Genomic DNA, 61,833 nt, shown 5'->3' with positions numbered 1-61,833 from the left:
CTCCGTATTTTCTCTCGGGGGGGGGGGCGGAGATCCAGCTTAAATGAACGCTGTTGATTTTGTCTAGATGGATATTGTCAGCTTAGGCTTGTTGTAGAACATGGTGAAAGTAAACAGTGTTCACACTGATAGCCTGCGCATTGTACTGTACTTGAAAGCTTGTTATTGCAGTGCTTTATTGATTGATTCAGGGTTTGTTCTAAATCTCTAACCCTGTAAATATAAATCCTCTGCCATTAATATAGCCAGAACTGCTTGACATATACTCCATTACAGTGTCATCGTGGCTGAGAAGGTAAGAAATCAGCATTCACCTAAGCAGCATGCAGTTTTCTTGAAGGGAATTACTGCTGAAGTCTAGATCCTGCTGCATCCTTCATAAGCTCCATCATTTCAGACATCACACTGGGACGTAAAAGGTGGGGGCCATCCTTTACCTCATGCTTCCAATCAGTTCTAATGGAAGAACCTGTGAGTTAAAGCATGCTCTGAGAATTGAACAGAGATGTTGCCTCCCAGCAGACTTGAGCCTTCAGTGAAGTGAAGACTTTCTTCAACAACAAGAAAAGTACATTTGAACTTCTGTTAAGCAAAGGCCCAACATCGCACTAAAGGAATTGTCAGTGTGTTTTCGTGCTAAATTAAAAGTGAAAAAAGAAAAAGAACATGGATTTTTAGAATTGTTCAGCTTGGTAAGGGTTCAAGTATGATTCTTATGGAAATATTACAAGAATAGTTCACCCAAAAATGAAAAATCGCTGAAAATTTACTCACCTTTAGTAATCCACGTGACTCCAGTCCATCAATTAAAGGTGCTGTATGTAGGATTGACACCGAGTGGTTGAACTAGGTATTGCAGTCCAAATTCAAAATATTGGAGAGGGTTTTTTTCACCCGGCCCCTCCTCCTCAGACTTGACGCACACGCAGGTTGCCAGATTGACGACACCAACAGGAACGAGCGCACTTGACGATGAATGAAATGAAATGCGTTGTGTTTTCCGCCAACTGGCAACCTGGGGTCCCGAAATACAATTGGGTAAACTGGCAGTGGGCGGGTTTCACAAACCAAAACAGAGACCGACATTCCGGCCCGGAACGCACATTTTCAAAGGAGAATAACTGACTGTAGCATTGTTTTTCAGATAAACAAGTATGCTAACTTAGCATGTTTCTTAAATATCTGCAAACATATTATGGTATTTGTATGCTTTAGTAGAGTCAAAAACTTACATACAGCACCTTTAATGTCTAGTGAAGTGAAAAGCTGTGTGTTTGTTGCATTCAGCGTAAATATGAATCCTCTCTATCCATAATATTGCTTCCAGTGAAAAAGTCTTCTTTTCTGAATCGGGAGAGAAATATGCACAAATCAAGCACCGTTTACAAGTGAAAACCATTTTGGCCAAATATATCAAACATTTCTAAACAATTAGACGATTTTGATTTGAGAGGACAACAGGGGATGTACATTATTATGAATTATGGAGTCATATTTTGGCCAGAAGTGACAGTTTAAACTTAAAATGCCTTAATGGATTTGTTTTCTTACAAACATGCATCTTTTGACTTTACAAGACATTTATTGATGGGAGTCATGTGGATTACTTGAATTACGGTGATGTTTTTATCAGCTGTTTGTACTCTCATTCTGACGGCACCCATTCACTGCAGAGGATCCATTGGTGAGCAAGTGATGTAATTCTAAATCTGTTTTGATGATAAAACAAACTCATCCACATCGTGGATGGCCTGAGGGGGAATACATTTTCAGCAAATTTTCATTTTCAGGTAATCTGTTCCTTTAACTCAGATTCACAGATTGACAAAATCTGAATATTTAAAATATAATCAGTGGCGTGCACCAGCTGTATCAGCAACATACAGTTATCACCAAGGTAACTAGACATAAGCTTTAAACTTATTGAGTAAATGGTAATTCTGAATTGAAATGGTAATTCAAAAAGCACTTATCACAACCAGTGGCTACTATGGGCTGATGAATTTTAATTCCCTCATGCTGTGAATCAATAAGAAATGCAGTCTTCTGTAGATGTGCTGTGTCTATACATACACTGATTCACAATGACGCCACCATTTTAATGAAAGCTCTAAACAAAACAGAACACTTCAACATTCAATTCATCTCTGCACTGTTGTCTCCTTCAACATCTGAGGAAAACTGACTATTATATATATATATATATATATATGTATAATGCCATAGTGTTAGAGGGCCAGTTTCCTGCAGGCATACATAAATAATGGTAAATTTGTGAACAGAATGTTTTATTGTGCATCATTTCCAAATAATAATTAGAAAATAATATGGACAGTGGAGCTTGCCATTTCATTTATTTATTCAAGTCTAAAATGTAACATTTCTGAACTCCATAGGCTACTTAATAAGACGTGATGGAAACGTGTTGAAAAAAATTATCTATAGCCTACACTAGTGGATATTATTAGACAAGTAAAAAAAAAAGAAAGAAAAAATGCTTTATTATATATTACAGTACGCTATATTGTGGTTTAGTTGTTATTTCTTTATTTGTATATTTTTATTATTATATATATATATTTTTTTATTCTTCCACAGTTTGAATAATGTTTTGAAGCCTTCTGGGAGCGACTATAGCCTACAGTATCTGTCGAGTTGATTTATTCAATTAATAGAGAGGGCGCTACCATCATCTTCATCACCTTCATCTTCATCACCATCATATCATATGGGTTCACAAAGGGGCGGTAGAGACTGACTAATGTACATTTATGACAGGTGTCACCACTGAATGTGCTTCACATTTCACTCATGAACCAACCTTGAGAAAACAAACCTTTGATGACAGGTTATTAGTAGCCTATTTGCTTTCAGTGAAACTGGATGGATGTCGCGGAATATGTGCGTTCACAATAATGCCTGCAAAAGACCCGCTTATCGAACCACTTAAAGGTACGGTTCACATCCAATATGCTATCATACACTTCAGGTTGTACCTGACCTTCGATGTGCTGTTTTACTGATCAGTTGTTGTTCTGGTCACGCAGCTGAAGATGACAGGCTTCTGCTTGCTGCTCGGTTAGCAGTGCGTGCTGGTAGATATAGATAGCTAGCATACTTGTTTTGCGCACTCAGACAAGCCGTTTTGATGATTGGAAGCGATTTTTAAATTGCTGCTCTATGTAGAAGAGACAGGGTCATTTGCAATATTTGCAACATTTTTTGTTTGTGTGTAAATCACGGGAACCAAATATGCTAAACTAACATTATATTTAATAAAAACAGCATTTGTGTATTGAGTATCAGTATGCATACTTTTGCCATGGTAATAAATGAGGATTTTAAGCAGTAGGCTATATCAGCAAGAGGCCACAGCAGGTTAAAATTTCAGTAGAACTGTCGCTATACTCGCTATGTAATACCTTTTATACAACAGTCCTATAAACAAATAATAATAATAATTAACATTCCTCCAAACCGATTAACACAACAAACCAACAAACTGGTCTGGAACAAAAACGTTCTATAATCACTCCACTCCAGCAACATTTCAGGTTTTCTATTTCCACTTGAAGGAAACCATGCGAGAAAAAATACAAAAAACAATGACCTTAGGTCAGTGGTTCTCAAAGTGTGGTAGAAGTACCACTAGTGGTACGCAGAGGAATCACTAAATTAATTATAAATTAATGTTAAAGCACAATACATTTTAACTTATTCGTTATTTGAGTAAAGTTTTTTTTTGCATTAAATACATTTTAACTTATTCGTTATTTGAGTAAAGTTTTTTTTTTTTTTTTGCATTAAGTACAATACAGTTTTTTTTTTTACTTTTAGGTACAACACATTTTAATTTAATCATTATTTAAGTTTTTTTATTTACTTGTTTGTAAGCACAGTGCAGTGTTAATGTTCAAACTGTGTATTTACAATGTTAAAGTGGCTGACAACAATAAATATTCTTATTAGGAATAAAACTGCCTCCTTTTTTAACTATGCAGAGCTGTAGTTGAATAGTTAGGCCTACTACGCTACTGTATTTTAATGCTGGTCATTATGGTGGTACTTGGAGAGTCAAATATTTTCTGAGGTGGTACTTGGTATAAAAAGTTTAAGAACCACTGCCTTAGGTCATCCAGGTACTTTTCACCTACTGTTTTTCAAATGAATTCTGACATACACTTATTTTGGCGTACTGTTTTTCGCACAATATTGTAGAGAAGTATTCGATTTCAGATACAGCTATCCCTCACAGATTCTGTGCCTAGGGTGCGTTTCCCAAAAACAAGTATAGTCGCAAGTTCCGTCATTACCAATAGAGTTCGATGGAACTAACAACCATAGTTAGCTAACGATGCTTTTGGGAAATGCACCCCTGACTAGTACTCTCCATCTAGCTGTTTTTATACACCTTTTAAGGTTGGGTCACATTTACCATTGCTCTGTGAAATTTCATGTGCTAAATTTTGATAGAAATCCAAGCGATCTAGAGTTTTCAATGAGAGCAAAAAATCCCCATGCAGATTTTGCTTGTTGTTCAAGCAAATTTGTGCATGCACCAATAGAAAGCTGCTTGGTTTGAAAGTGACTTCTCTCCATGCATCAATACACAGTTGATAATAGACCTTTTTTGCTAATGTGACCACACCTTTATATGTGTAAATGTGATGCTCATGGTGTTGGATGCTAAAGAACAAGTGAGACATGATGCAACAGCAAAATACATCTGCTTGATACATGTGCACATTTACTGACAATTAAAAAGCAGCTCAGAAGGAATGGCCCGCTATATTCCTGGGGTAAACAAAAGACACACAGAGCCTTGGTGAGCTCCAGGGCAACCAAGTATGCCAGTGTGTGCTGTTGTGTGTGCTGTTTTGGTGTGGGTTAATGAAGCAAGTTCTATTCCACCTACATTACATAATATCTTGTGATTAAAAACAGAAAACTAACCATTAACCATCGTCCTCCCTGTTTATTCCCAGTGTGCATTCTGAATTTGAAATCGGAAGGCACTGTGACTGACTCCAACCCACACCTGGCATCCTGCTGTGAGCTCCTGGAACTTATACTGCGAAAGGGACTACAGCGTGAGCTCCACACACCAACACGCACTTTCCTGTACACCTGCACATCATCATCTGTCAGCAGCAAACACAGTACAAACACTCAAATAAGAGCCGTCATTACACCTGGCACACACTGTGGGAATATCCATACACATTACAGTTTACAGATAATAAGGATGTCTATATTGACAATATACAATAGATGTTTGGATGCACTTAACTTAGTTTATGTTTCTCATGATTTTATGCATGCAATGATTCAGTGCTTCAAATTAGTTTGGTACACAAACATAAACTATCAACGTAAGCATTTCTTTACAAACCTAAAGTGTTAGTTGGACAAGATAGTAAAGGAGAAGCACCAAGTCTGTTATTTTAGTATCACTGAGATTGTTTTTATGAATATTTTGAAACGGTACAGTTTTTTTTTTCATTTTAATATTAGTTAAAATTTTAGTATGCAAGCAAATTAAAGTGTATGCATGTGACACTATGCTTATTACATAATGAACATTAATCATTCATGTTTTAGAGCCTGTTCTCAGTTTGGCACATAGAGATTACTGGCATTGTTTTGAACAGCTTCTACACCACGACACATGTGGCAGGTGAGTCATTATGCACTTATTGCTTCTCATTTTTAGCGTAACATAACATAGGTTTAAAAGTCTTAAACTTAAACTACGACAAAGAGTGAAAAAGAACGATACATTATTGAGTAATATAAATAAAAAAAATAGTTAATCTCTGAAATTGTTGTTTTTGGCATTCCCTAATTGTTATACTGGTAATTACAATAAAACTATATATTAAATTGCCAAATGCATTTTCACTCTCATACTTTTGGACCCTAATGTATGTCTCCTTGTTTTTATATTTTAAAAATAACATATTTTGATTAATCACAACCACAGATTTGCTGAAAATGGAACAGAAAATGCATCTAAATGTGGTCTGTCTGATCAGAATGTTCTGTGTGCTCCTGAAGGCTGAGTTCAGTTTCTTTGGCTGTGCAGCAGACCACAGCCTGCAGCAAACTCATCACCTCTCAAGGCCGAGGACGCTTCTTCATACGGCTCATGCTGATGAGGAGAACTCTGGGAAATGTCGTAAAACACCTGCTGCACACAAACAGAGTCATCGAGGTTAGTAGACACTCAAGTGATGATTGAAAATTGTTTTTACAGACAATTAACATAATTTCCTTTCTTCACAGTGGTATTGCCCTAATGTTGCTATTCTGAGAAATGAGGAGATTGTTGGTGAGTTTTTTATTTGGCCAAGATACTTTAGCAGTTATATACTGGTTGTTTTGCTGTAATTACTGTCTCAAATGTCTCCAACCAGAACCGTTTCTATCGCTGTCTATGGTGCTGTCAGAAATGAACTTTAAGATCAGTATTGAGGTATGAACTGCTTGTCCCCTGCATTTGCTATGTGCTTCATTGTGCTGAGTTTGAGATCTTCATTTCTTACTAGAAACTTTCTATTTGTGACTTTAATCTCAGAACTGCAGCTTCTTAGATGAAAGCTGGCTGCTTCCGGTACGATCTTAATGTTCTTATGTATTTGATTTACCTGTATGTGCATGAAGAGGTCATGCTGAATTGCATGTTGCAAACCTTGCTTGTGTTTTAGGTGTGTCAAATCTATGAAGCTGTTCCCTGTCGAGAGCTGGGGATGGTGCTCAGGTTAGCATGTTGGCATGTCTTTTCAATTCTGAATGCTGCATTTGTTCATGTCATTTTGGCCAGTTTTTCTACAAAATTATTTGTGCACACATTCTGATCACCTTTTTGCTCTCTGTGTTGAAAAAATCATGCTCAACTACACATTGCAAGTTTTAGATTTTCTAGAATTAATAGCAAAGATTCCAAATCAGTATTTCTATTCATATCGCATATTTTAATAACCTTTCTTTTTAAAGGTACCTAGATGGACGCGTCTTTGTACTGGACCTGCTTCAGGGTAGTCAAGCTCAGGTGGATATGTTTGCCGAGCCTGGTGACATCATTGATGAAATTAATGGGATATCACTGAGGAATGCTAGCAATGGGCAGGTCAGAAGTAATCTTTCCCATAAAATGTGTTGTCCTGCATAACCCAACATACCATCATAAATTAATCCTAGAGACAGCTTTATATTTGTGTACTCTGTTATCTGCTTTGCCTGAACTGATTATATAATTGTGATAAGCTTCATTGTGTTTGCTTATTCTAAGACTTATTCATCACAAGATATGGCTCCTGACAGGAATAGTTCCCAACTTCACACAGAAATTACAGTTTTGTCATCATTTTGTTTTCTTTCCTCTGGGAAACATAAAAAGGATGTTAGGTACAATGTCCGAGCTGCTGTTTTCCACAAAGTGGATGATCAAATAAACTGCACAGCTCCTGAAATGACAAAAAAAAAGCATTATTAAAGTACCATTAAAAATAGTCATGCAATTTGTGCGCTATATTCTGAAGACATACAATAGCTTATGTGACAAACAGACCAAAATTTAAGTTGTAGCGCTCAAATCTCATTTGCAGCAGCTTTTTTAAAGTTTTAAAGGGGTCATCGGATGCCCATTTTCCACAAGTTTATATGATTCTTTAGGGTCCTAATGAAAAGTCTGCAACATAGTTTGGTTAAAATTTCTCAATGGTAGTGTAAAAAACAACTTTTTTACCCTGTCAAAAACAGCTCTTTTCAGAGCAAGCAGTTTTGTAGCATTTTCCTTATTTTTTCTTAGTGTGAAGATTTTAATACTCATTCTACTATAAAGAACCTTTTGTGCAATAGATAGATTCCATAGATGAACCATCAATGCCAATAAAGAACCTTTATTTTTTAATTTAATTGAGTATTTAAATTTGAATCTTTTCTGGTGCTTGTGTGTTAAAATCTCACTGCCAGTATTGGAGTTTGGAGTTTTTTTTATTTCGGCCGCAAAATATGTATGGGGAGTCTTTTTAAAGGGGTCATAGGATGCCCATTTTCCACAAGTTTATATGACACTTTAGGGTCTTAATGAAAAGTCTGTAACATAGTTTGGTTAAAATTTCTCAATGGTAGTGTAAAAAACACCTTTTTTTACCCTGTCAAATACAGCTCTTTTCAGAGTAAGCTGTTTTGTAGCATTTTCCTTTAAATGTTAATGAGCTCTGCTGACCCCGCCCCTCTCTTCCGAGCTGCTCTCAGAGAGACTGTAAACTTTAGCCGCATTCATCGTGAAAGTTGCTAATTAGCACGTTATTAGGAAAGGCGATTTGCAAAGATTCATTACAAAACATTATACTCACTTCTTCTGTAGATGAGGCTGGATCATGAATGATTCGCGCGAACATAGACGCGTTTATGTAGATCGGGGCGCATTCCCTTCAGAAACAAAGTAATCCTCTGCGAGTTCAGCGGCTCAGATGTCGGGAGTAAATGACGACTGCTATGTTCATTATTACATCCAACAACAGAACACCTCAATCGCTTAGGAGTCATTCTTGTCTACATCTGCTCCGGCGGTGAAACAATGGAGGACTGATGACAGCTCACTCAGGGTGGGTCTAAGACACCAGTCCAGTCTGTGCTGAAACACTACTGTCAATTTTAACCAGATTAAAAAAAAAAACACTGGGTGGATTTTTATCATTATAGGGTGGTTGTGCACACACACTGCCAACACACATTTCCGTTCAAACAACTTGTTAAAGTGCATGTAGCATCCTATGACCCCTTTAAAGAAATGGAAATTCACCAGATCTATTGTGAATGATTCATCCATGCTTATGTTTCATTTCCTGTCCACTTAAACCACAGCCTTTTCTATAAGTGCGCTCACATTTAACATTGTTTGGCGAAATTTTACAGGTGAAATGCAGTCATTTCAGTAGGAATCCACACAATTGGGAATTTCGCGTGAGGGCAGAATGTGTCAAAATTCAGGTTTCAAAACAAGTTGAAGTTTGTCACACAGATTCACAGCATTGACCAACAGAAAACTACTTAGTTTGAAAGTGACTTCTATGTGAGCTGTGCTTCATACATCGCCACACAATCGACCATAGACAATGGGCCTAATTTGTCTCAAAATTTCACTGAAATTTTGAAACAACAAAATTACAGTCAACTGCAAGCTCACATTCAGATCTGCCTACATCCAATCAACAACTGTTGTATAGAACCAAGTCTCCACCCTACATTTTTTCTTTTTGATAAGCTGTTTTACTTAAATTTACATCAACAATAAAGAAGAAGAGATCTGTGAAAAATGTGGGGAAAAAACTAACTATAGAGCTCAATATCTGACTAACACTTTTCCCATCCAAAGGCAGGTGTGGTTCTGTCTAAGCTGAAGAGTCAGCCCCTTTCCATTCACTTGATACGTTGGAGAGGAGAAGATGGGTCTATCTATCAGCCACTGGTCAAACACTTACGGCAGCTCAAACAGGAAAAACCCTCACTTCGGTTTGGCCCAAAACCAGCCTCTCAGCAAGACAGAACTGCGGGTCAGAAGAGAGGGCAGACGCAGTGTGTGAAAGACGGCAGGTACTCTCAATAAAGATTTCATGTATGTTTGCAATTGTATTAGTCACAAATACCATATACAGCCCCAGCCTGTAACTGTTTGATCGTGTTTCATTAACAGGATCCTGTACGGTGTGCACCTCTTAGGAAAAGCAAACATAGGAATGGTACAGTAGTTGTGTAAACATCTCTCTTTATGGTGCTCGTTTCACTTTAATCCATGCATGTGTATTTTTGAGTCAATATGCGATCCTAAAGCATGTGATTATTGAATATGAATGCTATTTTTGTTTAAGCATGGAGGTAAGGAGGTGCTGCAGCATGTCATTCCTGTGGTTCTGGAGAGCAGTCAGGCAAGAAAGGTATATCTACAATTGAGCAAGTGAGTTTTAGGTAGAAAGATATGTAAGCTAATTTTAAGACCTAATTAATATATCATGCATGCTTTTTGATTTTGTCATATAGGAAGTACTGCTGGATATAAAGGAGACTCATCTTACCTGCATAGATAAGTCCAATAAGCAGGTTTGTGTTTTTCAATATAAAAACAAATAACTTAGGTTAAAGGTGAGTAATTTTAAGCCAAAGTTTCTCTTTTTGATCAGGAGCTGTTTCAACACCATTTCCCTGAGATATCATGTGTTGGGAGGTTTGGAAGCCAACCTGATTTAACCATTTTTGCTTTTTGTGTACTGTAAGTATTTTGAGAAAATGTTGTAGATAGATGTTGATTCAAGTCATTAAAATTAAATGCATGGCATGCCGTTTTATGCTAAGCTTTCTTTCTTGAAATGTTCAATTTTTCTCTCAGATATGAAACCATCTTTCAGTTAAAACTCTAGTTTTCAGTACTAGCTTTCAGAATTTGACATGGTGTTGGAGTTTGAATAAATGGCAGATGGGTTATGAGACTGGTTTATCTGCATTCCATTTGCTAATAAGTGACATTTCTTCCAGGCTTTGTGTTTTCAGTACTAACCATGTAATTGGTTTCAGAGATTCACCGCAAGCAGGCAAACAGTCAGGCTTCTGTTGTGTGGTCCTACAGGCTGCCACAAGTAGTGAGTGTGAAGAGATTGTTAACCGTATAGGTGAGTGTGAAACCACTTTCATTCACAGTATTGATGTAATGAAAGAATTATGTCAAGTCCTAATAATTTTGGAAGTAATTAATATCATTTGTACCGTTTTTACATACAGCCGCTGGGTTCAAACATACAGAATGGTTTGTATGAAAATTCAGAACTTGAGTGGACTGGACATCTTCTGAAGTGTGCATCAGGTGTTTTTGAGCACAATACATATATTGCATTGTTATATATTCTATATTATAACAATATAGTTTATCGTTTGTATTAATAGTATACTGTATATGATCGATAAAACCTTATTGTAATATCCTGTATTTGTGCAGTGTTGTTTTGATAGAAATACATGAAATACTGAGTCTCTTTTTGTTACAAGATTTTATGCTTTTATAATTTTTTTTCCCCCACACAATACACAAATATTATGAATCACTTAAAACAAACAAGGAATTCAAATCACCGTTAAATTATATGGACACATTGGAGTTCAAACATGTTGTAATTTAGACTGATGTATTTTTGCATTTAAACTTGTAAATATACAAGGTTTTAAACATTTTTATAAGCACAATAAAGAAAAATGTTATAGAATGAATACAATAAATTTACCATTCTCCACTACCATTAAAAAAAAAAACTCCACTACCATTAGTCTCTAATCAGCCAAATATTGTACTATCCTAACAAACCATACATCAGTGGAAAGCTTATTTATTATATGATGTATACATCTCAATTTCAAAAACTGACCCTTATGACTGGTTTTGTTGTCCAGTCCAGGGTCAAATATGAAAAGCAGGTAAACTCAAATATACAAAAGGACAGATGTTCTTGCTTTCATTTAGCACAAAATGCTCTTAAGAATATTCTCAACTCATCAAGTGTAAAAATAAAAAGCAGGGCACGGACAAACATCCTTAAGTGTTATGTTTTTATCATTAAGTAATCACTATCACAGGGGTGCCCAAACTCGCAGGACACCGGCCCTCCAGGACCGAGTTTGGGCACCCCTGCACTATCACGTTTGGAGACCTTTATCTGCGAGTCGCGACTTTTAATTTGAAGCACATCTCGCTCTTAAATTGGGGATTTACCTCTGTTCGTTATCTCTAACTTCACTCTCGTATGACGTAGCAAGGTTCGTTTAGTGAACGAGTCTTTATTTTAACTTGACTCTTTTTAATGAATCAGTTGAATCAGTTCACGCAACAAGTCGTGCACGCATTGAACTGAATTGGTCCGAGCGGCGTTCGAATCGAACTGTTCAAAAGAACCGATTCTTTCCCTACTACGACGTCATCACAATGGCCCGGAATTTCCTCCTCGCCAGATCTGGCGCATGCGCACATCGAAAAAGAATGCGGACTTCGCAGCTCTCCCAATATTAAATTGTTTGATGGCCATAATTTGATAAATCATGTCGAAAGCACCATCTCAGGCCGGTTCTTCGGGTGCCGCGGCCAACCTGGGACCTTCATCGTCCTCCTCCTGCTCCTCACCCTCGGCAGGTGGTACGACGTCCCCCGCTAACGTGCAGCACGCACAGCCCGAGAAACCCCAGCACTACACGTACGTAGCGAAACACCTTTACACCCACCTGATCACTCATGCAAATCACATATATTTCATGCATCAGCGATTTTACACGCCTCTGATGCGTTTTTGTGGCTATGATGAGCTGGATCAAGAGCTGTGTTTTATAGAGGCCTAGTAACAGTTAGTGCGATTGTTTGCATGCATTGCATTGATATGATGTTTTGAAAGATGCACTTGAGCATCCTGGCAAGAGCTCTGTTGATTTGTAAACACAATAAAGAATGCAAATTACACAGTGCTACATTAGTCTAAAATGCCATCGTGAAATCATTTTTAAAGTTACATCTATCGAGATCTCTCATGGAGCACCACGGAACTGGGTGCCCACACTTTTTGATCAATGAATTTGCCTTTGTCCGGTCGTTCGTTGCTGTATAAGGATCGGAGACAAATATTTTAGTGATTTTTCTAAAAAAAAAAATGTCACTATAGACCAGAGGCACCCAAAGTTTTACTACCAAGGGCCAAAAATCAAACTTGACTGAGGGCCATGAAAAGTAAATGTTGCATTACTGTACATCTACCTATATTGTATTACAAATAACATTTGTAAATCCCTTTATGTTCTCTACATTCCAATGCACAAACAAATGCAAATATGCTTCACCAGGATGTTTTTATTTCTTCCCCCCCCTCTCATGATATGATATGAGAGGGCAAATCAAAGGGCATCTCTGACATTTTTTAAATATTTGATATTTCCATTATGGCTATAACCACCATTGACATGTTTTGAAAAAATATTTTGATTTGAGATTGATCATATGTGTTTGTGAATGTCTGGTTTTGTTTTTCACTCAATCTTGAATTTTGTTCGCCTACATCTATGATTTCTGTGACTTTTCCATTGCTTGTAACGAGTTTTTGCACTTACACAGAGCCAGTTAAATATAGAACCAAATATAGAACCAAAATTAACATAACAAATTATGTTCTAAGACTATCCAGTCATTCATGATTTCTGGGTGAACATTCTTTGAAAATAATTTTATAGTAGTAGTATCATATAGATGAGCATAACTAAAAAAAGTGAAGTGAAGTGGCATGTGGCCAAGTATGGTGACCCATACTCGGAATTAGTGCTCTGCATTTATCCCATCCAAAGTGCACACACACAGCAGTGAACACACACACACACCGTGAACACACACCCGGAGCAGTGGGCAGCCATTTATGCTGCAGCGCCCAGGGAGCAGTTGGGGGTTCGGTGCCTTGCTCAAGGGCACCTCAGTCATGGTATTGAAGGTGGGAGAGAGCGCTGTACATTCCCTCCCCCCCCCTACAATCCCTGCCGGTACGAGACTCGAACCAACAACCTTTGGGTTACGAGTCCGACTCTAACCATTAGGCCACGACTTCCCCTAGTTAACTATATTTTGACTATAAAAATTTCCATGACATTTTAAGATTTTAAAATTCATTTCTGTAGCCTCGTGCTTGTAAATGACAACAGTAAAATGCCTGATATGTTTTTTTTCCCCACTATAATTTTCATGATTCCTGAAGCAGGTCATAACCATGACAGAACATAACATATATAATTAGCTGGTTCAGGTGCATTTGACCAGGGCTGAAGCTGAGCTTTGCAGGATGGTAGAGCTCCAGGAACAGGATTGGGCACTTGTGAGCTAGTGGTGTCCAAATATGCTTTCATTCAGTGTTTTGTTAGTTTTGCCATTAAACCATTTACTCTTCATTACTCTTCCCGTCTCTCTATCTGTGTTCAGGTATCTGAAAGAGTTTAGGACAGAGCAGTGTCTCTTATTTGTGCAGCACAAGTGCACCCAGCACCGGCCCTTCACCTGCTTCCACTGGCACTTCCTGAACCAGAGACGACGGAGGCCGATTCGCAGACGAGATGGAACGTTTAATTACAGCCCTGATGTGTACTGTGTTAAATACGACGAGGGCACGGGGACATGTCCCGACGGAGATGAGTAAGAACCAGCACAAACTCCTTTTTTTAAGTCACATTGTCTGAATTTATACTAATGCCTTTCTTTATCTATGTACTGCCAGGTGTCCATTTCTGCACCGGACAGCTGGAGACACAGAGAGGCGGTATCACCTGCGGTACTATAAGACTGGTTCCTGTATCCACGAGACTGATGGGAAGGGCCACTGCAGTAAGAACGGCCCTCACTGTGCCTTTGCTCATGGCTCCCATGACCTCCGTAGCCCCGTCTATGACATCAGGTAGACAGTTTTAAATTTAAAAATTCACCATGTCGTTCCAAACTTATATCCTTTCTTTTCTGTGGGACACAAAAGAGTCATCTTTAATTGAAGTCATTAATTAAATTGCATTTATTATCATGATGCACTAATGTTCAGTTTAGAGTCGATACGATTTTTATAATGTTTTTGAAAGAATCTCTTATGCTCACCAAGGCTGCATTTATTTGAGCAAAAATACAGTGAAAACAGTAATATTGTGAAATACTATAACAATTAAAAATAACCGTTTTCTATTTTAGTATATTTTCAAATGTAATTTATTCCTGTGATGCAAAGCAGAATTTTCAGGATAATTTCTCCAGTCTTCAGTGTCACATGATCCTTCAGAAATCATTCCAATATGCTGATTTGCTGCTCAAGAAAAAAAATCTTATTATTATCAATGTTGAAAATAGTTGTGTGTCTTAATGTTTTTGGAATTTTTTCAGAATTCTTTGATGAATAGAATGTTAAAAAACAGTTTTTTTCTGAAATATAAATACTTTGTAACATTATTCGTGTCTTTACTGATCAGTTTATTGCATCTTTGCTGAATAAACATATTCATTTAAAAAACAATCATACTGATCCTAAAATTTTGAACAGTGGTGTTCATTGTGGATATTTTCCCTTGGGATTGACATTTGTATTTTTAATGTCTTGTTAAGAGAGGTTCAGGTGTTAGAAGCCCAGTCTGCTACTGGATTGGTTGAGGGAACATCTGGAGAAGGGCAGTCAGGAGTCGTGGCCAGCACTGCACTCATAGAAAAGATCCTGAGTGAAGATCCACGCTGGCAAGGTGAAAGCAGCCTCTCCACATGACATTAAAATGAACCTACACTATATGAATATGTCATTTTTCATGCCGTTCTGTGCTCATTTCTCCTCATGCAGACAATAGTTTCGTGCTCTCCCACTACAAGACTGAGCTTTGCAAAAAACCTCCCCGCTTGTGCCGTCAGGGCTATGCATGTCCCTACTATCACAACAGCAAAGACCGCAGGCGGAGCCCTCACAAACACAAATACAGGTCTGTATAACAAATACTTCTTTCAGTAGAACACAAACTATCTTATGCAGATCATTTTTTATACACCAACAGTCACCAAAAGGGACAAAAACAACTTGCACACTATATGTGACCCTGGACCACAAAACCAGTCATAAGGGTCAATTGTTTTAAATTGAGATTTAAACATCATATACATTTATACATCTGAAATATGAATAAATAAGCTTTCCACTGATGTATGGTTTGTTAGGATAGGACAATATTTGGCTGAGATACAACTATTTGCAAAAAAAATCTAAATATTGAGAAAATCGCCTTTAAAGTTGTCCAAATGACGTTCATAGTAATGCATATTACTAATCAAAAATTAAGTTTTGATAAATTTATGGTAGGAAATTTCCAAAATATTTTCATGGAACATGATCTTTACTTTATATCCTAATGATTTTTGGCATAAAAGAAAAATCAATCATTTTGACCCATACAATTAATTGTTGGCTATTGCTACAAATATACCCGTGCGACTTATGACTGCTTTTGTGGTCCAGGGTCACATATTCCAAATGTTCTGAAGTCATGTGATAGCTTTTTGTGGGGGGGAAGTAAAAAAAGAAAAAGTAAGTAAAGTCAAAGCTGTTTTTAGTTCTTTTTGGATCTTGACAGTTACTTTATTTCCAGATTCCTACATTTTTGCTCAGCAGAACCTCTTTAACCTAAAATATTTACCAAAGGTTAATATTTCTGTACATTTTGTGTGGTCTTGTTCTCTGATGTCAGTTAATTGTCACATGACTTGCAGGTAAACAATACAACTATTTCATTTTTGTTAGTGTATTTTATGTAGATGTATTTTAACATTATTTATTTATTTTATTATTTTTATGGACTCACAAACCCCCTGCAGTTTGGAAACCCCATGATTTGTTCCTTTAAAAAGTAATGACAAATCAGAGTGCTTTGTATTCAAACTTCCATTTGAATTCAATTTATTTCCTGCTTTGTAGGAAGGTGACAGATGTTTTCTATCATTATCATTTTAAATGGTGCTGTGTTTTGTTCCTGAAGAGCCCTGCCGTGTCCCTCAGTGAAGCACAGTGATGAGTGGGGGGACCCGAGTAAATGTGAGAGTGGAGAAAGCTGTCAGTACTGCCACACGCGGACAGAACAGCAGTTCCACCCGGAGGTATTTCACACTCAATCTAATGCGGCTGGACTCTGTTTAACATCAGCATTTAAGTAAGAACAAGGGCATCTGTTTTCTTGCATGGTACTTGGATGTAATATAATAAAATAGTGACTATTGGATTATGTTGTGTTTGTGATGCTCTTTAGGGTTGCTATTTTTTTGGCCCTTTGGCGTAAGTGGCTCTTTTTAGATTACTGATTAGTGGTGTTAATGTTAGTCATACCTGCGTCATTACTCCTGATGATAAGATTTTCATCTGGCGAAGGATAAAACGTGTGGAAAAAAGCAACCTGAGCCATATACTGTATAGGGATCAGAAAATGATAGACTCGTAAATTCTATAAAGTAAAAAATGTATATAATAATATAACATTAAAATAGCTACATTTAAGTTTTAGGAGCTGAAAGTTCTCCGTCTCTTTTTAACCAATTAATTTACACGACTCTTACGGTCATTCATGATTTACTGGAATATTTTTCATGACAAATTTGATCTGATAAAATATTTTAGAGATTGGTATATACAAAAAATATATATTCTTTCTAAAAATGCAAATGACGTGTTAAGCTTTTATTAATTTACATGACTTTTCCAGGTTCCGAAACTATCTTGTATAAGAAATATCTTTAATATTAAAATATTTAAAGCTTGTTTTTTCTTAATTTAAATCATTTTAAGTTATCTTTAGGCCCTATTAGAAGCACAGCAACATATATTTTTTGGCACTTTTGAAAAAACAAGCGCCACTAATATTTTCTTATTTTATCTAATTATAAACTTTTTCCTCAACAGATCTACAAATCCACAAAATGCAATGACATTCAGCAGAGTGGCAACTGTCCGAGAGGGCCGTTCTGTGCTTTTGCTCATTTAGAAAGTAAGCTTACATTTTGTTAATCACATCACATGCAAAGTTATCATGTGATGATGCTATTTAGACTCTACATTGTATTGGATGTTCTCCAATCTTGCATGGTAACTTATCCAATAGATACCAATTTATTGTAAATGTGAAGGTGATGATTGTATGATTGTGTGTTGTTTCTGTTTTGTTTCACAGAAGTGACTGTCAGTGATGAGCAGCTGGCCGCACAATGCAGTTCACCTCCTCTAGAAACTTCCTGCTCTGCTTTCTTAGAAGACTTCAATCAGAGTGGGCTGAGTTCCACCACAGAGGAAGGGCTGCTGGGAAGGGTTCTTTTTGAGGAGTCCTCCAGTCTTGATGCCAGTCCAGGAGGAGAGGGGGGTTATGGGAAAGCCCCTGGGTTTGAGAGGGAAGACCAGGTATAGCAATAACACTTTATTAATGCTTTTATTTAAAGGCGTCGGTTAGAAGACTTCTGTGTTTTTGAGATAATTGTCATACAAAACCTGGGAATTTTATGATTCCAGGCTAGGAAAAGTCATAAAAATGAATCTTTAAATCTCTAAAGTTGCGTTTTTTTCTCAGCTCAAAAATATTGAATTGGATAGAATTAACATGCAGTTTCAAAAATAACAATTTTCTATTTTAATATATTTAAAAATGTAATTTATTCCTGTAATGACAAAGCTGAATTTTCAGAAGCCATTACTCCAGTCTTCAGTGTCACACGATTCCTCAGAAATCATTTTAATATGCAGATTTGATGCTCGAAAAACATTATCAATATTGAAAACAGTTGTTCTGTTTAATATTTTTGTGGAGATTGTAATGTTTTTTTTTTTCTTTTCAGGATTCTTTGAATTAATAGTTCAAGTTCAAAGGAACAGCTTTTATTTGCAATCTTTTGTAACACTGACTACTTTTAGTGTCATTTTGATCAGTTTAATGCATCCTTGCTGAGTATTAATTAATAAATAAAAAATATTGCTGACCCCAAACTTTTTAAATGTTACTGTATCTCTTTATAAAGTAAAACTTAAAACAAAATCTTATTTTGAATGACTTTTGAATGAATTGAATTCCTGGACCAAGGATTGATTGCTGACATACAAATGAACATAAGCCCCAAAAATATCCATAAAATGAAAAACAAGTCTTTTGTTTATTAAAAAATAACTTTCATATTTTTCATACAGGCCAGACATAGAAGTTTTTCAATGGAACAGCGCAGCAGAGACATTTCATCCATGCACAGCAAACAGGTACTGAAGCTACTGATTCAAAACAGACATGAATGAAAATTACAAATAGGCCAAGCACCTTTTGCATTATTCCATGTTGTGTGTTTTCAGGATTTGTTGGTGTTTCTGCCTGTCGGCAGTCCTCTCAGTATGTCCTCCAGCATACCTTCCAGTCTGGCAGCCACCCCACCCAGCCCTGCACCCCCTGGCCCGTCTTCAGGCATGAACGCCAACGCAGGCATGAACGCCAACGCTCTTCCCTTCTACCCTACAAGTGACACAGTGGAGTCTGTAGTGGGTGAGTGGGAGATAGTTCATCCCATAAAAATAACTATTTTTTGTTTTGTTTTAGGCCAGATTTACTAAACGGCAAATTTTGTTTTGTTTTCTTTTGGGCCAGATTTACTAAACAGGGCAAATTAGATTTTGTTTTGTTTTGTTTTGTTTTGTTTTTTGTTTTGTTTTGGGCCAGATTTACTAAACAGGGCAAATTAGATTTTGTTTTTTTTTTTGTTTTGGGCCAGATTTACTAAACAGGGCAAATTAGATTTTGTTTTGTTTTGCATTTACATTTAGTCATTTTGCTGATGCTTTTATCCAAAGCGACTTACAATCGGGGAATACATAAAGCGATTCTTCTTAAAGAGGCAGACAACCACAGGAAGTGCTTGAAATACCAAGTTTTAGGCATTGTTCAAATAGAAGAGAAGTTTTGATACTTCTGCCTCAGTGAGGGGACAGAAGGACAAGATGGGAGTTTTAGCAGTGGGTGTGGTTGGTTTGAGGTCCTGTGTGTGGGGGGCTGAGAATTGACTACTGATTGTTCTAGTTTTGTCTGTGAAGAATGTGGCAAAATCCTCAGCTGTTATAGAAGTGATGGGAGGTGGTGGAGGACAGAGGAGAGAATTTAAAGTTTTGAAGAGAGTACGTGTGTCTGGAGCGCTGTTGATCTTGTTGTGGAAGTATGAAGATTTGGCAGTATGGACTTCAGCAGAGAAAGATAAAAGCAAAGACTGAAACACACTCATGTCTGATGGATCTTTTATAAATGTGAGATCGCGATGAGCTAAGATGAGTGACAGCTTTTAATGATTTTTAAAGGAGTTTGTAAATGTGATAATGATTTAATACAATAAAATTAAATAAACAAGAAGTTAATATTAACTGACTTACATTGTCTGACTATAACACTATTGTCTGATTTTGTTCTATTTCGTCGTCGAAAATAGTTTGAAACAGTCACAACTCGGCCACTGCGCATCTCCATTCAAACACAGCGGTATTTCGTTTATGAATGAACTGCGTTTTTAAAATTTAATTGCACTCATGCCACCTCTGATCCTCATTAAATGTCTGAAAATACACCTACAAGCCACTTTTGTGTTCTTCTGTGCTACCTCTGTACAAATTAATTTTAATACTGATTTCATTTGATTAGTAACTTATTCTTCTTATTCTACTTGTTCTTATTCTATGGTTTTATCTAGAATTTTTAAAAAGCTTAAAATATAATTTTTTAAACATTTGACATAAAAGATGACATACTTTTAATAAAGATATAAAAATGCCATTGCAAAGGTAAAAACAAAATTTTACTGTAAATCACTTTAAGGAGTCAAATATCACCTCGTAATGGGAAGGCTATTTTTTGATCAAATTTCGGTGCTCCTAAATTTTTGAAAGTGCTCCTAAAAAGAAAAATAAGCATAGAGCCCTGAGTGTCAGTTGCTGCATTCACATCCAACGATGAGAAATGAGTAGGTGAGGGAAGAGAGGAGGATACTACAGAGGAAAGATGGGAGGGGGAAAGGGAGCGCAGGTTTCATCTAAAAGTAACCGGTATAGGGGTTGGTGGTGCACAGGTAACAAAATGTAGTTGAAATGTAATGAAAAAATGGTCAGAGATGTGTAGGGGTTTTACCGAAATGTTGTCTGCAATTTAGTACCAATGGGAGGGGAAAATTCTGCGAGTGATTTACTGACAAGGTGCACATTTAAAGAACACAGATGCAACATCTCATTTCCATAATGACCAGCGCAATCTACCAAGCACAGCGCAAATTACCGCCTGCTTTAAGACATGCTTTTTTGGGGGGCATTAAATAATGCCACAAATACCAGTGAACTGACGAGCGCAAATCTTAGTAAATCACGTTGCGTAATTCATTTAAATATTCTCCTCCCCTAGATTTACAGATCGAAAGAGGAACTCCTACAAATGCATATTCAATAAGGAGAGTCGCAAAAATAAATGTGTATAAAAATAACCATGCCTTTTCAGCACTAATTTCCCACTGTGTGTCTTTAGTAAATCCTGACAGTAGTTTTTGATGCCAAATGAGGGTTTGCGCTGGCACAAGCTGATAGTAAATCTGACCCTATATATGTTATTATTAAATATGATTATTTTCTCACCCTCATGTCATACCAGATGAGTTTCATTTTCTTCTATATTTCTTCTAACACAAAATGTCGTTTTAAGAATTGGTGTTGTTTTATTAATTTGTTTATAATTATGTGTAAAAATATACATAATTGAGCTTTACTGTTAAATAGAATGACGTAAGACTTCTGTATTTTTTAAAACAGCGTCTGTTTCTGTTTTTGACTAGAGTCTGCATTGGATGATCTAGACCTGAATGACTTTGGAGTCTCGGCTTTTGAGAAAAGTCTGGAGAGTTCAGCTTTACCCAGCATGGGCCTCATGTTGGGTTGGTGACGAGTTTACAGTCTTATCAAAAAAAGATTCTGTTGTAAACTGTAGTGTCATAAAATTCAGCATTGACATTCATCTTCAGTTCTGTTTTTGTGGTGGTTTTCCTCAGGAGGCAGTCAGTTACAGAGTTCAGCACCTGTTAACATTCCTGGCTCCCTCAGTAGCCCCTCCCCTTTCAGATCGCCCTCACCTTCTCCACCAATCAGAGCCCACCACTCTCCATTCCTCTCTGCACAGTTGCCACAACCCAGCCAATCAGAGAGCAGCTTTTTGGGGACCTCCCATGGTTCTTTAGGTTTGTGTTATTTTCGTTAATTTTAATGTCAGCTGTATTTTAACGCCAAATGAGGGTTTGCGCTGGTGAATAGAGTGCTTAATAGAGTGTGATATTTCTTTTCGATGTTACACAGTCTCTATCAGAATGAGTTTAGAGCTTCTGTGACATATCTAGGTCAACATTTCTTGTTTACAAGTGCAATTACCAGTAGTCTTTTTAATACAAAGCAGTGTTGTTTTGCTGTAATGAACTGGATAGATTGTGTGGCAGATCCAATCAAGCATGATAGCTTTGTTTTGTTTTTGTAGGTTTAAATGGCATGAGCAGCAGTATTTGGGAACATTTTCCGACAGGCCAAAGTTCGCCAGGTACCCCTCCTGCCCTGCTTTCCACAGGGAGCATGTACACCGAGGCGTCACGTCTCAAACAGGAAGTGGAGGAGGCACACAGGGTGCTGAAACACTGGGACCACAGCTGGAGACAGATGGCTCAGGTCAGACTCCATCTGTGTTTGTGTGTGTGTTTATGTGAAAGCAATGGGGAACTGTGTACGTGCAAAACCACATTTCCCACTTTTACTAAATGTTATGTTTTTTTTGCACTGATGTTAGTCAGGGTTTCTTCTTTGTGGATGAGTTCTTCTGTGTCATCACATTCTATTAGTTCTACAGCTTCAGTTTCGGACCTTTCACGCTTAGTAACACATACAGCTGTTCCCTCACCACAGTGCAACAGTGAAAAGGGACCCCTTTCAAACAGTGTTGCGTTCCGAACGTTGTTTAAGCAACATACACCGGTATTGCGGTATTTAAAAAATTCATATCATAACAAAAATAAACACCGGTATTCGGTATGAACCGGTATATCGCCCAGCACTAGTTTCTTCTGCCAAAAACACCTGTAATCTAGTTTTCCATGACCTTCTCATTTTCCACCCTTTTCTGATTCTGAGAAATTAATCAGGATGACATTGGTTCTGTATCTTTAAGACTTCTATATGGAAATATTATGATTTGCTATCCATATTACATATTTCAGGCTTGTTCATCAAGTTTCTGAATAATTAGGCGCTGGGCGGTCATATGTTAATATACTGATTTCTGAACAACCTATATTATTTATTTTGAATATATAATATTTGAACAATAATAAAACAAATAATACAAAATACATAGTAATATACTGATTACATAGTAATTACATAATAATAAATTATATTATATTATGTAAAATCTATAATGCATGTTTTATGTATACATATGTGTGTTTATTTAGAAATAATAAAAATACATAATCGTATGTAAATATTTTTATCATTATTATTTTGTTACTTTATGTCAGCAATATTTCTTTAAATTATATTGCATTTTGTTTTGGAACACATCTCATGTAAATGTCACCTAAAAATGTGTCTTCTCAGGGTCAGGTGAAATGAAACTTCAAATTTCAATATGTTTATTTAAATTTCAAATAAATTGAAAATAGTATATTTTTGCATTTCTCTAGGACAGAATCCACTCATAACATAGAGTTACTAATAAATTCAATCAAATTATTTGTTGACCTGTAGTATGGCTAGTGTTTTGACCGTATGTTTTCTGTTACCTGCCGCAGTCATTGGCGGTTTTAAAAGCAGACGCAGAGGACACTTGTCTCTTGGCGGGGCAGCTGGGTATGGAGGCGGAGCGAGTGCGGCAGGCTGAAGTGGAGGCGCAACAGCAAGCCGCTTTTCTGGAGGAGGCACTAGAGAGCCTACGGCACGCAGAAAACCCACATCTCCAGCTTCACCAGCTACAGTTACTGCACAGACTTCCACTGAGCTCCATCTGCAGCCTGCAGGCACAGATCTGCTCCTGCTTGCGCACTGTAGAACAGGTAATGCACGCACAACTGATAAATCTCCTGATCAAACTGTCATGAAATGTCTGGGTTTTATTTCATTCAAAAATCAAATGAAGAAAAATAATAATTGATATTTATATCATTAAGAGATTGAAACTTTTATGCTAATTATTTATATTATTTAATATAAAAGTATTATTGTATTATATTGCATTATATGGTAACACTTTCCAATAAGGTCCCATTAGTTAATAGTTAATGCATTAACTAATGTTAACTAATGCAACCTTATTGTAAAGTGTTACCCACTATATTACAATTTATATTAAATATAATATTTATATAATTACAATTTCTAATATATTACCATTTATAATTTATTATATATTCATTTCTATTTTATATTAATCTTACTTGCAATTGTGCTTTAAAATATTTGTAATTAAATTAAAATTATTTATAATTGGGGGGAGGGCGGTTCGATTCATTTCCTAATGAGAAATGTAAAAAAAAAAGTCATTTGATTCTGGTAATATATAACCTAGGCATTGCTTTATTATATTATATTATATTATAGAAAAATACATTATGCTTTTTTTTTTAAGTCATTTTTAATTTTAGGCTGATTTACAGTAAATTTACAAATGTATAACTTTTATAGCAGAGTATAATTTATTATTATATATTTTTTTGCTCTGAACAACAAAATTACCGTGACATTTACTTGAAATTGTGCTTTAAAATTTAGTAATTTTTAAAGATTAAATATAAATAATTTTTAATGAAAGAGTGGAAATGTGTTTCATTGTAATGAAAATAATATTACTTTCTAAAAAATAAGGTTCATTTGCTAATGAAAAAAGTGTAATTTCTTTCTTTTTTTCCTTTTGATTCTGGTAAAATATGACGTTGACATTTCTTTGAGGTTCACCTAATAATTTGATGTACCAATAGAGCTCAATTAGATTAAGACATGTTGGATTGCATTGACTCTCTCTTCTCTCTTCTTTCAGGCTGTGTTCAGGAAGCAGAGATCATATTGTGTATCTTGCGATGAGATGGGATCAGTGACGTTGCCATGCCAACATGGCCTGCATTGCGAACGATGCGCAGCATCGACAGAATGCCCGCTGTGCACCGAACACCAGCAGAGCATGAATATCCCGCAGTCATAATCCTAATCTGCTATAATCCACACACTAGACACAAACCCTGACCCCTCACTGGATCTCATTCACATTTCACTCAAATTCCCATTACAACTACGGCTAAATCAAACCTACAGAGCCCAAAGCCTTATCTTAGCTAAAAGCTGAGATTTAATTGATAAATATGATCTAGTTTGATTAATATTGACCATATCAGTAAGACACGTCATGCCATATCCTTTACATTAGCATGCAGTCAGTTCTAAACCTCAATGGGACCATTATATTTTCAAAAAGATAGAAAATTATTAGAGAAGCTGACATACATCAGCAGTTTGTGATATTTTCATGTTTATTGTGGGGACAAAACATCACGGATACAGTATAATAATATGCTTATGTCTCATTGTAATCTTTTTCCATGTCTTTTAAATGGGAACAGAGCAAATATAACTTGTATTAGTATTCAGATCTGGTCTAGCACTAATAATTTAGTTAGTGCTTACATGATAACACGTTTAGAGATTTTAAGGAAATATTTAAGTGAAGAGCAAGATACCAAAATCCCATATTCCCTATATGATTTATATAGAAGCATAACACATACACATATATAGTAAGACAATCCTATTCTTTTTTTTAAAAACACGTTTAAATTGAAATGCGGAATGTCTTTCCAGAACATTCTGAAATGTTTACAGTAGAAATGCAGTATGTATTTTGTTTTTTTCCAAGATGGGGAGATTTCGTAATAAACACAGATTTTAGTATAGTTAGTAGCTATATAGGAAATTTACAATTACATTCATAGGATTTTTTAAAGGAGAAATTCCAGGGAACTGCTATACAGCAAAATGGAAAATAAATACGGTTTCACAGCTTTTCGTTCTCAGGTTTTTTTTTTTAGGAGTCATGGTAAACTTGAGTGCAAGAGCAAGAAGGCAAACACTCTTTTTTTAATGTAATTCACATAATGTGCATATTTTATTTAATGCATTGATTGAATAATTTGCCTGTTTACTAAACCAACAGCACGTTCCCAACTGCAGCTTTCCATTCACGTAGAGGCGTTTTATTTGAACACATGTCCGACACCAGTGGAGAAGAGAATAATTCATGTGCACTGATTAGCAAACATGAGAGCATAAGCTACGGCTGTGGAAGAGGGCTTGACTTCAGTGTGTTTCCATTTCTTTAGATGATTTAATATGAATTCAGTTTGAAGGCACAGTTATATGCGATGCTCAACAGATGACTTCCTTTGAAACAGCTTCACTGTGAATTCAGAAATCACCTGCTCAGTTTTGTTCATATACAGTGTTTCAGTCTGATTTTGTAAAAGACAATAAACAAATGTATATTTTTGGATGAAAATGTTGTATGTTTAATTTTTCATATCAAATAATAACAAGATCATCGTTACACTTCCTTACAATAATTAAAAGACTCTACATTAAATAATATTTTCATAACAAATAATAGAAAAGGGAAACAAATAATGTTAAGTTGGATGTTTTCATTCATCTTTTCGTCCTCTTAGATTTCTTGAGACTTCTTTTCTCTTTGTCTGCGCAATTTAACGAAGGCCTGAGCTTCTCTCTCACCTTTCCTGGCCACAAGTAACTTCAAGGTATTTTCACCTACAAAAACAGACAGCATGAGGTCATATTGAATTGCTACATATGACATCTAAAATAAAATAATAAAAAAATATATATAGACACTACTATCAATAAAGTTTTTAAAGAAGTAGCTATGGGTGTGTATATTGATAAAATTTAAATAACTTTTTTCTCTGAATATATTTTAAAATGTAATTTATTACTGTGATGCAAAGCTGAATTTTCAGCAGTCTTTACGCCAGTCTTCAGTGTCACATGATCCTTCAGAAATTATTCTAATATGCCGATTTGGTGCTTAAGAAACATGTATTATTATAATCAATATTTTTGAAGAAACCATGATTTTTTTTTTCGGTTCTTTGATGAATACAAATTTCAAAAGAACCGCAATTGTATCAAATATAATTTTTTTGTAACATAACGTCTTTACTGTCAGTTTTGATCAATTTAATGTGTCCTTGTTGACTAAAAAAAAAGTGTTAATTTTGTTATTCCAACTTCACATTATTTTCTTTTGTGAAACATGATCTACCTGTTAACAATTTTACATAAACAGTACAGACATTTAGTTGCTTAATGCACAAGTAAATGCTGTGCGTCTAACAGGAAGTGACATACTGTTGGGTTTGGGGTGCATCAAAGGTAAGCGGATCTGTGCGGGTGTGGGATTGTTCTGTCCACCTCCGACTCCTGGCACCGCTTTAAGAGAGAGGAACGCCTCTCCTTCGAAGTCATCGCTCCTCAAAGTGTCATGGTCCAGCACCGTCACCATCAGACACGCTCCAGGAGACTGGCACTGATCTAATGAAATGATACTGTGCCCCCCAGAAGACAGAAACTGCATTACAACCATAAAACGACAATCTAAAGCCAGCCATCTCTATTCAGTTTAACAGTTTGTATTTGCTAATAGGCTACCTAATATGGATTGGGCCTACGAGTGCACACAGGTGATACAGGTTACTGAAAGGCTTTAAAAACCCTCAATTTGGGCTTTCCACAAAAAGAGCTGGAAATGGACATTTGAATGTGCCATCCATGTAGTTTTGGAGGAATTAATGTGATTATTCGAGTGTGTGGTAAATAGAAGACTTTATTTAAGAATAAGAGGGATTTTTTTTAAGGAAGCCTGTTTCCGCCACTGAATAAAAAATAAGAGAAGGTAATTGCGACTTTATATCTCGCAATTCTGACTTTCTTTTTTAAATTGCGAGATATAAACTTGCAATTCCGAGAAAAAAAAATCAGAATTGCGACCTTATAACTCGCAATTTTTACTTTATATATGGCAATTGCAAGTTTATATCACGCAATTTTGAGAAAAAAAGTCAGAATTGCGAGTTTATATCACACAATTCTGAGAAAAAATAGTCAGAATTGCGAGTTTATATCACACAATTCTGAGAAAAAAAAGTCAGAATTGAGAGATAAAAAGTCGCAATTACCTTGTTTTATTTTTGTATTTAGTGGCGGAAATGGGCTTCCATACTTTTTCCCTTCAAATTGTGGCTTTTTATTTTAAAATTTTATTTTTTTTTCCTTCAAATTGCGAGTTTATTTCTTGCAATTCTCACTTTTTCTCAGAATTCTGACTTTACATATTGTAATTTTGTTTTTGTGTTCTTTTTTTAATGCCATGGAATAAAAAAAATAAAAAGGCAACTTTTCTAACCATTTTGACTTTTTCCCCACAATTGCAAGTTTGTATCTCACAGTTCTCACGTTTCTTCTTAGAATTGCTCATTTATGTTTCACAATTGCAAGTTAACGTCTCGCAATTTTTTTATTTATAAATTTTTTCCCCCCAGAATTTGAGAAAAGACAGAATTGTGAGATTACCTTTATTTATTTACTTTTATTCCATGGTGGAAATAAGCTTCCATGCTTTTCCCTTTCACTCTTCTATGAATCTAGTAGGTGGGAGCTATGAGAGAAGAGGGTGCATTGTTTGACTTTGGATTCTAAAAATGAACTGAAACCGCACATTTACATACAATTCAAAGGACTCTTCGAACAACGGGTTGAGATCGCAGTTCTTGATTTTGGTGGATCGCGGTTCTACTTGAGGGAACATGTGCTTTGGTTCTAGAGACAGCTGAACGAAAGGGTCACTGGAACCTGTAATGGACAAAATGCAGTTTCATAGACTCAACATAGACTCAGAGGCACAAAGCGGCCAATTCTGATATTCATCTAAAGCAATGACATTCAGATCATTTCAAGTATTGGCAGTGTCAGAGCACCACTGATACAAGACCTACTGGCTCTTGATTTATCAATTTCTTCTATAAATCCCACAGAGTAACCAGCATAGTATAAAATGTGTTTGTCTTCTCACCATTTGAGTCGAGAGGAATTAGATTGACGGCGTTGAGAACCTCTACATGCAGTTTGTTCTCTGAGCGTTTGTATGAGGTGATGAGAGTAACAGCTCCGTATTTCTCTCCATTAAACACTTTCTGTAGGAAATGAAAACAAATCCAGATCAGTAACACTTCGTTGGGTCTTATGGATGATTTCCTGATCTGGGTGATTTCCTCACCTGTTCCCACACCTTTCTCTCAAAGAACTTCTCTATCAGCTGATTACAGCTTAAGGAGTTTTGCGTCAGGTTTGCCCGGAGCGTCTGAGGAAACAAAAATCAAATACTCATATCTGAATGGGAACGAAAGGGAAGAAAACAACACGTGAAGAGCACAAAAGAATAACACTGACCTTATATTCCTCAGTATGTAGTGTTTCAAGAGAAAGTCCATTCCCTTCAGCATGAAAACACTGTTCTAAGCACTGCCAGAGAAAAAAAACAATAAATAAAAGTACATTTTTGAAGAAAATATAAAATATAAGGTGGCTGCCAAGGCATTGCTAAGGTGTTCTGAGTGTTTTAATGTGTTATTATGTGTTCTTGGGTGGATTCTAAGTCTGACAGTTTAGAAACAAACCACACTCTTTGTGGTATCATTTGTGTAATATGTGTAAGTGTAATATTTAGCATTAGGCTAAAAAACTAACCTGCAGTGCGTACAGTAATCTCTGAAAGTAAACCAGGTTACTGTCCTCCTGCAGAGACATCTGATGCAGAATCTTAACCGAGTTCATCCACAATGGAGTAAGAAGACTGAAAGAGACAATTAAAACACATCATGAAGGCTGATCAACTAAAGTAAAAACAACCAAAATATACAGATATAGGCAGGTTGAAAAAAAAACATTGAGATACCTATTAAAATTCTCCTGAACCAAATTCTCATTCATATACTGCAGTTCTTTCTCAAGATATTTCATCAAAGGAACCACGGCCTGGAGATAAGAGAGCCAGACACTCAGTGTTGCAATGGTTTCGAAAAATGCCATTTTATGATTCAGGCTGACAAAACATTTCTCTTACGTCTTCTGTAGATCTGGAGGGAAGCCTTTGACGTGAAGCCATGTTGCGAACATGTGTTTCAATGTCTGTGTTTAACTAAAAAGAGACGCAAGAAACAGTTACACTTGATTTCAAGTCCACTTTAGATCTATTAACTTTGGAACTACATGCCATCTAACTCTCATTACAGTATTAGTAGACTGTTAGGTTAAGGTTACAGTTACAATAAGATGACATGTACTTGCAAAGTTACGTATAGTCAATAGAATGACCATCAAAATAAAGTGTACTCAGATATTAAGCAGACCGTCTAATAATACTCTAATGACTGTTAGTTGATGTAGTAGTTGCAAAGTTACTTACAGTAAGCAAAATGTCAAAAGGTGACTGTCAAAATAAACTGTTACCTCAAGAAACATGGTAAAATGTGTGTTCTGGTTGCTGTGAAAGTGTCTTATTGCACCTTCTCAGGAAGAGCTCATGTAGATGTGAGACTTTAACTGACGCTATTGATGCTGTAATCACAGTTATGCTACCTTTTTCCCGAGTGTTTCAACTGCAGAGCGGATCTCTCGGTTCAGGGCGGACTGTGTGTGTTGCAGCTGTGATGGAAGTGTGTTCTGGAACTGAGTATCTCCAATCACGTGTCGCGTGCGTTCCCGGAGCCCCGCCCAGTTTAGCTGCTGCGGTAGACGTGTCAAAACTGTGTGCAGATGCTCTAGATCGTTCACCACCACGCACAACTAAATATACATAAACCATGAGAAGTTAGGGTAAAACATGCAGATGATCAAGCTAAAACACAGTGCAAAGTTAAAGACCACACACCACATACAGTACCACATCATCATCAGCTCACCATTTTTATTGCACTTTCTCGATCTGAGTCCACAGAGAGCTCCTTCACTCGAGCCTTCAGCATCTGACAGTAAGTTGATGCAATCTTACACACATCCTGTAACAAACAATGCATATTTATACATCCTACAATTCAATGAAATGCTAAACTTTGTGTGTATGTGTACCTCTGTGAGTTTGACCATAAGCATGAAGGCCTCCTCCGGGTCAGGCCAGCTCAACTGCTCCCAGAGCTGAGCCACAGGATGCAAACATGCTACAATGTCCACTGCAGAAGAGCTGTGCTTGATGGGAACTCCTCCGGTCTGCTGCGGCTGCAACTAGAAAAGAGAGAAAGAGAATGTGAGTGTGTAGTTCCCTTCAGCTATTTGAACTTTTTGCTTAATGGGAATTCATAAGTAGAATGACAAAACTGTTTTTACCGAAAAAGTGTTTTAGAGCATAATACCTGATCCACTTGCACAGCTTTTTCCACCCTCTCCATTGTGGTGCTAAAGGCTTTGTTTAACCAGTATGGAAGAGCATCTCTGAAGTCCTTATGGAAACTTGTGAGCTGCAATAACTTCCCCCTAAAAGAGAAATCCAAACTTCATGTTTAAAAGGAGAGTCCACTCAAACTGAAAATTCTGTCATCATTTACTCCCTCACATGTTGTTCCTATATGACTTTTGTTCTTCTGTGGAACACAAAAGATGATATTTTGAAGAATGTTGTTGGCAATCAAGCAGTCCATACAATGTCCATACAGTGAAAGTCAGTGGGACCTAAAACCATTTGGTTGACAACATTCTTCAAAATATCTTCTTTTGTGTTCCACCGAAGAAAGGAATGACGGAAAAGTTCACCCAAAAATAAAAATCTTCTGATAATTTACTCCAATTTAAAGTTAAAAAACGCATTTCACTTAATAAGATGTTAATCAATGAGATCACGTATTTGTGGATTATTGTGATGTTTTTATCAGCAGTTTGGACTCTCATTCTGATGGCACCAATTCACTGCAGAGGATCCATCTTTACTCTCATCTACATTGTGGATGGCCTGAGGGTGAGTAAATTTGAATTTTTGGGTGAACTATCCTAGATGCTAAGGAAGTCAGTACACTGGGTTGAGATTTTAACAGATTTTGAGTACTGCACATCACAAAATAATGTGTAATGTATGTAGCTACCTTACCGAGCCTGTTTAAGTTTTCATAGTTTTCTTAGTCTAGTCTTGCCTTGTCTGTTTTCCTGGTCTCTGACTCACGCCACGTATCTTGGATTAACCCTTTGCTTGCTGTTTCTGACTCTGTTTGCCCCTGCCTGGACCTTTGCCTTCTACCTGGATTTATCTCTTGCCTTGCCGATATACCTGTTTGCCATTGTTTGACCCATGCCTGTTAAAACCACGTCTCTTAATAAAAGCTTGCATATGGATCCGCATGTCTCTCGTCTCATAACAGTAACAACTCAGTTACAGCTGATTATAGGACTGACTGACCTTTTTTGTAAGAAGGCTTTGTCTTTGTGGATGGCTTGCAAGGTGAGATAAACAGGAAACAGGCTGTTTGCCAATGGCTGATCCATTTGATTCTCCAACTGAGAGAGGGTAGCTCGTAACTCATCAGCCAGCTGTTCACACACACAAATAAGGGACAACCAATGATATACTGACCATAGAAAAAGACTGATCAGAGAAAAAATGCACAGTAGTTTTATATATTATATAGTGTATTTCTTGATTCTCACCAGAGAGTCCAGTTTCCGGTAAATCACCGTGAAAACATCCAACTGCACAGCACTGGAAACAGAGAGAGTAAGCCTATTTTATTATAAAGACAGTCATAAAGTCATTACATCTCGTCAGTGACGTGATGGACAGGAATGGCTGTCAAATTAACTGTCCATTAATTTTAGTGGCACAAAGATGGCCGAAAAACAGTTCAAGAACTGTTCAGATTAGGCCTTCTCAATTAAAATATATCCAATGAGCAGCACATGTATTCAGCTCTGACATCCTGCAGAAATTCAATGTTTAGCAGTTAGTTAACTGACCAAATTACAACATAAAAAGCTAAATATTATAGATATTATATATGCATTAGTTCTGTCAGGACCACTTTGTTTGAGTAAGATTATTATAGAGGTCCTGAACTTTATATTTGGCGGCAGGCTTCACTCTGAAGGGTTCAGATTCTGAGCTATCCACAGGCAAACCTCGCCGAGGTTTGAACACCCCCTGAAGCCTAAGCAATTGGCAGATATTTTATATGCAACAGTTGTATATTCCAAGTAGAGTAATACAGTACTGTGGATAAATTTTGACAAATTTAGCATTGAGCTGGATAGATGATATATCTCCGTGGGCGTGCAGTTAAATTATCATGTGTCTGCAAAAGGAGGAGTTGGGGATGGAGGAGGGTAAGCGCATGTCTGTGCGACAGACTATGGCAAGTGTGAGTACAGATGAACTTATTTATCTTATTAATTGTAGCGGGAGGAGTTACGATCAGCTGAGGTCGTGGTCTGCCTGAACTACGCTTGAACTCCATTCGTCGCTCAAACTAGATTTTCATTTTAAAACCTACAGTTCATTATTCTTACCTGACAAACACCTTATTCCAGACATCTTTACTGACTTGAATGTCTTCTTGCACTTCTCCAATCAACCGAGAGAGGGCACTGATGGTCTCTAACGGATCCTGTCAAAGAGCACTTTTGAAGAACCTGAACTCACATCTAAACTTACTGGAATAATATATGTTTTATTCATATATAGAATGAATGCAATAATCTGCATGGTTTCTTACCTTGGTCATGGGTTGATGTAAACCTTTTTTGATGTTAAACCACTCTTCTGTGCCATTCTGGGAGAAAAGGAACATGGTTTAGGTGACTTAGGTGACTAGTCGCACATATAATGCCCAAAAACTGGCCTGTTTGTTCTCATATACACAGAAAAATATTATTTCGGACAGGTGTGCAAAAGGTATTTTACTGTGATGTACAGTATGATGTAAGATATTTATACTGAATAGTTTTTAACAATATTTTGTTACTCACAACAACAGCATCTGTGACCTCAACATGTAAGTCAAACTGAGCAGGATTGAGCTTCTGAAATGCTCGGGTCTTACAAATCTGAACAAGAACTCTACATAAACCACAACATAAGTATACTTTTTGAGAGTTTTGCATAAAAAACAATGTATGTGTACAGTATATATATATATATATATATATTAATATAAAAATGAATGATTGCTAACTTATGTGTGTTACCTGAGCAGTGTAAGTAGCCGTGGTGTTGTTTTAGGAGTTGGAGGATAGATGTCCCTGTATTTGGATACTAAGCAGAGTCCATACTGCAGAAACCCATGTAGAGAGTCACCAAGCTCCTGTTTCTGTTAGCATGCATACATGTTTAACGTGCTTTTAAAATGTTTTCTATTTTAATATTTTTTAAAATGTAACTTATTCCATTGATAGCTTAGCTGAATTTGTATCAGCCACTACTTCAAGCTTCAGTGTCACACAATCCATCAAAAATCATTCTAATATGCTGATTTGGTTTTAAAAGTTTAGAAACAGTATTTTTTTTTTTGAAAGAAATTAATACTTTTATTCAGCAAGGATGTACTAAATGGATATTTCACCCAAAAATGAAAATGATGTCATCATTTACTCACCCTATAATTGTTTGTATGAGTTTGTATAAGTATGACAAAAATACTATGGAAGTCAATGTTTACCAGCAACTGTTTGGTTACGGACATTCTTCAAAATATCTTTTTAAACTCATGCAGGTTTGGAACAACTTGAGGGTGAGTAATGACTAAATAAAAGTGTTTTAAATTAATAAAAGTGACAGACACACATACATACAGTATATGTCACCAACAAAAAAATTACTAGAACAAAAGTATTTGAAATGTTTGTCATGTAAAAAATGTTGGGCTTTCTTGTGACAGCAAAAACAGCTCAGCTTTACCACAGCATGACGATGAGACTTGATGACTTGATATCAGCCTACAACACTGATGATTTATGTGATAAATTGCTAAAAACATCACATGACACTGTTGCAACATCCCTGCTCGTGATGCAGTGTAGAAAGTACTTTCTAATTCTGTAACTACACCCACTCTGAAATCTGTGTGCTTCAGCTTTCATATCACAGGGGCAAAATACCCCTCAAGAATCACCAACCTGCAGGTAGGGGAGTTCCTGTTGGTCCCAGTGGTACTCTATACTGGTTAGCTGCTGGAAAAGCACAGTTGAGTCCACCTCCAGGGTTTGGTAAAGTTTGCTGTAGGCCACCCACTTCCTGTGTAGCACCACAAACAACCCACACATATGCAAAAGAGATTTAAATCCATCAGCATGTGCTCCATTCATTACATTTAAAAAGCACGCTGACACTGTTGAGCTCAGCGTACTGGTTATGCAGTTAAAAGCTGTCCCTAAAAAGCACAAATCGACACTGTCTGGTCTGCTGTTTTTATTTTATCAGTCTTGCTTCCAGATCAGTGTGATGTACAGTATCACATGCTCTTACGCCAAGTCTTGGAGAAAAGGTGAAATGTCATTCTGGTTGGCGTAGTGCTCGAGCAGGGCCGTCCCCTCCCCACACAACTCTCCCTTCCACGGGTTACTGTCCTGAGGGGCGAGAGTAGAGTAGCATTGAAAAACAGAGAGAGATGCAGACAGTGTTGTGAAATGAAAAGCTGAGTATAAACTTTACAGTATATAAAAAGTACTGCGCAGCAGGAAGTGATTTTGATGCTTACACAACCAGTGGATATTTAAGATATTTCATCATGTTTAGAGAAGCTTTCAAAAATTCTCTGTTAAAGACATACCTGTTGTTTGGAGATATGGGCTTGAACAAACTGCTGCAGGATGCCACAGTAGTTCACATAAGGACTCCGTCCAGCACTCAGGGTCTCATCTCTCTGTAATAAATGAATCAAATTCAATTCAAATTAAGGATCTGTCATTCAGTCAATACTGAGTAAATAAAATATCTGAAGTATAATAGTCAGTCTGCAATGTTCATCTCTGGTTTGGTCTGTTTCAAAGGTGCCAAGACCAGTGTACAAGCAGACGCTTTTTTCCAGATTATATCTCAAAACTTTGTCACGCTGAGTGTCTTTCACTTTAGATAACATACTTCATTCACCTCAGTATAGTTTTGTAATTTTATGTGCTTTTGTCCTTTGTATTAGGTTTTTTCTTAAATATTACCATTTAGATTTAATCCGTTTTTATTTCAGTTTCAGAATTAGTTCTTATTTATTTCCAGTTAGTAATTTTAGTGCTTTAACTCATATTTATTGTAGTTAGTTGTCAAGGCAGTTTCATCTCCATCAATGTTTTTTATCTAATACTTAGATTTTATTTTATTTCAGCTTTATTTCAATTAACAGTTTGTTAATACTTTTAGTTTTAGTTAATTATAATAACCCTGCCACACATTCTAATGCATAGATATTTAGGTTCAGTTTTCTAAAACATTTAGTTCAAGATGAACTGAAAATAAGACCACATGCTCTGGTCATTCATACAGTTGCACTTCACTTTTTAAAAAGATATTTTAAAATGACACTTCTTTAAAAAAAAAAGTACTTGCAACACTTTGCAGATCCCCTTGTGATCTTTACGAGTCACCAAACAAATACCACAATTTTGAAGTACTAGACAACTTGATGGCCTGCTGATACAGGAGAAAACAAGCTTTCACCTCTTTATGAATGAATTTAAGCTGAAGATGACACTGTCCTCTGTCTGGGTATGTCTCTGTTCGGGGCTCCAGGTTATACCATGTGTCCTCTGTGCAATGCAGTTCCTGCCCACAACACACATAAGTACATGAAGCACATGCCATGAAACTAAATATGAGAAATTGAGTTATCTTTGTACTTTATATTATAAAATATTATATTATAATACTACTTTAAATATGACATAAAAAGGTATGTGTCTGAGGTAAGAACTGGTAACTGGAATTGATATATGGAAAATCAAATTGATGAGCATTGACTAGTGTTATGCAATATACCTTCAGCTTTAGAACAACATTGCCCAAAAAATCATCCTGTCCTTTCTCTTTTTTTGCATCTTTTATCATCCTGTGAAGAGACAGTGGAACACTCAGAATTAAATTAAATGCCAGTACCATTTATACTGATTATTTAAAATGGTTTGTATTATTTAAAAGCTTTAAAGATTTCACACCTTTTAAGTCCATGGATATTCGTGCGAAACTCATCAAATTTTTGCACTAGTGACACCTCTTCATCTTTGTCCCTATAAAACAAACATCACTGTGGTGCTTAGAATTAAAACATACTATGAAATATACAGTACAATACAACCAGTATTTCTTAATTCAAAAAAAAAAAAAGCAAGTTCATTCCACGCACCACATCTCAATGTGGAAATTGGCATTTGAGATATCTTCAAATTCCCTGTAAAAAGAAGCAAGCGTTCAGACAAAATGATCAATCAATCAGCAAGTTGTATAAACAGCTGGTCAAATACTCTCTCTATGGAAGATATGCCTACTCACAGTTTGAAGGTCTCATCCCAGATGGGGTTGAGTGTCTGTTTCTTTATGGCTGTCTGCAACACTTGTCCTTTAGCTGAATCCCGCACTACTGCTTTCTGAGGTTTATTGGATGATCCACCACCATGAGACTCCTTGTGTTCACAAAGGATCGACAGCAGGCAGTACGGATCGCTGAATCCTGTTGTCAAATATTTAGATACATGTAGAGGCTGTCTGGATAGTAGTTGTTTTAAAATCATGAAAATCCATTATGCAGTTTGTATGTTTATCAATACTAATCTGTAAAATTAACAACCCTTGGTCAAAAAAAAAAAAAAAGATATAATCATACCACTAATGTCCTTTCCCAGAATTCCCTTGGCTTGTTTCACTGTAACCATGAGGCAGTAGATCGGGGCCTGTTCGTGAAGATATTTACATATGTAATTCAGTAAATAACAACATAATAAACATAATGATATACAGACTAAAATAATATCACATATTTTTATTGAGTGAGTGAGTGAAGTGTGACCAAGTATGGTGTCCTTATGTCCCATACTCGGAATTTGTGCTCTGCATTTAACCCATCCAAGTGCACACACAGTAGTGAACAGCCAATGGCTTTAAAGGCCTTTTACATGCGGTATAGGCCTTATACATTACATACATGTGGATTACATTACACATGAGATTACATTATCATATTTTTATGACATTATTCTTACCAGCATGCTCTGGACTTTTTCACTTAAGGTTTTATGTTCATCTTCTGTCATGGTGAATGCCTTTCAGAGAATGAATATTTAAGACACATTTAAAAAAAAAATACAAAATGCAACAATAAAATGAATAACAACAATACTGTAAAATATATGAGACTACAAACAAATCCAGAAAGGTGTGTTACCTCTTTGATATAGTTTTGTAACTGCTTGGCACTGTATTGATCTTTTGTGTGTGGTTTTCCTAACATATGAGTGATTGTGTACAGAAGCTCCTTGTACAGCGGTTTGAGCTGCAGGGACAATAATAGTCATTATTCCACAAAACTCACAGGAAAATACTTGAAGTTATTAGTCTCTGATGAATCATTACCTCCTTCTCTTTATGTCTGTTTTCACTCTCCTCTGGGTTCTCAGAGTCTTTGAAATCCTGATGGTTAAATTATATCGTAGCAAATATAATAATTTGTTTACATTATACATTGTCCTTTTAAAAAAAAATAAAATAGCATCAATAGAGTTTTAAAATCTCTTTTTCAAAAAATTTGTGAGAAATTATTGAATGAATAAGTCCTTACCTTTCTGTTCAGTTTTCTGGTCATGCCCATTCTCCGTGCAGGGGAGGACTGAGAGAGAAAGAAGAGTTTCATTTAAATTCAGAAATCTGGAGAGAAATGCAGAAATTTAGAAAGAAAGAAAGAAAGAAAGAAAGAAAGAAAGCATAAATAATTATACAGTACCTGCCTCTGTCGGATCCGACTGGACCCTGCACTTTCAATGTGGGTCTACAGATATAAACAAATTAAACAAAGAGAGTACTTGATAATTAATGTACAATCTGCAACACTTCTGCAGTCATCAAACTGATATAGAAAGTACATGAAAATACCTTGTCTGCTAGCATGTATTCAGACTAGTGCTGACAAACGATTAATCGCGATTAATCACATCCAAAATAAACGTTTTTGTTTACATAATATGTGTGTGCGCTGTGTATATTTATTATGTATGTATAAATACAAACACATGCATGTATATATTTAAGAAATATATGTTATGTTTATATATTAAATATATTTATATATATAATATAAAATGTAATAATATAAATATATATATATAAAATATATATGTAAATATTTTCAAAATCTATACTGAATGTGTGTGTATTTATATATACATAATAAGTAAACACAGTACACATACATATATTATGTAAACAAAAACTTCTATTTTGGATGCGATTAATCGCGATTAATCGTTTGACAGCACTTTTCAGATACAAAAATGTATGCATAGACTCATTACATCATAACGTACAATATCATTACGTCATAACGTTGTCCATTCTAATTCCTGATATTCCTATTTTTATTGCTATAAAATATCCAGCAGAAATGGAATCATTTATAAAATAATATCTCATAAACCCTTTTGTAATCAGTTATCAAGTGTCGGGTTACACATTGAACATGCCCATGCAAATGTTGTTGGCTTATCTTCTCTGCAGCACTTCCTTGTTATTAGCAGTAAGGAAACTTCATCATGACCCACCATCATGGGTTTAGAATGTTGCTAGTGTGCAGAAAGTAAAGGCACCTTGTTCTTACTGAAAAATATGTGATAACATTTAATAAACGGAATAAATGGTAACGCATGTCCCCTGTAACAGAGACCAGTTTTTTTTTTTTATATGAACTTTTATTTTATTTTATTTTTTTTAACACCAAGACTTTATGTTTAAATGTTTCTATTTATGTAACTGGTCACCATTTCAATTTCTTTTTCTTTTCTTTTTGTTTTGCATTTAAAATAATAACTAAAACGAGTCCTGCAGTGTACAGTGTAAATTCTTTTTTAAAAGTACAAATGTTGTTGCTCGATGATTATGAGGTCACTAAACTGAATGATAATTATAAACGAATTATAAAAACAGTTAAAAGTGTTTTAGTATAGCACTGCAGGTCACTGCTGTCACTGTCATGTCAACTACCCTCAACTCATACCACTGCTGTGAGCATGCAACATATAAAACATTGCTTTGACCCCAGAAAGATAAAGATTTTTTTTTAAAAAGTCATGCATTTTACTAACCTCTTTAGGAGGAAGAAGTAGATTTTCCCCTTGTGTAGATGCCCCATCTTGGACTGGAACCATATTTTACAGCTGCACTCCACACACCTAACCCGATTATTCAGCTCCCCTAGACACAAGCAACGTGAATATGTGACAGATGCTCACAGCTTTTCTTTTGTTATATCAAATAGTCAACCGCCTAAATGGACACAAGTGTTGAGTCTTCAAAAACGTCTCATGCTTATGAGCGCAGTGTTTCATTTAGGGTGCGGAAGTTGGCGTTTCCTGTTAAAGGTCGGACCTGCAACTGAACTGTTCATACAGCAGAAACTGCTACCACGTCGTCTCCTCCTGTTGTTCTGTCACTCCATCTTCCTTCCTCTCTCTCAACGCACCACTCTATGCCACTCACTCTTTATCTTTACGTATTTAGAGTCTATTTAAACCAGCACGGTGTAGTCTTGGTAGCTTCTTATCAAACAGGATGCTCTGCTCTCATAGTTTCCATGGTTTGACATAATGTATGTCACCCGTCTGTAGCTGTAGCACACTAACTTTGTTTGCACCATTTCAAGTGGCTGGTCCTTGCAGTGTGTTATCCATTCTGGTGAATATCAGCAGATAACATTCAGTAATAATGGAGAACACCACTGATTTGCATTAGGAAAGGAAAAAGCTTTAGACCGCAAAGCAACAACGGTGTTAAATCTAACCGTTCCCAAAGTCTCTATTGGGAAGAATCAATGGGAGACTGTGTTTCTTAAAATAAAGATGAACTATTACAGAGCTCATTAATCTGAAGATATTGACTAGACTGGATACAGGATTAAATCTTAAAAGCAACGGTAAAATAAAGTAACGGGAAAGGAAGCCATTTTTTTTTCTAGAAATGGTCTAGGTTTTTTTGTTTTTTTGTTTTGATTTCTACTGAAATAAATTACTGGAAACGAAAAACATAAAGAATACACCAAGGACCATTTGTATTCTCTACACACTAAAATGAAAAATGCTGTACTATGTCCAGAGGCATGATGGCATAATTTTGTTTTATTAAGCATCATTTTCCATGCAGAGAGCATGCCATTTCTGTTGGGTTGCTGAATCAGTAACCTGCAGCAAAAGTTATGATGCTAGTGTTTGGAAAGTCTTAGTCATTCAAATTATTTTTGATCCCACCAACATGTAATTGCATATTGCATTTGTAAATGGGAAATCCCCATAAAACACATTTCCCCCTCTATATTTAGAGATGTAAACTTCCAAGGGGGCTGTTTAAAATATATAAAATAATATACAAAATATAATATAATATAATATAATATAATATATCCTCCTGAGAACCAGAAATAAAAAACTTTGTGAATTTAGTATTTTTTCATGCCATTACATTGAGAATATTGATATGTAATTTGTTTTCCTATTCAATTCTTTTGTCTCCCAAAATGTATAATAAACATGCTTTTAGTCCTGGTGTCCTCTACAGTGGACATGTATGAAATTATGTCCTGTTTCATAACAGGAAGTCATATTTTGATTTGAAACCCCATAACATTTTCCTGAGATGTTGATTTATGACAAACAATTTGAAAATTAATCAGATTTAAATTATAATTACAAAATATTATCATATTTCCATAAGGATGTACAATTTTATCACTAAATTAATGTCAGCCATTTTTAAAAACCAAGGAGAGGGAGTGGCCATGGTGAAACATCCAATCATTTGGTATCCGTGGAAAGCCCTGAGTGTGCTCTGTACAGGACATCCAGACTTAAAACTGTGACATGTGAGGTCTCAGAGAAATTCACTAACATAGAATGTCCACTACAGAGGCAAAAACTCCATAGCTGGGTCTCAGGAGGACATGTCATAATGCTTCCAAACTATTTGTAGTTCCCACTGCGGTGTAAAGAGTAAAAGCGCCATCATGTGGTCATTATGAAGAACTTCTGCTGTTGAGAAAGATGCCGATATGCAAAACACAGTGAAGATTAAATCAGCGCAGAACCGTACTATACATTTATTTATGGCTGGCTTAATCTTTGGTAAATATTTTACTAAAATAGTTTACTTTAGTTTGCATTATAATGCTTATATTCCATCCTAGGTGTGTGGTACATTAGTATTATTGTGTGTTGTGCTATATTGTTTGTTGTAGCCGTATTGAAAGTCATATTGTATGTTGTTTGTTGTGCTGCAAGTCATATTCCTGAATGATAATAAAATTTGAACTCAATGGGAAAGGAGCAGCTTCCTGTCCTTCACAATAACCTTTGTCTTCGGCACGCGCCGCTGGTGTAGTGGTATCATGCAAGACTCCCATTCTTGTGGTCCGGGTTCGATTCCCGGGCGGTGCATAACTTCTTAAACCCCTTCAAATGAAGCAGAAATATTAGCAATGAGCAAGCGTTGATTAACTGGATGTCGATCGACTCTTCATAATCATAATCAAAAAGCACCAGTCGAACATATTAACATTTCAAAATACTAATGTCAAGCCTGTTCACTTTCTGATCTTTTCCGATACAGTATTTCCTCACAGCATTTACTGGCAGTGACGATACAGGATTGTTTTACAGGTATTTAAATAGCTTCTGTTTTTCTTTCACTGTAAACTTATCTGGCTTTTGATTGCTTGCCTTCAGAGACTGCCTGTTGTACGAGCAAATAGTATTCGAGCGCGGGCTGTGAACGAGCATTTCATTGGTTGGACCAACTGAACGAATACGCCCCCTTCGTTGAACACTGAACAGTTGGTGTGGATTGCTCGTGAAAGGGAGCGGAAAGTGTGTAAAAAAACGACCGATAACCAGTGTTGGGGGTAACGCATTACAAGTAGAGGCTTATTCATTTCACTTTTGGTGAGAAAAGGCTTTTATATTTGCCAAAAATATAACTTTTTTATTTTAAAAACAAACAAGCAAGCCCTGCCCAGATTTAAAAAGTAACGCAAAAGTAACGTAACGCATTACTTTCCATAAAAAGTAACTAAGTAACGTAATTAGTTACGCAGTATTGTAATGCATTACTTTTAAAAGTAACTTTCCCCAACACTGCCGATAATAATATACAGTTAGTAGTAACATGTTATTTATGAGTTATATAAAGAAACGCCGGATCCCTTGGGAGCTTTTTAAAGAAGCTAAAACGAGTTTGATCGGCTTGGTGTTTCGATTGAGTGAAAGATTCAATGAATCACTCACCAAATGGCGTATTTCTGAACGAATCCTTTAAATGAAGGGAGTCAAACGATTCGCTTGAATGAATCAAAGCATCTGGCGTACGTTTTTTAGACTAAATGTGGTGTTACCTAATTGTTGCTGTTGTAAAACCATAACGGGATGATCTTTCATTTACAGACACAGACTTCCGCTAACACTTAATCCACAACCACGGACAAATACTTTCTCCACGGAAACTAAAGTAAACAACTGTTTTACTAGGCTCGGTGTACTACTGTTGAAACTGCTACCACTTACTAATATTATATTGGATGATTTTGGCTAATGTTACTGCCTTCTTAGTATACATTTCTTGTATGTAGAAGATAAAAACGCCTGCTAAATGAATACGTGTAAGCGAAGGTAGCTTGTGGGATGTCATTTTGTGAACTGAAGTGCTTCTGTTGTTGCTCGGCAACAAGCGTCATACGTTTGTGTAAAGTCTCTAGGAGGGTGTAACGTTAACTGAAAAGTTTGAGACTTCAGTAACTGTAAAGTCTTTTCAGTGAATCGAATGATTTCTGTTATTTATAATTCCTTACCTATTTATTTTTTTTTTAAATAGCACACTTGAATGGATCTGCACATTTCTAGATCATTAACATGACTAAAGTGAAATGTTTAAGGGGAGAATCGGGTGATTCAGTGCTCGAATGGTCTTGTAAAGGAGAGGATGAGGAGTTCAACATTTGTGGACGCTGTCAGTCGTGTGTCCTCTCTGAGAAACTGCACCACTCCACCCAATGGATGAAAAAGGCTGGAGGAGCATCCCAGAGGAGGTTTCTCACTGGCATCCTGGTGCGGTGCCACAATCTTCAAATCCTGGAGAATCTTCAGAGTGTTTTACAAGTCACATCAGGCAAGGATTTCACATATGCCAGGTCCAGAGGCCAGCTCAGCCGACCCGAGGACTCTATATGTACAATGTATGGAGCACTGGACACAAAACTGAAAGGAATGGACATGTTGGAAACTTGGGAATGGTTTAGGAAGAGCCCAGACTGGATCAAGTCCAAGTATGTGCTGGGGCTCTTGTCTTTATGTGACACCTCTCTTTTGCACATGTTAGGAAATCTGGTGCATATCCTGATTGTTTGGGAGAAACACACATTTCTAAAATTCGGCAGTCCTGGTAAGAATGCACATAACACCGCCAACTGTACAATGATTATGAAAAAATAATAAAAAGCATCACATATTAGCAAATTAAAATTCACGAAAAGGATTTTAGTAAATGGCATGAGCCTATATGATTTCTAGTAAATTATAAGTGGCAAAATCAAAAGGCAGGTCTTGAAATATACAACATGTTGTAAATATAGTACTCATATGAGTTCAGCATTTTTCACCAAAGTATATCCATGTATATCAATGCTTGTAGTTGAAGTGCCACAATACTGTAGTTCTTCTGTAAGCTTTTTTTTTTTTTAAACAGATACATTGAAGGCTTTTAAACATGGTAGTTTTATTAAAAGATATAGTATCTTGCCTGATTATATATTTTTATGCAGATCTCTCAGTTACAGAGTCACGAGTCTCCTACCATTCAGAATCTGACCACACAGATCTAGATCTTCTCGTCCAAGCATGTTCTGTATATGAGCCAGCTGACCTGCCTCAAGCTCACCAGGGCAGTCAAACAGATGTCTTAAAACAGAAGCTTTCAGAACAGTGTAAGTAGTTAGCTTTTTGCATTAGTGATCGGATATTCCATATTAAAGTAAATATATTTATAAGTTGTGGGTCTATTATTCACTTATTATACAGTGAATGACTCCAAATCTCTCAAGAGTATCTGTGATGTGGTTGAGCTGGACGTTCAGAATGTAGACCCCTGGAACAGAAGAACAAAAGGCCAAGATTCAGACTCGGACTGTTCGTATGATCCAGATCCTGCCCTCACTGTCGTCCCCAGGTCGTCAAAATCTCTGTCAGGGGTCAGCCGTCATAGAGATTTTATTCGAAGCCTGCCAGTCGACATTGCAAAGAGGATTTTAGGTTAGTCTAGTTTTTACACACATGAAGCTAATAAGAGATTGACTGTTCAGACTTACGGTCAGAATTAAGTATAAACAGATTTTATTTTAATTATCTATAATGTCTGTCACTTTTCATATTCTCAGATGTTATACATTTAGATGCTTTATTTTAAATTGATTGGTATATGAGTGCATGCTTAGTGCATGTCCTTTTGTTTTCGTCACCTTTGTCTTTTCAGACCTATGAAATAGTCTAGACTTGTGCTGCTATAGAAACAATTGTATTGCCTGTGGACAAGAAGGTTAGGTTGACTCTAAAGCTACTCTTTACCTAGACTAGAGTGTAAAAGACTTAGCAGCTGAACTTAAACCACACTAATGGCAAATATTTTTTCAAGAGCTCTAATTCTAAGAGAACTAATTTTTCTGAAATTACTATTATCAGAAATTCTTGTATCTGAGCTTTAGTTGCCATAATGTATATTTTAACATATAATATAAAATTATCTTTATGCATTTATATTAAATGATCTTTATGCAATTATGCATTTTTCATCCTAAAGGTAGCCTAGCAGCATCCAGACGTATGGACACATAGCAGTTATTTAGACATAATATTAATCTTTTTCTCCTGTTTTACATATTTTCATATTTTTTGTTAATGACACTTAGGGCTTTTGGATAAGGTCTCACTGTACAGCTGCAGGCGTGTGTCCATGCACTGGCAATGGCTAACGGAGGAGGTCTTAACCGAGTTGGAAGTAAAGAAGAGTGTTGAGAAACAGGCCATGACTCTGCAGGTAATACATAACAGAATAAACAATATCTATGTGATTTTTGACATCTCATGGATATCAAATATATCAGTGTAACCTGCAGATCAGCTGGTAGAACGTGGTGTTAGCAATAGCAAGTTCATGGATTTGATTCCCAGGAAACACACCTACTGTTAATATCCATATCTTCAATGCACAATGTGTTGCTTAGGATAAATTTAAAACACACCAATTTTGTGAGTGTGATCATTTATATTTGGTCTGTCTTTCTTTTTTCTGCCACATGAAAGTAGTTCAAATGACTCATGTAACTTTGTTCTTAATGTTACAATTCAACCCTGATCATTTGTATGCATTTTCAGGGTAACTCAGCGTCTAAGGTCAACCCTGTTTATGCAAAGATCTGTGAAGTTGTAGTGCCAATCAGTGAGGAGGACAAGCATGTCCCCAAACATAAGCTGGTACAAAACGCCACCTTTTGCACTCTGAATAGAAACTGAAACACACTTTTTAATATCTTCAGTTTAGACATTGTATAGTTTTAACAATTCCTGTGTTTTTAGTTACAAGAGCAGGATTTGGATTCTATCTACAAAGGCTTTAAAACCAAGACAGTCCAATTGGAAGAACGCAACGTGTACTGTGGAGTGTATAACATATCAGTCCTGTTGGAAAGGTAGAAAACATGTAAGAATATACTGTAAGATACATGTGTTAAATATATAGATGCATCATAGTTTTAATACTTCCTGTCACTTTTTTTGCTCCATTTAGAGAAGATCCCAGTAGAGTGATGCATTATGCTGGGGGGCAGTTAGTGGCGGTTGGCTCCAAGGACCGTATAATCAGGTTGCTGCATGTCCCATCACTAAAAGAGATTCCTCCAGTGATCCAAGGACATGCAGGTAGTATAAGAGCAGTGCTGGTTTGTGAAGAGAGAGACCTAGTTATCAGCGCCAGCTATGACCTCAGTATCAGGTTAGTGAAACATTACTGTGGTTGTTTAACAAAGTAAGATCAGAGACAACAGTGCTTCATTTCTGTACTCCGCTCAAAGGTGCTGGAATCTGAAGACAGGTGTATGTATGATCATTTTTCATGGACATTTTGGGACTATAAACTGCCTGGATTTGTATGACGATAGACTGGTGTCTGGAGCCAAAGACTGTAGAGTTAAAGGTAGGCAGTTATGACCTGTATATAACTATAACAACACAATTCTGTATAATGTCATTATGCCATTAATGCCGAGTTCATACTGCACGATCTGCATAAAAATCTATAATCAGGAAAGATACTATATTTTAATAAATCAACCATGTTTAAAAGCCTTCAATGTATCTGTAAAAAAAAAGTGAAGTGACTTTTTTTTTTTACCCTTTAACATATCCGAATCATGTCCATGATTTTTTTGTGTGTTCATATTGCTAATGTGACAAAAGTCACCAAGTGTCATCTCATTCCGATGAAGCTAAGATTTTTAAAATTTCAAAATACCAAATTTTTCGTCAAAAATGACCAAAGAGGGCCAGAGGGTTTTAATGCATGCCATTACATCCCTGTACTAGTAAATGTGTGTTGAGGCACAATTGCCATTTTGGGATGATCAAATGTGCTGTCATTAGCATATTGTCTGCACTGGCATACTGTACACCAACAGACCAAAGCCTAACAGCTTGAAAGAATATATGTATATCTATTTGTGTATATTCATCACAGTGTGGAACCTACTGACGGGGAAATGCATCGAGAATCTGAAGTTTAAACACCTTAAACCAATCATGTGTGTGAAGATTAATGAAACACTGGTGATCAGCAGCTGTGCTGGAGGTCAGATCAGAATATGGAGCATGGAGACAGCATCACTTATAAGGGTGAGATGCTTCATGATCTTTTACAGAGCACAAGCATGTGTTTTTAACCTTGGAAAAGCTTTGATTTAGAAAAAATAAATAAATATTGGCATTCCTGACCTCAGCAACATGTTCTCTGTTTAACTGCTACTGAATAGTTGAATGCTAGATGTTCTCCCTCGCTTGTAAATTCTTTCCTCATTACAGCAAATCAGTGGCCACCAGGGGGCAGTGCTGTGTCTGTGCATCAATCAGTGGCATATCCTCTCTGGTGGTTCAGATGGGGTGGTCAAGGCATGGAGCACCAACTCTAGCTTCAAGAAGTGCCTGAGGATCTTCCAGCATCCGAAGTAACTAAACAGTTTTGTCATCAGTGACCTTACAGCTGGTCATCCTCATTAATAACCTTTAATACCATAACTGTGCACTTTCAGAAATGGTTTGCTCTCTTGCCTATTCTCTATTATAATCTTTAGAGAGGTGTTGACCATGTCTTTCCTGTTCCTGCGGATCATTACTGGCTGCATGGACGGAAAGATCCGGATCTTTAACTTCTTAACTGGAGACTGCTTGAGAGTTATTAAGACAAACATGAAGCAATGCCCTGTCCTTTCTCTGCACACGCACCACAACACGTGAGTGTACCCTACAGCCGGACATATCATACAATTTTGCAATGCTGTTCTTTCTTATGTTATGTAATTGGAAAAAGATGGTGTAATAAGGTTTGATTGATGTTTTCTGTCATGCTTTCAGTGTGGTTGTAAACAACAGAAGCAGTGTTCTGATGCTTCAGTTTGCGGACGTTCACTGGGACTACTCTGCCAGTGCTGTGAGGAATTTTTTTGAGCAGTCCCACGTCTCCCCTGAGAATGTGCTTCGGAGTGCTGAACGGATGACTCGTGGGAGCTCATCTAGACAAAAAAGTCGTTCCCACCATTTTAAGAGCCTCTCAACCCCCAGTATGCAGCGTGCACAAGGTACAACCTTTCAAATAGATTATAGTCAAATTTATATACAGAACATAATTTATAATCTTTGCTTACAGTGGTTTATGAACTACAATAAGCAACAATTATGTATACTATTAAAATAAATAATTAAATAAATGCGTTGTTTATTAAATAGTTTGCCATGTCTTGCCAAAGAATGAACTAATGTGGCTGACATTCATCATACTTACAGGGGAGATTTGTCATTTCTGCACTACTAACATCACCAAAAAGAATTAATGACAAAAGTAATGACAGACACTCCTGTTTACATGTCAGTTCGCTCCTCAGCCATATTGTTAACACTCCTGGCAGCTCCTATCTACTAGAATAGGGAAAGACCGAAATCTCATAAAACTGTTTTTCAAGTAAAGATTATATTTAAACAGTATAATTAAAATCAGAACAAATTTTGACAAGAAGTATAGTAATTTTTCTTTGGATTCTATGTATAAATGTGTGAGTTATGATGGACAGTGTATAGTTAAGAAAGTTTTAATTGTTCAGGCTCAATATAGCCTGAGAGAAAAAACTGTTTTTGTGTCTGGCTGTTCTGGTGGTCGGAGCTCTGTAGCGCTGACCAGAAGGCAACAGCTCGAAGAGAGTGGGCTGGCTGTGTGGGGTCCAAATTGATTTTCTTAGTATCGAAAAGGAAAAAATGTTGGATGGTGATTTGTTTCAATCCACCGGTTTTTCGTTGGATGGATGCAGATCTAAATGTAAGCTCACAGTCTATTGTAAGAAAAGTAAATATTTGGATAATTCCAGTATATGTCACTAGAGAGAAGTCTGTCATTTCATCAGAAGATCAGAAAGTTATGATATTTTTATTAAACATTATGAGGTCAAAATTGCAAAAAGAAATGAAACATGCATCAATGAATCATTAACATGCATTTAGAAAATAGATAGGGTGAATTTTCTTTTCATGCCGACTTTAACATTGCTGTTTTGTAGCTTTAGATGCTCAGCAGGAGTCCACAAAGACACTCCAGGCTTGTCGTCACAGCAGGGCTTCCATCAGCCCACAGTCTGAGTCCCACGCCAGGCCTCGATCTGTTCTTTCAGCAGGTAGGCCTGTCAGTGGATACAAGGACTTTCAAAACAGAGTCAGCCAGACACAAAGCACTTCCACCAGCAGCTTGGGTAAGAAAGTAACTGAATTAAAATAGTTTGATATGCAAATGTGTAAAAGCTTTATAGAACATTATTTAGACATTAACCCTTAAATGTATGAATGTTTCGCCAAATTCAATATTTTGATCACTGGCAACTTATTCACCACATCCAGCATCAAATGACAGTGACATTTATATTTCATTGCGTAGTATAGTAATTGCTCTGCAGTAAAGCCATTCAGATCAGTTAAATTTTTGCTGATGATATTCGTGTTTTATGCTGCCGTAATTATGAGTGAAACGTCATGTCATCATTGTGTATCAAACAGTGCCACCTTGACGAAAAAAGATGCATTGCTCATATTGAGTCATCAGATATGTAAATATAGTTGCGCAGTAAAAAATACTTACACATTTACATACCTCGGGTCTCTAGCGACCCTATACACTTTTTACAAAAAATTAATCAGAAAACAGGAATTCTTTTATATTTTACTATTTTTTTTCTTGTTATATTGTTTATAATTAATAGTTTGAGGAATTCAAATAAGAAAGTTGATGTCTAACTTAAAAAAATGAAGGAGGGAGAGGGTAGAGAATGATGTCCCGGGTCGCTGAAGACCCGAGGTATGCATTTAAGGGTTAAAGTAGAATGTTCATACATGAAACGTGAGAATAGCTTCTTTATTTAAAGATAAGAAGACTTTTGACACCAAACGTTCAGTACTCAGCCAGAGTGAGAAGGCAGCCAGAGACAGGGTGAGAAAGCGAGGTCCTCACCACCCAATGGCCCAAGACCTAATTCTACTAAGGACCAGCAGCACCCAGCAGGGCCGGTACAGTGACCTGGCAAGGTCCAACATGGAGCTGAATGCCAGAGTACGAGATGCCTGGGGACCTGATTCCTCCAAAGAGCCATCATTTCAAACCACCACCAAAAAAACCTCCGAAATCCATACCTCATTCACTACCCATAGCGTTGACCTCAGCCCTCAGAGCTCCTCACAGTCCAGACAGACCTGCTTCACACCCCACTCCCTTCCCAAACAATCCCAGAGATCATTCAAAGTAGTTAGGCCTAGAACAAACAAGACTGGTCCACTGAATACGACTTCCCCTGAAGATGGCAAGACACCACAACGATTGTTTATGAGGCGAACCTCCATGCCCACACATTGCAATGAAGATTTTGAAATGACCAACAAGTCCAGTTCATATCACGTCCCACTAAACCCCTTCAGGGAGCATGGAGACTTTCAGCTGAGGACAGACACTCAACTGGAGGCTTACATTCAGGAGTGTACCAGACAGCAGCAGATTCACAAATATGGCAGTGGTGATGACCAAGGTAAAACTATTTGGAAGCGCAGTCATTGTCAGCAGTAAGGTACTAAAATCTAAAGGCATGACACTTTTGTCATAGCTAACCAACCATAACTGATTTCTCAGTTTAAAATTGTTTTTAAACTCTATAGAGGTAACATATATAATAACGTAATACAATATTTAAAATGTTATGTTGCATTTGGTAACTTCGGTTGCATTTGGTTGAAAATGTAGTTTAAGAGGGTAACTCGGTTTAGAACATACAGTGGCAACTGGTCCAAGCTGATCATTAGCTAGACCATTTGGGACCAGCAACAAACCATCTTCCAGGTGGTTAAGCTGGTTTTTGAAACATGGTGGTTGTTCTACTAATAACCAGGTAGAAACCATGTTCCAAAACACAGCTAAATTGATGGATGTAGCATTATATCTATGCAATTTGAGCTTATTAGTGCCATGTCTTTCTTTTGTGGCTTTTTTTGTATGCTTGAACATGTTTGCTAGGGGGCAGCAAAGTACAAGTTAAAATGTCCCATGTAAATATTAATCTCAGGGTGGTACATAATTAATTAATATTATTTGAAGTAGTTTTAAAGGATATGTTGCATTACATTGTAATCTTTATACATTTTCTTGTTTAAGATTGTGTGTTTAAGAGTGTGATTATTTCAGACAGTTCATCACCAGTTCTGCATGCATATACAAACACTGACTTTTACCTAATTAATGAGAGATGCTGACAAGAAGTAAACATATTTTGCTGATGTTGGAGAGACAAAATAAATTAGATTTGCCACACACTGTGAGTAAAGAGATCTTTGAAGAAACTGTTTATATCTCTGTCAGAACTCTGTTATTTTATGTCTCTTGTCTTAAGCTGATTCTTATTAGGGAGCTGTTCTAATTTAAAGATTGAAACAGAAAAATAGTTTTGAGATGGGGTTTATTATTATTGAAAGTAGATGATGTGGCAGGCAATGTAAAGCTGTCTGCTTTAAACAAATGATGTTCATCAAATGAACATCGTCTGTTGAGGTTTTCTAATTCCAAAGATAAGTATGTAGCATTTTAATGTTGAGTTTTATGTGAGTTGCATCCAGTGATCTTCATTTTGCATTTTTACCTCTTAATTCTTGTTGTTCTGGTGAAATGACTTTGTATGCCGGACTTCTCCCATTCATTTAGTCTGGTTAAATTCTGCCCCTTTCTTACAATCGACTGCAACCTCGCATTCAGTCAACTGTGTCCATCCAGTCAACAACCAATGGATGGAACTTGAATGTACCTCACAACATGAAAGGAAGAAAAAAATTGTATTACTTCCATTTCATTCCAAATTTAACGTAAAAGCCAAAAGCCAATTAGAATAAAATGGCTTCTGATTGGTCAATGAAAAACAGCAGCCATGAAATTAAAGAAAATTTGTGCTGTTAGCAGTCATACTGTTGCTGCTTTCAGTGCTTCTTTTATTCTGTCATCTCTGTTTAGCCATCTTTCTCCCTTTGAAAATGAACTGAACATAGAGATCAACTCAAAGTCAGTTATCTGTAAGTTTCATAAAACTATTGCCTCAGAAAACATGTTTAGTCACCACCGCTACACAGACAATGTGTTCTTTGGTAAGCCTTCATGAATCAAGCATGGATTGGATACTTCTCTGCACAATACTTGCTGGTGAGTGTCTTTTTCTTTGATTCACTTATTCAAAACAAATGTGTTCACTACAAAGTGATTTGGAGCAGAAATGAGTCATATGATACTTCTCAAAGTTGGATCATTGATGCCATTGGTTTTGTGTCCAGCAGCTGTTGGTGACCCATCCTGATCAGTTCTTTCTACTTGCCACCTGCTGTCCACCGTTGCCTTCAAGGCATTACTGAAGGGTGTGGATGAGGTTCTGTTCTAGGGAGGGTCCATTTGAGCATTCAACAGCTGTGCAGCAGTGCAGCAGAGGAAGCAAACGGCAAGTGAAAGCAGTGGAGAGTGAGGGGTGGGCCGCAGTAAGAGCAATCACCCCTCACCCCTGAAGTCCACTCTCTCAGGAGCTCTCGTGCTAATTTGATTTAATCTGCAGAAAATTGGGCTTCACCGTATCCCTCTTTTCTTTCCAACCAGTGACTGTGTCTGAAATCGGGGGGAGGAGAACGCACTCCTAAAAGCCTTCTCAGTGGACACTGAAATCCTGAAAACCCAGCATTGTTCCCCCAGGTAGCGGCCTTGTTGTCTGGGGTCACCGGCTCCATGGTGAGATAACGAGCATGAAATCAAAGCAAAGGTGAACAACAGACAGGCTTCATGCAGGAGTGCGCACAAGCCTCCTGTTCCTCCCTGAGACCTGGGGTGGGACGTATTGAGGCTGTTCGTTGGGGTGAGGGGGCTGGATGCATGTAGGAAAGGAGTTTCCTAGAATAAAGTCTCTGCTTTGCATAAAGCAGCTCAGATGTGAGTTGAAAACCTGAACAATAAGGCGGAATCGGTGCATATGAATGGCCAGAAGGGCTTGTGATCTCCATTTGACTGGGAGCGAGAGGGATTTAGTCATGACAGTCTGTCAAATCACATTGCTGCAGATGTGCTGCATAGATGGAGGTGGCAGTTGGAAGCACATGGCAGGCTGTTGCTTAACGGTCCTGGTGGCTCATATTTTAACTCCTAAACCACAGTTTATTTGCATGGCATGTTGACATTTGACAGAACTGTCCCCAGGCTGGGTAGACATGACAGAATGAGGGTATACAGAGGAACTACATTAATTAGGCCTCATTTTGGAAAGAAATGAATGGCTAGTTTATGCTTAGCTTTTAAATGAGGAAACCTAAACCAACCGATACCATTCAGTTTGGATTTTTTTAATATCACCAAAGCATTTGTTTGATCAAAAATACAGTAAAAAAGTAACAATATGGAATATGTTTACAATTTAAAATATCTGTTTTCTTTTTTAATATTTTTTAAAAAATGTTTGTAATTTTCCTGTAAAATTTTAAAATTTTAGTCAGCCATTACTCCAGTCTTCAGTGTCAAATGATCTAATATACTAATTTACTGTTAAAAAAAACATTACTTATCAATGTTGAAAACACTTGTACTGCTTGATATTTTTAGAAAAATTGAATTTTTATCCTTTTCAGGATTCGTTGATAAATAGAAAGTTTAAAAGAAAAGCATTTATTTGAAATACAAATCTTGACTTTAATGTCACTTTTGATCAATTTAATGCATCCTTCCTGAATAAAAGTATTAATTCTTAAGAAAAGAAAAAAAAATGTATACGCTGTCATTTAAAACTCATATCAAGTGTACATTTTGTTTCTTTGGAACCAAGTCCATTATGTTGTTGCAATCAATCACCATGGTGTACTAGTTATGCTACAGGAGCTGTCAGCTGATGAAAGTATTATCATTTGGCAAATATTAGATAAATATGCAAAGGTCAAGTGCAGTTCATGATAGGGTAAAGCATTTGGACAGTTCTGTGACTACAGATTCTGTGTGGGCCTGCTTACATGTACTGCCAGTAACATAAAATGCTTTTTTGTAAGTCTCTTTGGTAAGAAAATTTCTGCCAAGAAGATTGACATGTAGTTAAGATTTATTTAAAAAGATTGAAATGATTCATAGTGCAGTCCAGTGTTAGTTCTCCATCCAGAAGTGCTTGTGTCATAACGTCAAGCCGCAGTGTCACGACAAAGGAATCGCCATTATATCGAGTAGCTAAGCTAGAGTGTGTAATTCTCGACCGGGATGTGATGTGAAAGGAAACACAGTAGAAACAGATGGTTTGGCTTTCTTTGTCAAAACTGTTTCTCTTTATTTCCTAATAATGTTTTCGATGGAGAGAAATCTGAAGCTAAATATCCAGTGGCTGAAGTAAATACTTCAGTCGTTGACTAAATCAAGCTCGATCTAAACCTGATGACATCACTTAAATACAAAAACAGTGGAACGTGGAAGCCACAGCTTTTCTTTTATTAAGACTCCAAAACCTAGTGAACTGCCTTGCTGTCTACTGGCTGCGTATGCGGTCTTGTAAGAAATGAAACTTCACAAGAGGGTGATTTGGGACGGTTACACGAGCACAAAGTGCACAAGAGGTTTGACTCAACATTTGATTTATATTTATATCACAAAAAGTGCTGCAGGAATGAGTTCTAAATCCTGGAAATACGTTAGAATTTTTTGCACTTCCAATTTGCCCCAGTGGGTTTTTGAATAAATGCCTGAAATAAGGTCTGTGGTTAACATAAGCTCAAGATATTTTCGTGTTTTATTCTACAAATAACCCACTCTATTTGTAATTTTTTTAAGCTTTTATGTGTCTTCAAGAAGGCATTTACTAACAATTGCTAAAAATAGAACAACAAACAGGTAAACTCCACTACTCACTAGTGCACATTCACAGCCTTTTTGTGTTTATACAGTACTAGTGCTTTTGCAAACTATTCTAGCTCCTCAAACTTACACAGATTTTAAATAAAGACTGAAGAGTTGTCAGAAGGTTAGTGGTAGTCATGCAATTGTGATGCAGTGTGTTATCCTAATTTTTGCTTTTTACTTTTTCGTGTGATTGTTTTTAGGCTTCAAAATTCAAAAAAAAAAAAAAAAGCTGTGTTAATTTGTGAAGATTATCTTGATGGAAAAAAGAAACGTATGAATAATAAACTTGAGTAGTGTTTTTATAGTTAAAACTAAAGCTATTAAAATCTGTTCATTAATTGAAATATAGCTAAAATAAAATTTAAATATTAGATGAAAAGCTTAAACTTGTACATTCGAAATTGATTTGAGTTTACTGAAGTACTAAAATTATTTAAACTGAAAGAAAAAAATCAGCGCTAAAAAGACATTGCAAAAAAAAATCTAAATACCATTTATAAATAATACTTAAATAGCTAACACTGTCACAGAGCTCACATATCTCAGAAAGCAGCATAATTATATGCCTATACCCTATAAAATGCTGAGTACGCAGGCAGCTCACTAGGTTTTTAAATAGAGCCTTAATGTATCTGAGGACAATAATATCTGAAGATCTATGGGTTGTCTGAAGCAACCTAACTGGGAACTTTCGCTTACAGTAGGTCACGTTTCTAGAAAAAGATTCAGATAGAAGATGGAAGCTGGATTAATTAGCTTTGCTGATAAGGATTGAAAACATAAGCTGAATTTGGGTGGGCAATTGCCTCTAATTCCGAGCTGTGCTATTGGACTAATTCCCTCCCAGCTCATTCATATAGTTAACCTTTTTGCTCATTGATTGTTTTTTATCAATAGCAGACATTGTGTGATTTTGGTAACTTTAACTTGTTCAAAGAGCCCTTGATTAGGTCAGCCTGGTGGAAAGAAAAGTGTGGATCAAAGAGTGGAGCGCTGGTGGACGGGGTGCTGATTTTTTCAAGTTGACAGATTGTTATTTTCAAGTGTCAGTCTTTGTTTTCGGTGATGCCTCCCTGCAGGGCTCAGGTTACCAATTTATGGCAGACCTGAGAGTTTGGTGTTTATATGGAAGCAAGGAATCACCTGTAGGTGGTGCAGTTGATCTACACATTGCTAATGAAAAAGTCTTATTGCTGCTGCTGCTGGTTAGAAATGATTTACCAGCCTCATGCAACAACATGTCATTATTTCCACATAAATACGGCATTTTACTTTGTCAGCTCCCTGTCAGTTTAGTAACTCTACCATGCCACTTGACATTTATTCTACTATTTGAAAAATAGAGTTTCCTCTAAAAGGTATAGTTCACCTAAAAATTAATATTCTGTCGTCATTTACTCACTCAAGTTATTCCATAAGTTTATTTCTTCTGTTGAATAATATTTTGAAGAATATCGGTAACCAAATATTTGCCAGTAGCAAAATGAAACAAGTCAATGGCTACTGGAAACTGTTTGATTATCAACTATCTTCAATTCCATTATTTTTTGGTTGTTTTGGTGATTGTTTGGGTTACACTAAAAATGTATGTAGATAGTTGCATCCTACCTTTTTGAATGTCATATTTGTATATTTATTTCATAAAAGAAATCTTAAAAAATTTCCAAATACACTAAGTAGTACATTTCATGGCAGCCGCAGATACTAAGGCCACGTTTGTAGCAACCCATGTGTTTAAGACAAGCACCCTATTCAAGAAGATAATATTATTGGTTTTATTCTCAAAGGACACTTTGGAGTTTTAAAAGGCTCTCAGTCCTGGTCAACCATATTGACCCAGACGTGTAGAGCCGAAAGTGATGATTGTTATAATTTGCCTGTTTTCAAAGGCATAAATACGGAGACGTGAAAGTCAAAGGTGAACTGCGTAAAACTTCCTGATCAGAAGGGGGCAATAGAGGGAGGCAGCCTCAAACAAGTAGCCAATTCACACAGGAAAGATTTACATTAGCAAGCTTTACTATTTTTTCTGACTTTTAACGCCAAGCTGAAATGAATGGCAGTCTAATTCAAGCAGGCTCCGTCTGTCAGTCTAAGCTACAGGTTAGTTGATGAGTGTTCTGGAATTTGTGTATTCAGGACATTTCCAGTTATTTACCAAATGTTTAGTCAAATAGTGCTGCAGTAAGAGTTGTATCCATGAATTTAGGTTAGTTTGACAAATAAAGGCCTGCTCACAGCAACCCACAGGAAAGGATGGTCTTTTGTTGCTCAGGATTTGATTCTCTATTTATGCGATCTTGTGCTATTCTTTTGATGTATTTGAATTGCTTATTGTCATGTGGAGTTGATTTTAGATGATTTATGTGGTCTATGTTGGGCAGTGAATTCTTGATTATATTTTATTACACTATCAAAGTTTATTTTAGATGTTTCTCTACATTCCTGTAGAACAATTAGAAACAGATAAAGTACAAACTGGGCAATTGTTGTCATACAGTTTGAAAGTTTCTGATGAGATCATACTAAAATCTAACTTTTATTAGTGGATGTTGGTATATTGGCAAATCCGAGCACAGTGAAAGGGGACACTGGGATAATTTCTCAGGAGAAAAATATAAAGTGCACAAGATTTAAGAAAAAATCTCTATCTTCTTGCAATGTACATTACCATTCAAAAGAGTTTTTGTAAGTAATAAAACTTTTATTTTGCAAGGATTAATTTAATTGATTAAAAGTGACAGGAAAAATTCTGCTTTAAATAAATGCTGTTGTTTTGAACATTCTATTTAGCAAAGAATACTGAAAAAATGCATCACGGTTTCCACAAAAATATTAAACTATTAGTTAATGAAAATAAATGCTTGTTGAGCACTGTTGAGTATTTTCTCCTGTTTGTTAGTTTAGGGAGTTAGTTTAATCTGTCGTATTTAGTTTTCTTTTCTTTGAAGCTTAGTTAGTTGGGTTATAGAAGTTAGTTTCGTTATGTTTATTATTAATAAACCTTGTCCAAAAGTTAATACCCTTTTGTTATTTTTCTGTTCTCTGTAAATAAAAACATCTCTTTTTGCTGCATTTGCATTTGATTGTTTGGGTTATTGTAGCCATTCTGGATCTGGAGACGGCTTTTTCTCTGGTGTCTCACCACCAACCATTTATTTCTGTTGCGGTCTTGACTAACTTAGACAGTAACATCGGGATTTGTTGTGAATATATCTATAGGACTTAAGAAAAATGTCAATAATTAGCTCATCACCACCAACCATTTATTTCTGTTGCGGTCTTGACTAACTTAGACCGTAACATCGGGATTTGTTGTGAATATATCTATAGGACTTAAGAAAAATGTCAATAATTAGCTCATAAATACAGTAGTCAACATTTGAAGTTGATCAAAACCTTTCATCAAAGTTGTCCTAAAACCAAAATGCGTTCTTGCCTTAGGACAACTTTGTTGAACTTTTTTGATCCACTTCAAATGTTGGCTACTGTATATAATGTGTGTTGGTACAAAGCCAATTTTCTTGTGTCATTTACAAAAAAAAAAAAATGTAGCACCTTAAGAACAGGAGGTTGTCCTGACTTCTTTCTGCCCCGTTACACTATCAGGGCTGTTTTTGTAAGTGGTGGTAATCGGTGGGATTAGTCCGCTAACTGCACAGACAAAGCAGTCACTGAGCAGAACAGTTAATGAAGAACGCTATTAGAGACATCCTAAGGGCTCGACTCCAGAACATCATCCTGCTTTAACAAGCAATTAGCCATTACTGCACGCTCGCCAGAGATGTTACTCTTTCTTGGTCCTTAAAGGCACAGGAAACAGAAGAACAACATGTGATATGTCATTTAGAAAGATGCACAAAGTAGTTTAGAAAGACGCATAAATGCACATGCACAGATTTCAGTACTTCAAAATGAACATTTTAGCTACTTTTAGTGATTGTTATCAGGAAAGCGAGGTACGTTGCCTCACTTTTTTGTCTCGGGCTATCAGATTTAAATTCAAGCTGTGAGTTTAAACTGGATTTAACCTGGTACAAGAGGGATTGCAGGCTGTAAGATTTGGCTTGAGTTCAGTAGAGCTATAGTCAATGCTGAAATATATGAAGTGATCAAATCTGTAACTTAACCCCATTAAAACGCAATCAGCTTCAAGAACAAACTTAAAATAGATACATATTTCATTATAGTTTCATATAAACATTGAGTGAAACTTCAACACACTGTAATGGTGATATCAATTACATTTCTTTCCATTACTCAAATATGTTTCACGGTTCAGAAGATCAATTATGTTGAGGTTATTAATGTTCTGGCTGGATCGAGGAAGTCATTGATGAATGATTTCATCGTTTAATCTAAATGTCAGTTAACTTGTTGTTCATTTTTCAGAACCGGTTACCCTATCTGTGACGCCCTTCGCTTATGTGACACTGTTTAATGTTAAGTCACAACTTCAGTGGCCTCTCCACACAGGCACCCATTGTTCTCTTTGACTGACTTCACTGTTCACCAGCGATCCTTTTCACATAAACTCAAGTGCCACATCAAAAATGGACCATGAGAATGATTTGTGTTTTGAATTAAATTATTAAAAGAGCTCTATTGTCGATTGTTGCAATGTAGGAAACAACCTATATGCCAGGACCAGATGTTCGAAAGCCCATTTTGTGATCGCCTCCACCAATCGGAGAGACTTTAAGGTGTTGCAGTTCAAGTAGAGGGTATTGTCGCTTCTGCAGAGAATGGTGTCAAGTAAGCCAATGCATAGAGGTCGTGGAGCTAAACATTTTAGAGCATAAGCAGAATTCGGAATTTCGGAAATGGTGATAATATATTTTTAGTACTTTAATTCAGTAAGAATGCATTAAACTGATCAAAAGTGACAAGACAATTTTATAATGTTGCAAAATAATTCCATTTCATAAATGGTGTTCTTTTGATCTTCCTATTCATCAGAGTATCCTGAAATAAATGTATGATGGTTTCTACAAATATATTAAATAGTTGATAATAAGAAAAGTTTCTTGACCACCCAATCAGCATATTAGAATGATTTCTGAAGGATCATACGACTGGTGTAAATTCAGCTTTGCATCACAGGAATAAATTACGTTTAAAAAAACCATTAAAATAGAAAAGGGTTACTTTAAATTGTAATATTTCACAATATTACTGTTTTTACTTATTTCTGATCAAATAAATACAGACTTCATGAATATAAGAGACTACTTTCAAAAATATGAAAAAATCATACCTACCCCAAGCTTTTACAGAAACGTAGGTGTTCCCAAAAAAAGAAAAAGGAAAGTTTTTGGCTGTTTTTCAGTAAAAACAAATTGTATTCAATGGACCCTTTTCACAAGACTGTGATGACACGTTTAACGGTCATCAGCATTTTAAATCTTTGAAAGTTTTTCATATTTGTATTTTTTTTTAAATGTATGTACATTTATAACACTATTCTTTGTATTATATCACCTTTGCATCAAATTACAAAAAAAAAACTGTTAACGCTAATGCGAGGGTGTTTCTAATGCAGCGTCTATTTACCGAGGGACGGTATTTCACATCGTGCTCTCTTCTGACAGCCGTTATCAGTCTCTCTCAATTTTTTTCCTTTTATTGAAAGTCACGAAAACACTATCGTGGAGTTTTTCTTTTGCTATTTGAGCAAATGGGAATGCAAAAAATATATGTGTGGTACTCTCCCATTCACTGCTCTTCAAGTTACCCCAACTATGACGACTTCCGCTGCTGAGAAACCCGGAAATGTGAAAAGGAAAGAAAAATTTTAATTATTTTAACTGGAAAATTAGACAAAATGCATGTTAAGAACCTTTTTTTTTTTTTTTTTTTTTGCATAGAGCAAAAGCTTTGTTTGAGAAAAAGCAGACACAACAGTACCAATTTTAAGGAAGGTCTTAGCAGAGTCAATTGCAACTACAAAACAATTGCAACAACAAAAGCATTTGGTCTTAAGTGCCAACGTTATTGTTCCTGGCATTGTTACCTAGTTTAAGTGATAGTTTGTGCTCACAGATCAGAAAAATCAATCCTGGGGAGGATGTTTCTGTTATTGCCTTGTGTTTAAGAAGCTTCCTGAGGTTTTCCTGCTTTAGTAACTCACTATGAAGTCCATTAGTTATGTGGCTTGAGGAGAAGGAGAACCATATAAGTCATTTTTCATTACTACACTTTTATAAACATATTTAATGCAGTCGGTTTTGAAATGTTAAAAAT

The 61,833-nt window shown here is 36.4% G+C and overlaps 4 protein-coding genes and 1 non-coding gene across 5 annotated transcripts; 4 read left to right on the top strand and 1 right to left on the bottom strand.

Annotated features, from left to right (window-relative positions):
• The first annotated feature begins 2,754 nt into the window (after positions 1–2,754).
• LOC107704243 (uncharacterized) lies at positions 2,755–10,861 on the top strand. The gene is made up of 16 exons (XM_016507129.1): positions 2,755–2,952; positions 4,986–5,090; positions 5,602–5,677; positions 6,058–6,214; positions 6,286–6,331; positions 6,417–6,475; positions 6,578–6,613; positions 6,708–6,760; positions 6,997–7,129; positions 9,383–9,600; positions 9,701–9,746; positions 9,876–9,941; positions 10,045–10,104; positions 10,185–10,273; positions 10,576–10,670; positions 10,780–10,861. Exons 1-16 carry the CDS (start codon positions 2,772–2,774, stop codon positions 10,812–10,814), a joined length of 1,455 nt encoding a protein of 484 aa, XP_016362615.1. The 5' UTR covers positions 2,755–2,771; the 3' UTR covers positions 10,815–10,861.
• Positions 10,862–11,969: 1,108 nt separating this feature from the next.
• On the top strand, positions 11,970–25,057 carry LOC107704242 (RING finger protein unkempt homolog). Its single transcript, XM_016507128.1, has 15 exons — positions 11,970–12,236; positions 13,991–14,200; positions 14,283–14,459; positions 15,149–15,279; positions 15,375–15,510; positions 16,558–16,675; positions 17,472–17,556; positions 17,740–17,963; positions 18,741–18,806; positions 18,897–19,083; positions 21,398–21,496; positions 21,611–21,796; positions 22,087–22,271; positions 23,393–23,653; positions 24,634–25,057. Exons 1-15 carry the CDS (start codon positions 12,085–12,087, stop codon positions 24,793–24,795), a joined length of 2,379 nt encoding a protein of 792 aa, XP_016362614.1. The 5' UTR covers positions 11,970–12,084; the 3' UTR covers positions 24,796–25,057.
• A 98-nt stretch (positions 25,058–25,155) lies between these two features.
• On the bottom strand, positions 25,156–40,192 carry unc13d (unc-13 homolog D (C. elegans)). Its single transcript, XM_016507127.1, has 34 exons — positions 39,966–40,192; positions 38,612–38,656; positions 38,450–38,497; positions 38,245–38,301; positions 38,057–38,164; positions 37,875–37,934; positions 37,499–37,565; positions 37,168–37,345; positions 37,022–37,066; positions 36,834–36,905; positions 36,658–36,727; positions 36,340–36,444; positions 35,459–35,551; positions 35,155–35,255; positions 34,806–34,923; positions 33,879–34,000; positions 33,660–33,750; positions 33,407–33,463; positions 33,201–33,298; positions 32,346–32,397; positions 32,098–32,228; positions 31,064–31,184; positions 30,783–30,935; positions 30,617–30,712; positions 30,294–30,500; positions 29,779–29,853; positions 29,611–29,690; positions 29,403–29,508; positions 29,106–29,177; positions 28,933–29,016; positions 28,729–28,849; positions 28,385–28,508; positions 27,009–27,205; positions 25,156–26,408 (listed from the first exon to the last, which is right to left on the bottom strand). Exons 1-34 carry the CDS (start codon positions 40,026–40,028, stop codon positions 26,305–26,307), a joined length of 3,321 nt encoding a protein of 1,106 aa, XP_016362613.1. The 5' UTR covers positions 40,029–40,192; the 3' UTR covers positions 25,156–26,304.
• Positions 40,193–42,234: 2,042 nt separating this feature from the next.
• trnag-ccc (transfer RNA glycine (anticodon CCC)) lies at positions 42,235–42,305 on the top strand. Its single transcript has one exon. It is a non-coding gene; the product is annotated as a tRNA-Gly (tRNA).
• A 1,467-nt stretch (positions 42,306–43,772) lies between these two features.
• fbxw10 (F-box and WD repeat domain containing 10) lies at positions 43,773–51,717 on the top strand. The gene is made up of 12 exons (XM_016507122.1): positions 43,773–44,301; positions 45,821–45,948; positions 46,287–46,385; positions 46,488–46,600; positions 46,699–46,902; positions 46,982–47,103; positions 47,644–47,798; positions 47,985–48,127; positions 48,254–48,412; positions 48,534–48,757; positions 49,727–49,915; positions 50,582–51,717. Exons 1-12 carry the CDS (start codon positions 43,773–43,775, stop codon positions 51,271–51,273), a joined length of 2,757 nt encoding a protein of 918 aa, XP_016362608.1. The 3' UTR covers positions 51,274–51,717.
• Positions 51,718–61,833: the final 10,116 nt, after the last annotated feature.

This window comes from Sinocyclocheilus anshuiensis, unplaced genomic scaffold (assembly GCF_001515605.1).
Source record: "Sinocyclocheilus anshuiensis isolate Anshui unplaced genomic scaffold, SAMN03320099.WGS_v1.1 scaffold1509, whole genome shotgun sequence".
Taxonomy (NCBI): domain Eukaryota; kingdom Metazoa; phylum Chordata; class Actinopteri; order Cypriniformes; family Cyprinidae; genus Sinocyclocheilus; species Sinocyclocheilus anshuiensis.
The sequence above is the reverse complement of the archived record's forward strand: the minus strand, read 5'-3'. Positions and strand labels throughout refer to the sequence as shown.

Excerpts from the sequence above, each read along its gene's own strand:
- unc13d (XM_016507127.1), bottom strand. The coding sequence starts at position 40,028 with ATGGTTCCAGTCCAAGATGGGGCATCTACACAAGGGGAAAATCTACTT. Across the intron at positions 38,498-38,611 it reads GTCGGATCCGACAGAGGCAG|TCCTCCCCTGCACGGAGAAT; the intron begins GTACTGTATAAT and ends TTTCTCTCTCAG. Across the intron at positions 34,001-34,805 it reads AGGAACTCCCCTACCTGCAG|AAACAGGAGCTTGGTGACTC; the intron begins GTTGGTGATTCT and ends GCATGCTAACAG.
- LOC107704242 (XM_016507128.1), top strand. The coding sequence starts at position 12,085 with ATGTCGAAAGCACCATCTCAGGCCGGTTCTTCGGGTGCCGCGGCCAAC. Across the intron at positions 16,676-17,471 it reads AACAGCAGTTCCACCCGGAG|ATCTACAAATCCACAAAATG; the intron begins GTATTTCACACT and ends TTTCCTCAACAG. Across the intron at positions 22,272-23,392 it reads GCTGGAGACAGATGGCTCAG|TCATTGGCGGTTTTAAAAGC; the intron begins GTCAGACTCCAT and ends TACCTGCCGCAG.
- LOC107704243 (XM_016507129.1), top strand. The coding sequence starts at position 2,772 with ATGACAGGTGTCACCACTGAATGTGCTTCACATTTCACTCATGAACCA. Across the intron at positions 2,953-4,985 it reads GCTTATCGAACCACTTAAAG|TGTGCATTCTGAATTTGAAA; the intron begins GTACGGTTCACA and ends GTTTATTCCCAG. Across the intron at positions 6,215-6,285 it reads ACACAAACAGAGTCATCGAG|TGGTATTGCCCTAATGTTGC; the intron begins GTTAGTAGACAC and ends CTTTCTTCACAG.
- fbxw10 (XM_016507122.1), top strand. The coding sequence starts at position 43,773 with ATGACTAAAGTGAAATGTTTAAGGGGAGAATCGGGTGATTCAGTGCTC. Across the intron at positions 46,601-46,698 it reads ATATCAGTCCTGTTGGAAAG|AGAAGATCCCAGTAGAGTGA; the intron begins GTAGAAAACATG and ends TGCTCCATTTAG. Across the intron at positions 46,903-46,981 it reads AGCTATGACCTCAGTATCAG|GTGCTGGAATCTGAAGACAG; the intron begins GTTAGTGAAACA and ends CTCCGCTCAAAG.